Below are 72,089 nucleotides of genomic sequence, written 5' to 3' on the forward strand. Positions count from 1 at the left end.
TGGGCTTCAGATATGATAGGTTAGGCTGTTTTTCTATTATAACTTATGACAATGTATTTTTTTATTTAACCACCTCCCATCTGCCCATAGACTATAAACGTCCGGGAGGTGGATCTCTATCTCCTAATGGACGTTTTAAAACGTCCTTTCAGAGATCGCAGCTGCACGCTAATCGTGCAGCTGCTGATTGGGTTGCCCGCTGTCAGTGACAGCAGGGCAACCCAGAGAGAAGGCAGGGACAGTTCCCAGGTGTCCCTGCCTTCTGGATCGCTGCATACACAGCGCTCACCGCGCTATGCGCTTCCTGTTCCGGCCCGGCGGTCATGTGACCGCCGGGACCGGGGAGTGCAGGAGCTGTGTGAGGTCTTTCAGAGGCCTCGATCAGCCCTGCACTGATGCTGTACAGCGCAGTATTGCGCTGTACAGCCTCTCTGGGGTGTGTATTTCCACTGTAACTGGGGCTACTATGTCAGCCCCAGTTACAGGAGAAATCAACAGTGAAAAAATAAAAGAAAAAGTGAAGTAAATGTCCCCCAGAGGTCTTGTATGACCTTATGGGTAACGAAAAGTGTAAAATAAAAATAAATAAATAAAGGGTTGAAAAAATAAAATAAAAAAAAGTTTCACATGTAAAAAAAAAAAAAAAGCCCCCAAGTAAGAAATATAAAAAAAATGTTAAAAATAGAAAAAATAAAATAGACATATTTGGTATTGCCGCGTCCGTAAAAACCAGCTCTATAAAAATATCACATGACCTAACCCCTCGGGTGAACACCGTAATAAAAAAAAAAAAAACTGTGTCAAAACAAGCCATTTTTGTCACCTTACATCACAAAAGGTGCAACACAAAGTGATCAAAAACGCGTATGTCCCACAAAATGGTACCACTAAAACCGTCACCTCACCTCATCCCGCAAAAAATGAGCCCCTACATAAGAAAATCTCTCAAAAAATAAAAAAAACTATAGCTCTTAGAACATGGAGACACTAAAACATCATTTTTTTGGTTTCAAAAATGCTATTATTGTGTAAAACTTTAATAAATCAGAAAAAGTATACATATTAGGTATTGCCACGTCCGTAACAATCTGCTCTATAAAAATGTCACTTGACTGAACCCCTCAGGTGAACGCTGTAAAAATAAATAAATAGAAACTGTGCTAAAACAACCCATTTTTTGGTCACCTTGCCCCATAAAGTGTTATAATGAATGATCAAAAAATCATATGTACCCAAAAATAGTACTAATAAAACTGGCACCTTATCCCCTAGTTTCCAAAATGGGGTCACTTCTTGGGAGTTTCTACTGTAAGGGTGCATCAGGGGGCTTCAAATGGGACATGGCATCTAAAAACCACATGGAGTTCCTTTCTTCTGCGCCCTGCCATGTGCCCATACAGCAGTTTATGACCACATGTGGGGTGTTTCTGTAAACCGCAGAATCTGGGTAATAAATATTGAGTTTTGTTTGGCTGTTAACCATCGATGTGTTAAAGAAAAAATTTGATTAAAATTGAAAATCTGCCAAAAAGTGAAATTTAAAAATGTGATCTCCATTTTCCTTTAATTCTTGTGGAACGCCTAAAGGGTTACCAAAGTTTGTAAAATCGGTTTTGAATACCTTGAGGGGTGTAGTTTCTACAATGGGGTCATTTATGGGGGTATCCACTATGTAGGCCCCACAAAGTGACTTCAGACCTGAACTGGTCCTTAAAAAGTGGGTTTTGGCAATTTTCTTAAAAAATTGAAGAATTGCTTCTAAACTTCTAAGCCTTCTAACGTCCTGAAAAAATAAAATGACATTTCCAAAATGATGCCAACATAAAGTAGACATATGTTAAGTAATAAATATTTTATGAGGTATCACTTTCTGTTTTAAAAGCAGAGAAATTTAAATTTAGAAAATTGCGAATTTTTCAAATTTTTGGGTAAATTTGGGATTTTTTCATAAATAAAAGGTGAAATATTTTGACTAAAATTTATGACTATCATGAAGTACAATGTGTCACGAGAAAACAATCTCTGAATGACTTGGATAAATAAAGGCGTTCCAAAGTTATTACCACATAAAGTGAGATATGTCAGTTTTGCAAAATTAGGCCTGGTCAAGAAGGGGGCAAATGGCCCAGATGGCAAGTGGTTAAAAATAAAAATGAGGTTTATGGGACTTGATTACTTTATTGATTTTTGTTCTCACTGCTCATTTTCCATATAAATGAAGCTGCCGTTGAAGTTCCTAGGAAAAAAAAACTCTTTTGACCCATTACAACAGTCACTAAAAGGGTTTTATTGCATCTAGCAGCAGTGGCCAATGCAGGTAGCGGCACTGTGTGGGAAGATTGTGAAGGCTGATGTTTTTATGCTGCTCTAGAAGGAGGTCTCTTAATTATCACCATAAAAAGATGTATTGCTACTTATTAAAGGGGGTTCCGCCAGGATGGGTGTTAAAGTAGGGGAGGGGGGGGGGGGGGGAAGATTCACTTGTCACGAGTGTTGCAGGTCCTGCACTGAGCTCAGGTTTCCGCTGGAACCTTTGTAATGTGAGGCCATTGATTGGCTGGCATTGGTTAAAGTGTACCCATCATAATTTTTATTTTATTTGCTAGTTTATTAGATCTAGGCATTTATACCTGACCAAGTCTGTCATTGATTGCCAAAAGATCTGTAATTACCTTATAATAACAGCTTTCATTAATGCCCCCTGACCCTTTCCACTGGTGCCTTAACCCCTTAGTGACCAAGCCTGTTTGGGCCTTAATGACCAAGCTAAATTTTGGAACTCTGACATGTGTCATTTTAGCTTAGAATAACTTTGTAACGGTTTTGCACATCAAAGTAATTCTGACATTGTTTTCTCGTCACATATTGTACTTTACTTAGCTGGTAAAATTCTGCCGATAAAATATGCATATCTTTATTTAAAAAAGTGAAAATTTATGAAAATTTTTAAAAATTGGCACATTTTCCTATTTTCAACTGCAATATTTCACATACATACATAAATACTATTCAATATTTATATCAGAAATATATTTCCACATCTTTACTTTCTGGGGGCCATATTGGTGCTGGGGGCATAATTTGAACTTCTCTCTCCTCTCCTGAGGAGAGATACCTTACTGAGAGCAGCGGTGAGCGGCCGGCTTTCAGTCTGCACATGTGCCGGGCCGCCTTCTTTCTTGAGGGTAAGGGGGGTGAGGATCGGGACCCAGCTTAGGGCCAGAAGTACTTAGGGACCCGATCGCTGCACTGGAGACTTTCTCCCTCCTCTCTTACATGAGAGGAGGGAGAAAGTTTAGTGCGGGCAGCTCCGCTGCCGGCATTTTCTGTGATCGCCGTGATAAAGTGTATCACGGCGATCATGTGATCAGAGACCGCTTGTCACGGTCTCTGATCACTGCCCCGAGCTACAGTGCTTGATTTTATCGCTAACTTGGGCTGAAGTGCCGCCGTAAAAAGGCGGCGCTCCAGCCCAAGGCCCCTTAGGGACCGCTGTAAAAACACGTATGGGTGGTCACTAAGGGGTTAAAAGGCCATTGCTAGGGCTTTTTGGTCTTCCCTTTAGTGTAAACAGAAGGCAGAGGAGTGGTCCTCCACATTGCATGCCTGCATTAGGCTTCAGAGTGAGGAGGTGTGTTTCTCAGTAATCCAATCTGATTGGCTGGCAGGGAGCTGCTGGATACAGCAAATGTGTATGGGAAGTGAGGAAAAGCAGTTTAGGCCTCAGAGAAGAGGAGTCATATTGAGAAGATCTTCATATTGTAGGATTCAAACAGCCATAACTAAGAGAAAAGCTTAAGGAAACAGTGGTATGTGAAGAAACTAAAGATTGCTTTATGCATAATGTTGCAGCAGCAGTAACATATGTTAAAATGTAGTTACAGTTACAATTTAAGTGCACAAAGTCATACTTCTGGTTCAGCTCCGAATTGGAAGCGATGGAGTTGCGTGCTTAGCAGTGGATCCAGAGCGCTCGTGACAGGCGAGTCTTTATTTAGGTCGGGGATAACTTCTTTTGGCATGATCAAAACATTTTGTTGTAAAAATGTAAAAAGATTTCCTATTAAGGCTTATGGTTCTTCTCATGTCGTCGAAGATTCCGTTTCTGTGCGTAACATTTTCCACATTCGGAACAAGAAAACAGATTTTCACCGGTGTGAAATTTCTGATGAGCAGTAAGCTCTGGTTTCCATGTGAAACTTTTTCCACAAATTAAACATGAGAACGGCTTCTCAACCAGATGGGTTCTGAGATGCGTTCTAAAATCTGATTTGTCTTCAAAACTTTTCCCACATTCAGAACAGGAAAATGGTGCTTCCCCATGGTGAATTTTGCGATGTTTGATAAGACCAGAGTTCTCCCTAAACAGTTTCCCACACACAGAACAAGAATAGGGTTTCTCCCCAGTGTGAATTCTCTGATGTATAACAAGAAGAGACTTGCTGGCAAAACATTTCCCACACTCATTACACAAAAAAGGTTTTTCCCCAGTGTGAGTTCTTTCATGCCTCGTAACCTCTGATTTGGTTGCAAATGGTTTTCCACAGAAGAGGCATGAGAACGGCTTCTCTCCAGTGTGAATTCTCTGGTGCTGTACAAGAGCCGACGAGTTGGTAAAGCATCTACCGCACTCAGAACAAGAAAAAGGCTTTTCCCCTGTGTGAATTCTCTGATGTAATACAAGATGGGTTTTACGCGCAAAGCACTTTCCGCACTCGGAGCAGGCATATGGTCTCTCTCCTGTGTGAACCCTCTCGTGTTGAACCAGTTTTGATTTGTGTGAAAACGCTTTTCCGCACTCAGAGCAAGAAAATGGCTTCTCTTTCGTGTGACTTCTCATATGTTCAATAAGGCTGGCCCTCATCACAAACTGTTTCCCGCATTCAGAACAAGAGAACAGATTGACCCCTGTGTGAATCCTTTGATGTATACCTAGACTAGACTTCTCTGCATAACATTTTCCGCACTCTGAACAAGAGAACGGCTTCTCCCCTGTGTGATTCCGCTCGTGTCTTACAAGGTGATGTTTGTTTGTGAAGGATTTTCCACATGCAGTACAAGGAAATGGCTTCTCACCAGTGTGCAGTCTTAGATGCGTCACAAGATGGCGCTTGTGAGCAAAGCACTTCCCACACACAGGGCAAGGAAACGGTTTCTCTCCTGTGTGAATTCTCTCATGTTCCACAAGGTTCGATCTGTACGGAAACCATTTGCCACACTCTGAGCATGAAAATCTTTTCTTGCTTGCGTGAATTTTCTCATGTTCATCAAAACTGGCCTTATACTCCAAACACATCCCACGATCAGAACATTGGAAGTGTTCTTTTGTGTGCATACTCTGATGGTCAATACAGTTTGCATTCACTAAAATAGTCTTGCTGCTTTGTAGACCTGTGGAAGCCACAACAAAAATAGTTGTTCACTTCATTCCGCACCAACCTCAGTGATAAAAAAAATAAGTAGCATATCATGGTGGATTTCACCTACAATGAAAGGGTTTTATACTAATTTTATATTTATTATCTATCCAGTGGCCCCCAACCCCATGATCACCAAAATGGGGGTCCAGCCAGAGTCCTTTTTCACTGTGTGTGGTAAGGAAGAAGTTGACTGTAGTGCCAGTCGAGCATGTATGCTGCCACTCCATTCAAAGTATATGGAGCTGACCTGGTCAGCTTCACAACTTACTGCTGTGATGCAATGAAGAAGAGACCCCTGACGTAGAGATTGGTGGGGGGTGGACAACCAGCACCTGTGGATAGGTGATCAATATCAATTGTGGAAAATCCCCTTTAATGTAGGCCTCTCATAATCCTTCATCCGTTTTAAGGACGTTAAGCAAGTAAATGTCTCACCATACACTGGTGTCATATTTGGCTGCCTATGTCCTAGACTGAATAAACTGTAGAAATGTGTTGCTTCCTCACAGCTTCCATTAGCCTGATCGGATGCTCACTGAAAGTTTCAGTACCAAGACAACCCAGGGTTCAAGACAAGTTGCCAAATTTATTGTAACTATTAAATTGGTAAAGCGTTGGACAACATCATGAGACTTCTGAACTAAAAAGGGTCCGGGCACCACTACTGACATCTGTTTCGGTGAATAATTAAATGACCATCTGATGACACTAGGTGGTGTAATTTTTCGATTATTCTGACTAGAAATTTACGAATGAATTGCCAAGTGGGTGTTACCAGTTGGGGTGTGTCCCTGCCCAGTTTACAACGGCAAATTAATGTTGCCATTAGCAGACCGTACAGAGACACACCTATTAGACAAAGTGACATCCAGTTCAATTCATTCATACATATTCAAAAGGAATAGTAGAAGAATGGTGCAAATGCAGAGCTCTAAGAAAAAAATGCTCTAGAATAAATCTTCAATCACTTGACCTGGCCAGAGCCAGTGCCAATCATCTTGAAATGTCAATTAGCAGCTATACATTTTAGTAAAAGATTCCCCCAAACTGATGAACATCTTAGGTTGTGAAAGGGAATTGCAGAATGCAGAACTATTTTCTGTCCCTATACTCACCTAGGCTGACAGTGTCAGGATATTTCTCGCTCTCATACTGTTGACCATCCCCCACAGCCATTAATTTGTCATCTTCGATATCTTCAACTTTGATAATAATCAGGTCTTCATACTAGAGTAGGCAAGCACAGTTGATAATGGGTGTGATGAAATGACATGCTCTGACAGCTCAGTTTGTGACCCTTAGGGTCCATTCACACGTCCGTATGTTTTAATCCGCATCCGTTCTGCAAATTGCGGAAAGGAATGCGGACCCATTCATTTCAATGGCCCCGCAGAAAATGTGGAAAGCACTCCGTGTGCTTTCTGCATCCGTTGTTCCGTTCTGTTAAGCGGATCCGCAAAAAAGATAGAGCTTGTCCTACTTTTGTCAGCAGAATGCGGTCCGTCGTCCCATTGTAGTCAATGGGTCCGCATAAATGCGGATGACATGCGGAATGCATCAATATGTCATCCGCAATTGCGGATCCGTTTACAGGAAATACAGAAATAAAAATTAAGGCCAGCCCCCTGTGACATGTGAGTCTGTTCCTCTGAAAGTAGTGTTTGCAGGATCACAGTCAGGCATCAGTATGTCTGTAGAAGTACAAAAACTGATCATCTTAATCCAAGAGCGCCTGTCCCTACGGGACACGAGAAGTGAAAGTTACCAGGACCGTGTCCAGAAGGATCGGTCATGGGAAGAGATTGGGAAGGAGCTGTGCCCTACTGCATGGTCATCAGGGGACTCAAAGAAGAAAGAAAACATTAGTGAGTAATGACATTTACATTATATTTGTACCCACAAATCCTCATGTATGCCTCCCAAGAAATATGGACTGTAAGCGGGCCTATATGTCCTGGAGCATACTGTCTTATACTAATATGATCAAATGAGTACAGGATAGCAGTACAGCGGGTAGCCTAATGTGCACAGCACACAATATGTGCTAACTTAAATCAACCCCTCTTTGCAAATAATAGAATTCACTGCTCAGTGCATCTGTATGTAATTTTTGAATTGCATACTTTGAATTTACACCCTCCTGCAATGCATTTTGCTACCTGTTGCATAGCAATGGAGCTCAGTGCAGCTGCATCTGTATGTACTTTTTACCTTACATTAGCAATCCTGTTCTGTCTATTCCTGAATGCACTATCCCTCTCTCACACGTAGTGTTATTCCCACTAGGGAGATGCTCCCATGAAATGGCTATTATATGTAAATTTATGTTTGCATATAAAAAAAATCTTATATGTACTAATATATATATATATATATATATAAAAAATCTTCACTGAAAGCCATTAAAAAGTGATGGTATTCATGTCGGGACCAGTTTAGAAGAGAGCTCAACCAAAGACAACGGAGAGGTGATGGATCTCTTGTGAAAAAAACATACTTGTACACATCTCAGCTTCAATTTTTTAAGCCTATCATGGATTTGCGATCCTAAGTAAATTTTATTTATATTAAACCCCTTAGGGCTCTTTCACGCGAGCGGATGCCGTGCGGGTAATCCGCTGCGTAAAAGACTGCCAAACCCCTCATGATTGTTAATGCTCTGTGCCTCTGTGATATTTTTACTACAAAAGCACAGTGAGATAAAGTTGTCACTGTGATTTTTTTGCAAAAAGGTCACATTATCAATCCATGTCCGGAACAGGGCCTGGCACTCTTTCACGCAGCAGATTACCCGCACGGCATCCGGTCATGTGAAAGAGCCCTTAAGCCAAGTTTGTGACAGTGGTGATCAGAACATTGTAATCTGTAAAAAAAAAAAAAATATATATATAAAATTATTTTTAACACAAAGCAGATAATCGAGAAGGTAGCATTCCTTCCCGAAAATCTGCTGATCAATAGAGGAGGAGACAGGTACATTTACATTGCACCAATCTCCTCCAGCCCCTCCACAGTAGAGAGAGGAACAAGTGCTTCCGTAGTGTTTCTGTCAGTGCCTTCGCACAGCAAAAATTTCAAACTAGTTCTATTTTTGAAAGGGTTTTTCCGGGTTCAGAGATGAACCCGGTCATTCCTCCAGGCAGCCCCCCTGACTTGAGCATCGGAGCAGTTCATGCTCCAATGCTCTCCTTTGCCCTGCGCTAAATCGCGAAGGGCAAAAGCATTTTCCAGAGTTCCGGGGACAAACCGGGCTCTCCATGGGGCTGCCAGGAAGCCCGGTGATGTCACCGGCACTGATGGGCAGGCTTTAGCACTGCCCTAGCCTGTAAAACGGCTAGGGCAGCGCTAAAGCCCACCCATCAGAGCCGGTTACGTCACCGAACACACTGCAGGGCAGAGGCTTCCCCCCAGCAGTGTGTTATTGTAAACAAAAGAGCCCTTGCCCTGCGTGATCTAGCACAGGGCAAGGGAGCGCATCGGAGCATGAGATGCTCCGATGCTAACATCAGGGGGGCTGCCTGGGTAAAATTATGGGTATGCCCGGGTTCAGCTCTGAACCCAGACAACCTCTTTAACGGTGCAGACGGATCATGTACCCATTCAAGTTGAATGGGTCTCGATCCGTCCCAGTTGCCGCATGGCTGTTCCCCGTGCATTGGGGACCTCGAATTGCATTCCCCAATGCACGGAACTGCTGCAAAACGTCTGGTTATGCTGATGTTCTATACTTACCTTGTCTGCAAAGAAGTTTATTATTTGTGGATTGCGGGCCTGATTACGTCTGGTGTTGACCTTGTTTAAAGCTGAACCCAGACATATCCTATTTTTTATTAAAAAAATGGAACTTGTTTGTGTTTAGCTGTGAACCCAGACACCAATTTTAATTAACATTAAAATTATTTTATAATTTTTTAAAGACGTAATTAGAAATGAGGTATTAAGAAGGTATTTACACCAAATTATTATAAAAAATTTGATTTTACAAAATACCTCAGCCCGCTAGCTCACGTCAAGGGTCCTCATTCTCTTGCAAGTCCCTAATCTAAAGTAACAATTTTTTGGCGGAATGGATCGTCGGATGCGGATCGTGGATCCCATTCAAGTGAATGGGTCTGCGATCTGCATGCGGCTGCCCCACGGTCAGTATCCGTGCATTGCGGACCATGTGCAAGAGGCTTGTAACATCTTTTATTTATTTTTTTGGTACCCTAAAACCATATATTCCTCCTTCCATTTTTTGGGGGGAAACACGGAAGGGATTCGGATGCACATTTGTAAAAAAACAGAAGGTATTTGCGGAAACACGGATCCGCAAAAAACGGAACGTATATCTGTAAAGGAAAAATACGGACATGTGAATGGACCCTTACATTTACACATCCGCAACGTGTTTTGCGGATCCACAAAACACGGACAGCGGCAATGTGCGTTTCGCATTTTGTGGACCGCACATTGCCGACACTAATAGAATATGCCTGTTCTTGTCCGCAATTGCGGACAAGAATAGGACATGTTCTATTTTTTTGTGGAACGGAAGTGCGGACCCGGAAGTGCGGACCCGGAAATGCGGGTCCGCAATTCCGTGTCCGGGCAGCATGATGTGCTGCCCCATAGAAATGAATGGGTCTGCAATTCCGTTCCGCAAAATGTGGAACGAAATTGTGGAAGTGTGAGCCTTAGTTCCATAAACACTCACTGAAGCTAAATTGGTATCAGTTGGACATAAATTTAGCATGAATGAGCATTTATGAGTCGTTAGAAAAGTCAAGATGAGGGCTGTCGTGCACTTAGATAATGACTGTGGAGGAGAAGAAACAGCCTGCAGATATAGTGAAACTGAAAGCTGTAGAGGAAAAATTGTTGACATTTTTAAAGGGGTTTTCTGAGATTCTGATACTGATGCCCTATCCTTAGAATAGGTCATCAATATCTGATCAGCAGGGGACTGACACCTGGGACCTTGCCAAGCACAGCCCTCTCCATTGGATAGAGATTGTGCTTTGTATTGCAGTTCAATCCCATTTACTTAAATGATACTGAACTACACCAAGGCCTTGTGACTGATGAACATGACATCACTGGCCTAGGAAGAGGCTGCAGTGCCGCCGCTGATCACTTACTGATGGATAGGTCATATGTTTTAAACACTCAGATAACCCCTTTAATAAAGACCAATTAAAAAAAAATGATATTGCAATTAAAAAACAAACTGCCCCCAAAGGTGCTCATAGCCAAGTACCTGGTTCTGTGAGGAACTGGAATCTTCTTCTGAACAATCCAGGGAATACAGAGGACTAGGACATTTTTCTGGTGAATTCCTCTTCTTGGATCCATCTGAAACACAGGTGATGGGAGTATCTAGTTGGCCTTCAAAACTCTCTCCAATATCATTAATGCAATTCTCTTCTTACCCGGTGATGTGAGGAGCTGCTGTTTCAACATCATAATGTTCTCATATAGATCCTTGTGTCCTTCTAAATACTCCCACTCCTCAATGGAGAAATAGATGCTAACGTCCTGACACCTCATAGGAACCTGAAAATAAGGACATAGTCACCATCCAGACACTGGGCAGATTTGCTAATCCTTTCTAATGTTTAGACAGTGGCCACAAAGTCTAAAAATACACCAGATTTATCACAATGACAGATGCTGGATGATAAATCTGATGCATGTTAAGCAAGTTTATACCACCTATTAGTTGGCTTACTTTTCCCCAGAATTTTGGTGCATCTTAAGCCACTCCACATTCTGACAGGTCACCCCCCAAGTCGGACAAGGCTAAACAGTGTCTAAATGTAGCGCAAGGCATGTACGTGAGATTTGACTAGGGTGTTACTGTATAATGTCCCAGCAGCGCTCACCTCTCCAGTCAGAAGCTCAGTGATCTTCTTGGTGAGTTCTAGGATCTTCTGCAGAAAGTGAGGTGGATACTCCATAATAGCGCTCTGGAGCCTGCTCCTTACTCCTGATGCACGGGTCTGGCTGCTGGGAGTCACGGATTGTCCAGGTGTCTTCTTCACTGCAATGTAATCCTGTTTATAGAGATAAAATTGATAAATATCACTATATATATATATATATATATATATATATATATCCAGAATAATGTCAGTGGTCATGTATGAGTTTTATTAACAGACATAAGAAGAATGTCATGTCACAAAACTCACCTCTTCAGAAAGTTGGTGGAAGATCTCCAGAGCAAGGTTTAATATCTTCTCCATCATGTGATCAGCATGTCTTTCCTCTGGTTTCAGTGAGAATGGATTACTCCAAGAAGACCTCTGTATATAAAAAGTGGAAGAAAATAACAGTTCATTAGTCTGGATCCGTTACTGACTAACCCTGAGATGAGCATAACATTCCTGTCTTCTGAAGTTACTGGGATCTTCACAGTAGAAATAGTGCATTCAATATCTAACAGCTAAATCATCTTACGAAATTGCACACAATCACATAAGCAGACTTCCGCTTAAATCTTGAGTTCACCACTATTTCAGATTTTGCCCAGAACATGGAAACAAGATCCACCTCTGCACTCAAGGCCTGCAGTCCAGAATGCTGGCTTAAAAAAGTAATAAAATAGGGCTTTTTGCACCAAACACTCCAGTTTTGACAAGCAGGTGGAAAGTGGGCATAGTTAGCCTGCATGGTTTTAACAGCAACTTTTTAAAAAGTGTCAAAAACTGCCTCAATCTTACTCCAGTAAAGGGTTGGCGAAAAAAGAGGAGTAATATTTCATGACAAAAGTGATACAGAAGCAATGTGATGGAGGTGCAAGTGCTAGCTATTTCTGATGTTCACTGGATTTCACTGCCCCCCCCCCCCCCCAAAAAAAATAGTTATTATTTACTGATGTCCATGCAAATATTTCCTATATCAGTGATTACCAGATGGAATGGGACAGAAAAATGTATTTGATATACACAATGCTGCCTCTTCTTCTACCTTACCAGCAGCCACGGCAGAAACAATACTGATTTTAGAGACTGCATTGCTGAAACCACCACTGACACTGCAGTCAAAAAATAATGTGTGAAAAACAAGGTTTACAGTATGTTCTGGTTATTGATAACTGCTGGTACCTGTAGACATCTCCTTGTCCTTTAGTTGTTGGTCATCCATCACACAAGTGTCTTCAATAACTTCATTTTTAATGTACATCAACAATATGCCTGATTTATGGTATTTAGGCCCCTTGAAGACGAGCGTGTCCGGATAAGGTCCGGATGCGTTGCGACAAACCCGTGCGAGTAGGTACGCAATTTCAGTTTTGACTGCGATTACTTTCCGTTGTTCAGTTTTTATTGCGCGGGTGCAATGTGTTCTGCACGCGCGTGATAAAAAACTGAATGTGGTACCCAGACCCAAACTTCTTCACAGAAGTTCAGGTTTGGGTTCAAGGTTGTGTAGATTGTATTATTTCCCCTTATAACATGGTTATAAGGGAAAATAATAGCATTCTGAATACAGAATGCATAGTACAATAGGGCTGGAGGGGTTAAAAAAAATAAAAAATAATAATTTAACTCGCCTTAATCCACTTGATCGCGCAGCCAGCATCTCTTCTGTCTTCTTCTTTGAGGAATAGCACCTTTGATGACGTCACTGCGCTCATCACACGGTCCATCACATGACCTTTTACCATGGTGATGGGTCATGTGACGGACCATGTGATGAGCGCAGTGACGTCATCGAAGGTCCTTTTTCCTGTGCACAGCAAAGAAGAAGACAGAAGAGATGCCGGACTGCGCGATCAAGTGGATTAAGGCGAGTTATATTATTTTTTTTTATAACCCCTCCAGCCCTATTGTACTATGAATTATGTATTATTGTCCCCATCCCGATCGTCTCCAAGCAACCATGCGTGAAAATCGCACTGCATCCGCTCTTGCTTGCGATTTTCATGCAGCCCCATTCAATTCTATGGGGCCTGCGTTGCGTGAAAAACGCTGAATATAGAACATGCTGCGATTTTCACGCAAAGCACAAGTGATGCATGAAAATCACTGCTCGTGTGCACAGCCCCATAGAAATGAATGGGTCCGGATTCAGTGCGGGTGCAATGTGTTCACCTCACGCATTGCACCCGCACGGAAAACTCGCTTGTGTGAAAGGGGCGTTAGTGAAACCTCAGCTCCATCTACCTGAGGGTCCTGTTGGACATTATGGTTTTCCTTTGGAGAATCCTGGGAATACAGAGGACTGGGACATCTCTCTACTGGATTTCTTTTACTGGATTCATCTGTAGGAAACACACACTGGGTGACTAAATTGACTATATGTGATGATCAGATGATGGGAGTATTTAGGTGACTCTCAAAACTGCATTCTCTTCTTTACAGTCAATGAAAGTCTCCTATTACCCGGTGATGTGAGGGTCTGGTGATTCTCCATCATGATGTTCTTGTAAAGATTGTTGTGTTCTTCTAAATACTCCCACTCATCCATGGAGAAATAGACAGAGACATCTTGACATCTTAAAGGAACCTGACACACGCAATAATATAGTCAGCATTCAGTTGCATCATTCCTTCTGTTACTGTATAATGTCCCAGCATTCCCAGCAGCGCTCACCTCTCCAGTCAGTAGCTCAATGATCTTGTTGGTGAGTTCTAGGATCTTCTGCTCATTGCTACTCTCATGTAGTAGTGATTTAGGCAAAATCTCCACATGAGTATGGATGCTGCCAGTTATACACTTATCAGATGTCTTCTTCACTAAAGTGTAATCCTGTATATGGACAGAGACAGTGCTAAATATAATTATATACATTCCCATAATCCCAATAAAAGTATCAAGTGAAACAATTCTCAGTATTCATCACCTCTCTGGTCAGCAGGTTCAGGATCTCCTGGGTGAGGTTTAATATCCTCTCTGCCACCTTATTAATGTCCATAGTCAGATGATGGAGACTGCATACGAGGAAAGCTCAGCACAGAAGATCCTGTTCTGCAGGAACATGAAGAGATAATATTGTAGAGCAGAAAGAGCTCCATCCTGGTTTACATTGTCCTCATTTGGGGCTCATATACTGTAAACTCACCATACAGATCCTATCAGAACTGCAACCCAAGAGGATCACAATCCTATTTAATCAGGAGCTCACACCGAGCACTAGCTGAAAGTGTTAAATTCATAATGTCAACCAACAGGACTATGGATCAATGAAAGAGATAGACTGGCAACAAAATTAATGGGAAAGGGGACATCCAGATGAAATTCTATTGCCACAATTTTATTGTCACAATTGCTGACAAGTATAAAATCTTTATACCTGGCTGAACCACGAAGTTGTACCTAATATAATAGGAGTCACTTATGGTGGTTACCTTTGGGAATCTTTCTAAAATCCAATCTAGTTATCCAGTTCATTTCAAAGTTACAATTCATTTTGGGAGGGTAAAGGCTATAATAGACAGCCCGATTTAACAAGCGATTGTTGGGAAGGAAGGATTCCTTCCCAGCAATCATCTGCTCGCTAACGTCAGAGACCGCTGCTATTACATAAACTCCTATAAATGCACAACACGCCAGCGGTGATGTTTATACAAAATATTTTATTAAACATATATGCAAAAAAGTACAATACATATTAAAACTCAGAAGGAAATGCAGACAAGTGTGGATGAACAATACCCCCTAAAACCAGTATATATATCCATACATGCTTGCAACAAATTGCCTCTGTCTGAGTGATACAGTAGGGACCCCCGCAAAAATGCTGCAGAAAAAGATGAAGAATCACACCAGAAAAATACTGGATGCGTTAAAGAATCTATCAGCATAAAAAATTATTATATAAACCTACTCTCACAGAGTAGTCACCTCAGTGAAAAAATAGTCATATCACAGATGGAATACCATACTGGAGGACTGAGGAGACACTGGAGTATGGAGAAGATGCAGCACAGCAGGGCACCAGTGATCACACAAACAGCAAAGGCATAAGAAAGTGCATAGCAATGAAGAGACCAACCTGGATAGGGGGAGCAAACCCGGCGACCGTTTCGCTCTCTGGCTTTTTCACATGCTGATATTTTTTATGCTGATAGATAGATTCTTTGACGCATCCAGTATTTTTCTGGTGTGATTCATCATCTTTTTCTGCAGCATTTTTGCGGGGGTCCCTACTGTATCACTCAGACAGAGGCAATTTGTTGCAAGCATGTATGGATATATAGAAAGAAAGAAATTAAGCAGGCACACTCTATTTGGGTTCAATTAAATATTTATTTATATTAGTAATATGATGTTAGGTTATTTTATGTTTGGGTATATATGGTTATGAGGGTACTGTGTGAGTAATACCACTCGAGGTGACAATATAAAATGATGTAAATAAAAATGAAAAATAAAAATAAAATACTAATAAAATGCTCTGTGGTGAGTATCTTGGAGACAAAGTCACAGTATATAATGGTCTGGAATAAAAAATAATGCAATAAAAACTGCTGCAATAAAAAGACAGCTATAGTAAAAAAGTTTAGAGTAGACAATAAGGTCTTTAAAGTGCTGTTTTTGTCACAGTGACTGCTGTTTAGAGGACAGGGATATTCAAGTAGTTGGTGAGGATGTCCTGAGTGCAGTATTAATCCTTTATAGAGATTGTTGATGCACTATGTTGCCGCTTAATCCACGGTAAGTGCTGCGCTTGTATCAATGTTTTTATAGTATAAGCATGTATGTATCTTTGTTATACACGCTGTGGAAGGAAGCGGAGCTCTGTGCCTGGGTGCGGCGTCCCGCACTGTCTCTGGCTACAGAGATCACTTACCCTTCCTGGCGCTGGCACTGTTCTCTTCTCCTTCAGGTCGCAACTTCCTTGGAGGCTCTCTGTTCAGTAGCGTCCCTCGTGTTGCCTTGGATGCTGGGGGCGTGGCTCGCGCGTCTTGGTGAATGACGTCAGCGGCCCGTAGTAGCGGTCCTGGTCAGCGCTTGAATTTCTCTGCTGTTCGTACTCTAGTCCAGAGTAGCAATTAGTGTGATGATCCCCGGCTGCTTAAACGCGTTTCGGGACTTAGTCCCTTCATCAGTAAGTGGAGGATCATAGTCCATGTTGTAATATTTATAGGGCAGCAGTGATTAGCTTCTTTATTGGCTAATTCATTTAATAGGGTTCCTTGTGTACATTAATTACTTTCATGCCCATCTTTATCTGTTTATTTAGTTAAGATTAAAATGGTGTGAGGGATATTGGTTTTTATAGTTACTTATATAGGCACATATATATATATATATATATGTGTATCTAACGGTGAAAGATAAAATAAAGACATAATTGAGGGTGATTGATATCAATTGCTCTTTCAATGTGATAGTTCCTCTATTTGTTAAGTGAAACAGAAATGGTTTGTATTGCAGGGCCAGTCCTATATATATGGAGCTCCCTAATCTATCATATTGATGACATAATTTGTGATCTTGATGCTTCTATGCTTTGGATACATATATTGTTGGTCCATTAAATAGGGGATCCTGCATATTTTTTTGTGTTATCAGTCAATTGAGTAGAGGATCCTACATGTTTTTGTATTATGGTTTATCATCCCAAATACAGCGGAACAGAAGGTCCAGTAAAGTGCAGAGTTCAATTTAATATTGAGGGATAGTATTGAGGGATAATGTTGAGGGCTGGTATGCGTGATTGGAATTTATTGGTTCTTTTATCTCAGATGGTCTTGGGATATCCAATTGTTTGTATTTGTGGAGTATATTAATATTAATATCAATAAAGGTGGAGTTCTATGGAAATATAATTGGGGGCATTCATTGCATCTCTGGTCCGTAATATGCTAGACCCAGAGATTGCTTGGATTGTCCCCCTTTATATTTCAAGGGTAGAAAGGTGTGAATTCCAAAGTGTGGTATCATGTACTCCTGATAGTTAAATTGGGCCTTCTAGGATTTAGTTCCCTTTGTGTTTTAAAAGGCGTGATGGGGGGAAGAATGTGCTTTCCCAGGTATGGTAGCATGAAGGAGAATGTTTGATTTGGATTAAAAGATAATCTGATGTATAGGTCTGATATGGGGTCAGTATACTGGGGAAATCTTTTATTTGGTGTGTTTAGTGACTGATTGGGTTTGTTGAAACTTGGGGTACCAATGAGTATTAATTTCATCTTCTAGTTTCTTGTTTCATGTGTGTTGGTGACTGAGGGAGCGGCCTCAGCATAGAAGCATCAAGATCACAAATTATGTCATCAATATGATAGATTAGGGAGCTCCATATATATATATATAGGACTGGCCCTGCAATACAAACCATTTCTGTTTCACTTAACAAATAGAGGAACTATCACATTGAAAGAGCAATTGATATCAATCACCCTCAATTATGTCTTTATTTTATCTTTCACCGTTAGATACACATATATATATATATATATATGTGCCTATATAAGTAACTATAAAAACCAATATCCCTCACACCATTTTAATCTTAACTAAATAAACAGATAAAGATGGGCATGAAAGTAATTAATGTACACAAGGAACCCTATTAAATGAATTAGCCAATAAAGAAGCTAATCACTGCTGCCCTATAAATATTACAACATGGACTATGATCCTCCACTTACTGATGAAGGGACTAAGTCCCGAAACGCGTTTAAGCAGCCGGGGATCATCACACTAATTGCTACTCTGGACTAGAGTACGAACAGCAGAGAAATTCAAGCGCTGACCAGGACCGCTACTACGGGCCGCTGACGTCATTCACCAAGACGCGCGAGCCACGCCCCCAGCATCCAAGGCAACACGAGGGACGCTACTGAACAGAGAGCCTCCAAGGAAGTTGCGACCTGAAGGAGAAGAGAACAGTGCCAGCGCCAGGAAGGGTAAGTGATCTCTGTAGCCAGAGACAGTGCGGGACGCCGCACCCAGGCACAGAGCTCCGCTTCCTTCCACAGCGTGTATAACAAAGATACATACATGCTTATACTATAAAAACATTGATACAAGCGCAGCACTTACCGTGGATTAAGCGGCAACATTGTTGATGAACTATCTCTATAAAGGATTAATACTGCACTCAGGACATCCTCACCAACTACTTGAATATCCCTGTCCTCTAAACAGCAGTCACTGTGACAAAAACAGCACTTTAAAGACCTTATTGTCTACTCTAAACTTTTTTACTATAGCTGTCTTTTTATTGCAGCAGTTTTTATTGCATTATTTTTTATTCCAGACCATTATATACTGTGACTTTGTCTCCAAGATACTCACCACAGAGCATTTTATTAGTATTTTATTTTTATTTTTCATTTTTATTTACATCATTTTATATTGTCACCTCGAGTGGTATTACTCACACAGTACCCTCATAACCATATATACCCAAACATAAAATAACCTAACATCATATTACTAATATAAATAAATATTTAATTGAACCCAAATAGAGTGTGCCTGCTTAATTTCTTTCTTTCTATGATTACATGCCCCTGACTGGGTGAGTCAGTTCAAGCAGCCCGCACCTCTAACATTTACCCAAGTGGTAGAGCCGTCTATTTCACTCTAACTGCTCATAAATTCATCACCCGTTAGACGCTAGCTCACCAGCCAGGTAAAATGAATATTTGGGAACATGCTGAAAATAAACGTCTAAAAGCTGAAACATATACCTTTGAATCTACAGACATAGAAGATATAGAACCTGATATGTCAGACACCTTTAAAAGAACAGAACACTTAATGATAAGACAACTCAAACAAAGATAGGAGATAAAACCACTAAAACAATATATTGAACACAAAAAAGTACCAAAAGGACTAAAACTGACTAAGATACCTGCCCAAGATCTGTGGGAAAGGGAATTCAATGATGAATGGGACTCACTACTACACGAACACTCCCTGTCACTTATGCACTTAATTATCAAAAGGAGAAACACTATATTAAAAGAAACCACAGCACAACTAGATGAAATGAGAACTAAAATGGAAAAATTCACAAAAAATGAAGATTATAACACATGGCAACAAAAACTCTGTAGCAACTTAGACAGAGCAGAACAAGAAATTATGAATAAAAAAGTTAGAAAATTAAGAAATAATATTTATCAAAAAAATAAACAAAGAGTAAAACAAAATAGTAAAGAAATGGACAACCACAGAAATAGAAATGATAACACGCAACAACCAACATCACAAAGAACAAACAAATATCCGATAATTACGACCAATAGATTTGAAATATTGGAAGAACAAAATCATTTTTTTGATCGAACCCCCCCACATCACAGACCCCACACTCGACAGAGACCACCCCGTTCTCCCACACCAACCCCCCAAAACCACAGATACAATCTAAGGTACAGACAACCATCACAAGAAATAGAATACAGAACAAATCACCAACACAACCCACAACACCGGAAAAGAGTGAGACAACAATCAGGAGAGAACTACCAAGCAACACAGAGGAAAGACAATCACCCAACATATCAAACAAGACAACACGATGCAAGAGAAAGAAAAAGATACGCAGAGGAAAGGGACACAAGACCAAAACACAACAGATAGATCAACATGAGGACACCATCATCAATCTAAGTAATGTCACTCTAAACAAGGCCCAAATTAGCCTACTAAACAAAGGTCTAAAATTTGCACCCACCAACACCCTCAACAAATTTGACACATTTATAGGTGTAGAAAAATTTATCCGTAAACTTTGCCTAAAGAAATACTATATGAAAAACCCCATAACAAAAGAGAATACGACTAGCAAAACATATGAACATACTACATTAAAAAGTACGTCTAAGAAATACCCACGACAAGAAATAGGACAGGAATTGGCAGCATTCAAACAATGTGTAGAGAGAGACCTACGAAAAATAAAGGAACACCCGAAAAAATGGAACAACTTATCTAGAAAAGAAACAGAAGCAATAAAACAACTACAAAAAGAAAAAGACATAGTAATACACCCTGCAGATAAGGGAGGGGCTATCATAATTCAAAATGTCTCTGACTATAACAATGAGTGCATGAGACAATTGGCAGACACCAGCACATATAAAAAACTAAAAAACAATCCAACAGAACAATACTATTCAGAACTATTACAATACAGTGAAAAAGGAAAAGAAGAAGGCATTATATCAGAAACAGAATATACGTTCATAGTAAACACGCCCCAAAGATTACCCGCACTGTACTGCCTTCCGAAAATACACAAAAATAGAGATAACCCACCAGGCCGCCCCATCATTTCGGGAATACAATCATTAACCAGCAACTTATCACAATACATAGATACACTATTACAACCAAGAGTAAAAAAGATTAAATCATACATCAAAGACACCACACAAATCATTAAGACAGTAGAAAACCTAAAATTCAAATCCCACTGGTACATAGGAACACTAGACGTCCAATCACTCTACACCAGCATCAACCACCAACAGGGAATACAAGCAGTCAACAAACAACTAACAAAAGAAGCTACCCTATTACCCGAACAAATTGAATACATAATGAGAGGCATAGAATTTATACTCAACCACAATTACTTTTACTGGAATACAGATTTCTACTTACAAATCCAAGGGACGGCCATGGGCACCAGATTCGCCCCCAGCTATGCAAATCTATTCATGGCGCAATGGGAAGACGAGTACATAGCGCCTAGACTGGGGTCGGATCTGGTGCTCTGGCAACGTTATATTGATGATATCATATTCATATGGCAAGACAGTAGAGAAAACCTAGATACCTTTCTAACCACCATCAACACAAACCCATATGGCCTAAAATTCACTTCATCTATCAGTAACTCCAAAATAGAATTTCTGGACCTACAAATCACAATAGAAGAAAATAAACTAATATGCACCACTTACCACAAACCAACATCCAAAAACAGTTTCATTCAATATGACAGCTGCCACTTACCATCATGGCTTATTAATATCCCACAAGGACAGTTCCGTAGGGTCAAGAGAAACTGCACAACAGAATCAGACTTCATGGAGGAAGCAAAAAAGATGAAAGAGCAGTTTATGGATAAAAAATACCCCATCGAATTACTGGAAACGTCACTAAGCAGAGTCAACAAGATGGAAAGAAAGTCATTTTTTGGAAATTCAATTAAAAAATCAGGGGAAGGAGAGACAACACCTAGAATCATATTACCATACAATCCACAATATAAAAAAATCAAAAAGATCATAAAGGAACACTGGTACCACATCAAACAAGACAAAATAATAGGAACCACCATCTCAGATACTCCACTCATCACATTTACCAAAGCTCCAAATTTAGGTCTGAAAATTGCCCCCACCATTAAACACAATAGAGAACACCCAACAACAATTCAAGAATGGGCAGACATCAAAGGCTTTTTTAGATGCGGAAAATGCAACAACTGCCGGACAACATCATTTCCAAAGAAAACCATCTGCGTTACATCTAAAATAAATTCCCACAAACAAGAAATCAAAGAATTCCTGACATGCAGTTCAACAGAAGTGATATATGCCCTAGAATGTCCCTGTCAAAAACTATACATCGGTCGCACAAAACGAACACTCCAAAAACGCATATCAGAACATATCGCAAACATACGAAAGGGATATGACAAACACACAGTATCAAACCATTTCAGACTCATACACAACAAGGACCCAACCGGATTAAAATATACAGCATTAGAGAAAGTAAAAAAAGACTGGAGAGGAGGCAATTTTATACATAAAATGTCCAGAATAGAATCTAGGAGGATTTTTGAGTTCAATTCTGTCCTGCCGAACGGATTGAACGCAGAAATGGAGATCTTCGGTTTTCTTTAGGGGGGGCTGCCACCCCCCGATGCGCAACCAGTGGGGTCTCTAAGAATCCTCCTGGTTGCCCCTTGGGGAGCGGCCGCTCCCTCAGTCACCAACACACATGAAACAAGAAACTAGAAGATGAAATTAATACTCATTGGTACCCCAAGTTTCAACAAACCCAATCAGTCACTAAACACACCAAATAAAAGATTTCCCCAGTATACTGACCCTATATCAGACCTATACATCAGATTATCTTTTAATCCAAATCAAACATTCTCCTTCATGCTACCATACCTGGGAAAGCACATTCTTCCCCCCATCACGCCTTTTAAAACACAAAGGGAACTAAATCCTAGAAGGCCCAATTTAACTATCAGGAGTACATGATACCACACTTTGGAATTCACACCTTTCTACCCTTGAAATATAAAGGGGGACAATCCAAGCAATCTCTGGGTCTAGCATATTACGGACCAGAGATGCAATGAATGCCCCCAATTATATTTCCATAGAACTCCACCTTTATTGATATTAATATTAATATACTCCACAAATACAAACAATTGGATATCCCAAGACCATCTGAGATAAAAGAACCAATAAATTCCAATCACGCATACCAGCCCTCAACATTATCCCTCAATACTATCCCTCAATATTAAATTGAACTCTGCACTTTACTGGACCTTCTGTTCCGCTGTATTTGGGATGATAAACCATAATACAAAAACATGTAGGATCCTCTACTCAATGGACTGATAACACAAAAAAATATGCAGGATCCCCTATTTAATGGACCAACAATATATGTATCCAAAGCATAGAAGCATCAAGATCACAAATTATGTCATCAATATGATAGATTAGGGAGCTCCATATATATAGGACTGGCCCTGCAATACAAACCATTTCTGTTTCACTTAACAAATAGAGGAACTATCACATTGAAAGAGCAATTGATATCAATCACCCTCAATTATGTCTTTATTTTATCTTTCACCGTTAGATACATATATCTATATATATATATATATATATATATATGTGCCTATATAAGTAACTATAAAAACCAATATCCCTCACACCATTTTAATCTTAACTAAATAAACAGATAAAGATGGGCATGAAAGTAATTAATGTACACAAGGAACCCTATTAAATGAATTAGCCAATAAAGAAGCTAATCACTGCTGCCCTATAAATATTACAACATGGACTATGATCCTCCACTTACTGATGAAGGGACTAAGTCCCGAAACGCGTTTAAGCAGCCGGGGATCATCACACTAATTGCTACTCTGGACTAGAGTACGAACAGCAGAGAAATTCAAGCGCTGACCAGGACCGCTACTACGGGCCGCTGACGTCATTCACCAAGACGCGCGAGCCACGCCCCCAGCATCCAAGGCAACACGAGGGACGCTACTGAACAGAGAGCCTCCAAGGAAGTTGCGACCTGAAGGAGAAGAGAACAGTGCCAGCGCCAGGAAGGGTAAGTGATCTCTGTAGCCAGAGACAGTGCGGGACGCCGCACCCAGGCACAGAGCTCCGCTTCCTTCCACAGCGTGTATAACAAAGATACATACATGCTTATACTATAAAAACATTGATACAAGCGCAGCACTTACCGTGGATTAAGCGGCAACATAGTGCATCAACAATCTCTATAAAGGATTAATACTGCACTCAGGACATCCTCACCAACTACTTGAATATCCCTGTCCTCTAAACAGCAGTCACTGTGACAAAAACAGCACTTTAAAGACCTTATTGTCTACTCTAAACTTTTTTACTATAGCTGTCTTTTTATTGCAGCAGTTTTTATTGCATTATTTTTTATTCCAGACCATTATATACTGTGACTTTGTCTCCAAGATACTCACCACAGAGCATTTTATTAGTATTTTATTTTTATTTTTCATTTTTATTTACATCATTTTATATTGTCACCTCGAGTGGTATTACTCACACAGTACCCTCATAACCATATATACCCAAACATAAAATAACCTAACATCATATTACTAATATAAATAAATATTTAATTGAACCCAAATAGAGTGTGCCTGCTTAATTTCTTTCTTTCTATGATTACATGCCCCTGACTGGGTGAGTCAGTTCAAGCAGCCCGCACCTCTAACATTTACCCAAGTGGTAGAGCCGTCTATTTCACTCTAACTGCTCATGTATGGATATATATACTGGTTTTAGGGGGTATTGTTCATCCACACTTGTCTGCATTTATAGGAGTTTGTGATTTTGAGGCCGTGCGGTGCACACCTTGGCTGGCAGCAGCCTTTTTGTTTGGAGTTACGCTGCTATTACATGCAGAGATCTCCTCCTCAGTATAGGGAGGAGTGATTGTCATACCTCTTCCCTATACTGAATCACTGTTTGCTGGCAGCAGATTAGATTAGACCACAATTTGCCGCCTGCAAAGGATGATTTTTTTAAACTGTCAAAAGATGTGAATTGCCCGATGAATGAGCAGGATTATTATTGCACTTATACTTATACACTAGAGAAAAATGAAAGAACACCTGGAAAGCTTAATGTGATTGAGTTGAGACTGACAAAGTATAAACTGCTAGAGATGCTCGGTCAATGATCACACAAACAAGGTGGGGCACCTTTTATTTTGGGTTCTGCAGCAGAGTATATGTTGAGGCAGGGTCATATTAATACTAGGTGGCATCTCCCCTTTTTGCGATAAAGGCTGCCACGCATGGAAAGGATCATACAGATGCTAGAGATTCTCTTATGCTAGATCATACCAAGCTCTTCAAGCTTGGACCCGTAGCTCAGCCAAGGTAGCTGTTGGTTACTGTGCAAGGGAGATTTTTCGCTCCATCCAGTCCCAGACATTAACGATGAGAGAGACATCTGGCGATCAAGCTGGTCAGGGGAGCTGATGGATATCATGAAGAGCATGTTGTGTAGCGTGGGCAGTGTGTGGGAAGGTGTTATCATGTAGGAACACCAGATATCCTAAGAAAAGGGTGTAGGATTGGTTCCATGATGTACTGGACAAACCAAAGGCTGGTCAGTGTTCCTTCCAGAAATGTAAGATTAAACTCACCGGTAATCACTTTTCAATGAGCCCATGGACAGCACCCTTGAGAGACCGCCTCCATCCAGGACAGGAAACAGGAACTTTCGTGGAGAGCTCTTAAGGAGGAGCATGGCCCCAAGACCACTAGTTAATTGCGAGAACTTGTCCTAGAACACACTCTTACAGAATTATTTTTTAGACATATATATATCTATATATACAAATATAAACATACATGTATATGTATATATATATATATATATATATATATATACACACAGTACAGACCAAAAGTTTGGACACACCTTCTCATTCAAAGAGTTTTCTTTATTTTCATGACTATGAAAATTGTAGATTCACACCGAAGGCATCAAAACTATGAATTAACACATGTGGAATTATATACATAACAAAAAAGTGTGAAACAACTGAAAATATGTCATATTCTAGGTTCTTCAAAGTAGCCACCTTTTGCTTTGATTACTGCTGAAAATGGGGTTGGGACCATCAGTTGCGTTGTGGAGAAGTCAGGTGGATACACAGCTTATAGTTCTACTGAATAGACTGTTAGAATTTGTATTATGGCAAGAAGAAAAGCAGCTAAGTAAAGAAAAACGAGTGGCCATCATTACTTTAAGAAATAAAAAGTCAGTCAGTCCGAAAAATTGGGAAAACTTTGAAAGTGTCCCCAAGTGCAGTCACAAAAACCATCAAGCACTACAAAGAAACTGGCTCACATGTGGACCGCCCCAGGAAAGGAAGACCAAGAGTCACCTCTGCTGCGGAGGATAAGTTCATCCGAGTCACCAGCCTCAGAAATCGCAGGTTAACAGCAGCTCAGATTAGAGACCAGGTCAATGCCACACAGAGTTCTAGCAGCAGACACATCTCTAAAACAACTGTTAAGAGGAGACTGTGTGAATCAGGCCTTTATGGTAGAATATCTGCTAGGAAACCACTGCTAAAGGACAGGCAACAAGCAGAAGAGACTTGTTTGGGCTAAAGAACACAAGGAATGGATATTAGACCAGTGGAAATCTGTGCTTTGGTCTGATGAGTCCAAATTTGAGATCTTTGGTTCCAACCACTGTGTCTTTGTGCGACGCAGAAAAGGTGAACGGATGGACTCTACATGCCTGGTTCCCACCGTGAAGCATGGAGGAGGAGGTGTGATGGTGTGGGGGTGCTTGGCTGGTGACACTGTTGGGGATTTATTCAAAATTAAAGGCATACTGAACCAGCATGGCTACCACAGCATCTTGCAGCGGCATGCTATTCCCTCTGGTTTGCGTTTAGTTGGACCATCATTTAATTTTCAACAGGACAATGACCCCAAACACACCTCCAGGCTGTGTAAGGGCTATTTGACCATGAAGGAGAGTGATGGGGTGCTGCGCCAGATGACCTGGCCTCCACAGTCACCGGACCTGAACCCAATCGAGATGGTTTGGGGTGAGCTGGACCGTAGAGTGAAGGCAAAAGGGCTAACAAGTGCTAAGCATCTCTGGGAACTCCTTCAAGACTGTTGGAAGACCATTTCAGGTGACTACCTCTTGAAGCTCATCAAGAGAATGCCAAGAGTGTGCAAAGCAGTAATCAAAGCAAAAGGTGGCTACTTTGAAGAACCTAGAATATGCCATATTTTCAGTTGATTCACACTTTTTTGTTATGTATATACAAACCAGATTCCAAAAAAGTTGGGACACTACAAATCGTTAATAAAAACTGAATGCAATGATGTGGAGGTGCCAACTTCTAATATTTTATTCAGAATAGAACATAAATCACGGAACAAAAGTTTAAACTGAGAAAAGGTACCATTTTAAGGGAAAAATATGTTGAATCAGAATTTCATGGTGTCAACAAATCCCCAAAAAGTTGGGACAAGGCCATTTTCACCACTGTGTGGCATCTCCCCTTCTTCTTACAACACTCAACAGACGTCTGGGGACCGAGGAGACCAGTTTCTCAAGTTCAGAAATAGGAATGCTCTCCCATTCTTGTCTAATACAGGCCTCTAACTGTTCAATCGTCTTGGGCCTTCTTTGTTGCACCTTCCTCTTTATGATGCGCCAAATGTTCTCTATAGGTGAAAGATCTGGACTGCAGACTGGCAATTTCAGTACCCGGATCCTTCTCCTACGCAGCCATGATGTTGTGATTGATGCAGGATTTGGTCTGGCATTATCTTGTTCAAAAATGCAGGGTCTTCCCTGAAAGAGATGACGTCTGGATGGGAGCATATGTTGTTCTAGAACCTGAATATATTTTTCTGCATTGATGGTGCCTTTCCAGACATGCAAGCTGCCCATGCCACACGCACTCATGCAACCCCATACCATCAGAGATGCAGGCTTCTGAACTGAGTGTTGATAACAACTTGGGTTGTCCTTGTCCTCTTTGGTCCGGATGACATGGTGTCCCAGATTTCCAAAAAGAACTTCGAATCGTGACTCGTCTGACCACAGAACAGTCTTCCATTTTGCCACACTCCATTTTAAATGATCCCTGGCCCAGTGAAAAGGCCTGAGCTTGTGGATCTTGCTTAGAAACGGCTTCTTCTTTGCACTGTAGAGTTTCAGCTGGCAACGGCGGATGGCACGGTGGATTGTGTTCACTGACAATGGTTTTTGGAAGTATTCCTGAGCCCAGTCTGTGATTTCCTTTACAGTAGCATTCCTGTTTGTGGTGCAGTGTCGTTTAAGGGCCCGGAGATCACGGGCATCCAGTATGGTTTTACGGCCTAAACCCTTACGCACAGAGATTGTTCCAGATTCTCTGAATCTTCGGATGATGTTATGCACAGTTGATGATGATAGATGCACAGTCTTTGCAATTTTTCGCTGGGTAACACCTTTCTGATATTGCTCCACTATCTTTCTGCGCAACATTGTGGGAATTGGTGATCCTCTACCCATCTTGGCTTCTGAGAGACACTGCCACTCTGAGAAGCTCTTTTTATACCCAATCATGTTGCCAATTGACCTAATTAGTGTTAATTGGTCTTCCAGCTCTTCGTTATGCTCAAATTTACTTTTTCCAGCCTCTTATTGCTACTTGTCCCAACTTTTTTGGGATTTGTTGACACCGTGAAAATTTGAATCAACGTATTTTTTCTTTAAAATGATACATTTACTCGGATTAAACGTTTGATCTGTCATCCACGTTCTATTACAAATAAAATATTGATATTTGCCATCTCCACATCATTGCATTCAGTTTTTATTCACAATTTGTTTAGTGTCCCAACTTTTTCGGAATCCGGTTTGTAATTCCACATGTGTTAATTCATAGTTTTGATGCCTTCAGTGTGAATCTACAATTTTTATAGTCATGAAAATAAAGAAAACTCTTTGAATGAGAAGGTGTGTCCAAACTTTTGGTCTGTACTGTATATATATTTCCTTTTTTGGGGGGGAAAAATAAATATTATATCCATACAGGGTGGGAATAAATCCCGGGTGCTGTCATGGGCTCATGGAAAAGTGATTACTGGTGAGTGTAATCTTAAATTTCCCTTACGCCCATGACAGCACCCTTGAGAGACGACTAGAATAGAAATTCTTTTTTAGGGGGGGGGGGGGGGGGGACTACCGCCTGCAGGACTTTTCTACTGAAAGCTAGTTGTTCTCTAGAGCCTAGGTCTAGTCTGTAGTGACGAAAGAAGGTACAGGGTGACTGCCATGTGGCTGCTCTACAAATCTGTTCTAAGGGCTTTCTGCCCAAGAGGTGGAAACTGATTTAGTGGAATGAGCACCAAAACCCTTCGGGGGAGTCTTTCCGGCTGAAGAATAGGCCAAAGTAATGGCGCTCATAATCCATCTGGAAAGAGATTTAGTAGAGGCTGCGAGACCCTTATTTTTTCCACTAAATTGAATGAAAAGCTTAGAGGTTTTCCTCCATTGACTAGTAACGTCCAGATAATGGGATAGGCATCTTTTTACATCCAAGCAATGGAGCTTCTTCTCCTTTTCATTGCTCGGATTTTGGCACAGGGAAGGAAGGATAATGTCCTGTGTTCTATGGAACATAGAAACCACTTTCGGTAGAAAGGAAGGGTCTGGCTTAATGAGCACCCTGTCATCTAAGATGTTCGTATAAGGTGGAGAAATAGAAAAGGCTGAAATTTCACCGACCCTCCTGGCTGAGGTGATTGCCACGAGGAAGGCAGTTTTGAAGGACAAGAGTCTTATGGGCAATTCTTGTAATGGTTCAAAAGGAGGCTCCATGAGGCTAGTGAGGACTAAGTTGAGGTCCCAGGGGGGAACTGAAGGGCCAAGTATTGGTCTAAGTCTGCTGATGGCTTTGAAAAATCTACTAACCCAGGGGTGGTTAGCGATGGGGGAATCAAAAAAGGCACTTAGAGCGGATACCTGTACCTTGAGAGTACTTGGCCTCAGATTCTTTTCATGACCGGCTTGCAGGAAATCTAAGATCTTACACATAGGCGGAGGGTTTAAAGGATTCACCGGATCCTTGGCAAACTTCTGGAAGGTGTTCCAAATTCTGCAGGATAGCAAGGTGGAAACTACTTTCTTGGAGAGGCCTCTACTTTCTAGGATTTCCCCCTCAAGAGCCATGCCGTTAGATGTAACTGCCTCACGCTCGGATGGATGACAGGTCCTTGAGACAGAAGATCTTGCCTCTCCGGGAGAATCCAAGGGTCTGCCAGGGATAGTTTCCTTAACCAGGTGAACCAGGTTATTCGGGGCCAAAATGGAGCAATTAGGATCACTCTTGTTCGTTCTTGCCTTAACTTTTGGAGGAACCTTGGAAATAGTCTTAGTGAGGAAAGGCGTAGAGGAGCTGGTTCGGCCAATGGAGGGAGAAGGCATCTTTCCCCGTTGGTGAATCTCTCGCGCTGAGGGAAAAGAAAATACATTTTCTGTTTTCCCTGGTAGCAAATAAGTCCAGATGTGGATGACCCCAGAGTTAAGTTATTTGATGACCATTTGATTTAGACACCATTCCCCTTGGTCTAGTGTGTTTCTGCTCAAGAAATCTGCTACCTTGTTTTCCGTACCCTTTAGATGTACTGCCATAAGGGACGGAACACAAGGAATTATAAGGGAAAAAATGTCTGTGGCCAACTGCATAAGATTTTCTGATTTGGTTCCTCCTTGTCTGTTCAGATAGGAGACAACTGTGGCATTGTCCGAAAAAACTTTTATAGCCTTTCCCTGAAGTAGAGGAAGAAATTATTTTAAGGCGAGAAGAACCGCTCTCAGCTCTCTCATGTTTTGAGAGTCTAGACTCTCTTCTTCCTTCCAAACGCCTTGCCGCAGGTACCCCTGGCAACAGGCCCCCAGCCGAAAGGACTTGCGTCGGTGGTAAGGTTTACAAAATTCTGTTGGTTCCAAGGGAGCCCCTGGGACAGATTCACAGGATTCAGCCACCAGCGAAAAGATTGAATCACCTGGGGGGCGAGTGTGAGAGGTGTATTTAGTGGGCGGAGGGCACCCTGCCATTCCTTCAGGATTTGCTCCAACTGACCGCTGGTATAGTAGAAGTCATTCTGCCCAACACCGCCATTGCTTGCCTGATAGTAGTTTTTTTTGTAGATATCAGAGACTGAACTCCCTGTGTTAATTTCTGAATCTTGTCTTGGGGAAGGATACAGAGTAAATTCTGCAAGTTCAGGATCATTCCTAGAAAGACACGTTCTTGGGAGGGTATTAGATGTGATTTCCCCCAGTTTATTTGCCAGCCGAGTTCTTCTAGGATCTACACCACTTCTTTGACATACAACTCGAGAAGGTTCTTTGACTCCGCTAACACCAAGAGATCGTCTAGATAAGGAATTACCAGAATGTCTCTTTCTCTTATATGAGCCATGACCTCTGCCATGACTTTCGTGAATAGCCTGGGAGCCTGAGAAATTCCGAAAGGAAGGGCCGTATATTGTAGGTGATGAATGTGACCTTCTATTGAAACTGCGACTCTGAGAAATTTTTGACAGTCTGCATGAATAGGGATGTGGTAGTATGCATCTCTTATGTCTATTGTAGCCATAAAACAGCCCCCGAAAAGATGTTTCAAAACTGACTGGATTGACTCCATTCTGAACTTTTTGTAAGAGAGAAACTGATTTAGATTTAGAAGTTTATGATGGTTCTGAATGTTCCATCTGGTTTGGGAACCAGAAAAAGGGAAGAGTAGAAGCCCCTGCCTTTCTTTGACTATGGCACTGGGACCAGAGCATTTTTTCGTAGCAAAGATGCAATCTCCTGTTGTAAAGCTAGATTTTTTTCCGAATTTCCTAGGAAATATGTGATTTTGAATCTGTCCAGTGGGCGAGAGACAAACTCTAGGCAAAACCCTTCCCTTATGATGCTTAAAATCCAGGGGCTTGAGGAGATTTTCTCCCAAGCATGATGGAAGTGAGTAAGTCTGCTCCCACAGGAGAGAAACCGTCATTGCTGAGTGGGTTTAGAAGCTGAAGAAGATTGGGAACCGAACAAGAAACCCTTGCCTTTCCTATTCTTATTGTCTGCTCTGAAGTCTTTTCTCTGTCCTTTATAAAAATCCTTTTTGTTCTTACGAAAAAACCACTGTTTCCTGGGGGGTCTGGAGACAGGGAATCCTTTTTTATTGTCTGAAGCCTTATCTTAAAGGTCGTCTAAAACGGAACCAAAAAGATAATCGCCCTGACAAGGAATTGCACAAAGTTTATTTTTTGATCCAGTGTCTCCCAACCACCCTTTGAGCCAAATAGCTTCCCTGGCTGAATTAGAGAGTGCAGCTGACTTAGCGTTCAATTTCAACGCATCAGCTGAGGTGTCAGAAATGAAATCTACCGCTTTAAGTATAGTGGGAAAGGCGGTTAATAATTGATCTCTCAGAGTTTTATTTTGAATGTGAGATTCTAATTCCTGTAGCCATAACTTTAAAGACCTAGCAGTGGATGTGGTGGCAATATTTGGCTTAAAGGCTTGAGCTGAGGTCTCCCAGACCTTTTTGAGGTAAACCTCCGCTCACCTATCCATTGGGTCTTTAAGTGTGCCCTCGAACGGTAAGGCCCCATGCACACGACCGTTGTTCACGGCCGTGTGCGGGCCGTGTAACCGCGGCCTGGATCCCTCCTGAGAGCAGGAGCGCACGGCGTCACTGGTTGCTATGACGCCGTGCGCTCCCTGCTGCCGCCGCAATACAGTAATACACTGGTATGATCTATACCAGTGTATTACTGTACTGTGCCGGCAGCAGGGAGCGCACGGCGTCATAGCAACCAGTGACGCCGTGCGCTCCTGCTCTCAGGAGGGATCCAGGCCGCGGTTCCACGGCCCGCACGCGGCCGTGAACAACGGCCGTTTGCATGGGGCCTCAGGCTGATTTTTTTAAAAATTTCGCAACAGGTGCATCCAACTTAGGAGGCCTGTCCCAATTAACTGAGTCCGCCTCATCAAAACTATACTTCCTTTTCACATTTTTAGGGACAACATTTTTTATAATCAGGTTTTTTTCCATTCCTTTTGTATCAAAAATTTTATATTCTCATTCACGGGAAAAACTTTGAATTTTCTCTGACCTAGGTGGCCAAAGATGATATCCTGAACGGATTTCAGGTCTCTGGATTCACCTACCTTCATGGTAGCACGGATTGCTTTTAATAAAGCTTCCATATCATCCGGGGGAAAAAGTGGCCTGCCAGTGGACTCTTCGTCCTGCGACAAGTCTGAGCTATCTAGGATCTCCCCTGGTTCACTTTCTTCTGATGAATCTGAATCAGATATTTTATTAGCCATGCCTGGTCTGCCCGAGACTACGGAAGGGAGGCTCTTTTTGAAAATTTTCAAGGAATCAGAAACTTTTGACTTCACCATATCCCTAATATTCTGAAGTAGGGATGGGGACTCTTCTTCCACTACTTTCTCAACACAATGTTGACATAACAATTTTGTCCAAGAGGGTGCAAGCTTCTTTTTACAGACGGCACATTCCTTCCCTCTGGTTTTTGAGACCGCCTTTCTAGGCCCCTCTTTTATAAAAATCAAGACAAAGGGAAAGGACGTTTAGCATGACTAAAGAAAAAAAGGATGGGGAATGATCCCCCTTACCCCACCAGGAGTACCGGTCTGTTCTAATGACCCTCCTGCTGTTTAGCGTGCTGGGCACTCTCATCCTCCATGGCACTGTAGGATAGAGTGTAGTCCAGAAAAAGATCCGGGTTCTTAGTAGGCTGGCTGAGCTGCTTCTGACCGCAGCCCAGCCAGTAGCAGCAGCACGGCATAACCCGGACCCCAGAAGAGAGCGCCAGACTTTTCCACGAGCGGCTCCTAGAGGAGACTTACGCCGGGTCAGGTAACCCCTCTCCAGATCAAACTCAGGGGCCCTGCAGCCTAAATATTCTGCTCTCCACGAGACCATCCTATGTCTAGGACAGGAAACAGGAACTGGTGGTCTTGGGGCCATGCTCCTCCTTAAGAGCTCTCCACGAAAGTTCCCGTTTCCTGTCCTGGATGGAGGCGGTCTCTCAAGGGTGCTGTCATGGGCGTAAGGGAAATACCAGATGGGATCGGCCATGGTAGCTAATGGCGCCCCACACCATTACACCTGGTGTTGGTCTTGTGTGTCTCCGCATGGTGGCAACAGGCTCTCTCCAGTCCTCCTGCAAACTATAACGTGGCCATCATTAGTACCACGGCAGAACCTCCTTTCATCACGGAAACTGCAGGTGTTCCTGGTGATGATGATAGGTCACTAGCAAATGAGCTAGTGGAGTGTGTGAATGCAGTCCTGCTTCACTACAGAGGCTACTGCAGAACCAGTTTGTGATGCCGCGGCTGTCCTTTCAGATACATCTTGACAAGTATACGTGTATCCCACCTTTGACCAGTGTTGACACCACCGATGCACTGCAGAAACTTTTTGTCCAACTATTTCTAAATTAAATGATGGACCATCCAGTCCCACTATTCTGCCCTTTTCAAAGTCTGTCAATTGCACAAATGGTGCAAACCTTCGTCTAGCAGTCATAATGAACACTTCAACAACACTCAGTCAACAGTGCTGCAATAGAAAAGACAAAAAATAGTGTTGTCAGACAAAAAGTGATGCCAGACAAAAAAAAAGTCAGTTGAGTGTTTATGTATAAAGTAAGGATCTTAAAAACTTTGAGCACTACATGTAACACCCTCCAGCATTGCTGAATTATAAAATAGGCTTTTTATCTTAAAGAGGACCTTTCCTCTGTTTAGCCCTAGTCTAATTAGGGTTTTACCTTATAGGGCGGCCCCTATCGATGTCATCGCACATATTTTTTTTTTCGTCTGCAGTTGTTCCCTGTTGATTTCGGCGCCTTATATTCGAATTAGCTGACTTGGTTATACTAGGAGGAGACTGGAGCGGTTCTCTTCTCCCTGGCGGTGAGCATCCAATCAGAGCGCACCACTCATAACCAGGGAGAATGGAAAAAAAAAAAGAAAGTGCGATGACATCAGTGGGGGCCACCCTATAAGGTAAGACACTAATTAGACTAGGGTTAAACAGATTAAAGGTTCTCTTTAAAGGGGATGTGTCATCCGAAAATGAATTATTGTTTAAAGGGAACCTGTCACCAGGATTTTGTGCATAGAGCTGAGGACATGGGTTGCTAGATGGCCGCTAGCACATCTGCAATATCCAGTCCCCATAGCTCTGTGTGCTTTTATTGTGTAAAAAAAAAAAAAACTATTTGATACATGTGCAAATTAACGTGAGATGAGTCCTGTCCCTGACTCATCTCCTGGACAGGACTCATCTCAGGTTAATTTGCATATGTATCAAATCAGTTTTTTTTTTACACAATAAAGACACACAGAGCTATGGGGACTGGGTATTGCGGATGTGCTAGCGGCCATCTAGCAACCCATGTCCTCAGCTCTATACACAAAATCCCAGTGACAGGTTCCCTTTAAATCATTTCCTTAGGTAAACATGTTCTTAAAGATATTTCCATGACAATATTTTTCATTTTCCATGTCAATATCTAACCTAAAAAAGAAAAAAAACTTGTGTGGTTTTCAACTACCAAGCCTAATAATAGGCACCACTTCTTTGTTTGTACAGATCACTTTACTGCAGCCACTCACTTATAATTAGAAGCAGGACTACAATGACAGATATCACCTATATGCAGATAAACACAGGATCCACCATTTACAATAATTGATATCACAGCTTCTCTACTCCCTCCTAACAGAACATTCCTTGAAAACTCTCCCATAGAAGTCAATGAGGTCCCCTCCTTGTGTCTACTGCACATGGTGGCTGCTGTAAAGCATATCTCTAAATGCTGTTAAAAACAGATCAGGCAAGATGGCCGCCCCCATAATAATGTTCAGGAAACAGAATAAAAAATTCTGCAGTCAGAAGATAAAAGCATATTAGAAAAAAGGTAATTTGTTGCTATCTGGTTTTAACTGGCAGAAAAAAAAAATTGGTGATACATTAACTCCTAGTTTTTCCTTTTTTCATTTTCCCAATAGTGTATGATTGGTGTGATTACTAGTTTCATCAGTGACTGACTGTAGGTCAGTGGGAAAACAACAGAAATATGCGCTAATTTGGTCCATGCTGTGGACTAAACGCCCATTGAAGTCTAGAAGCCCGTGAAAACTACTGATACAACAATTTTTGTACAATCACTCAGAATTGAGAAAGCTCATTGGAAGAACGAGTGAAACGTTTTCAAGAAATCCACAGTACGTCCAGTTGCCTTGATTTATTCTTTACAGATATACCATGACCTGGATAAATGAGAACCTTCACAAACCTATACATATGTGGTATCATTGTAATCATACTGACCCAGAGAAGGAAGGACACATGTCAGTTTGGCAGCAAAGGGAACACTGTAGGGACAAAACCCGTAAAACTGTGAAGGAATTGCATTTTTGTTTCCAATTCCATCCCATTTTGAGTTTTTTCCCCCACTTCCCACTACGTTGTATGCCACATTAAGGCTAAATGTACACGATCAGGATTGTGTGCGGATTTGCGTGCTGAAAATCAGCACCGTAGGTCATGTACATTGTATTCTATGAGAATTTGAAATTCTCAATGCACACGATGCAGATTTTTTCCACACGGATTTTGACCTGCGATGCGGATTTTAAAATCCGCAGCATGTCAATTTATTTTATTTTTCCTGACCGGATTTTCTTCATTCACTTAGGAAAATCTGTACAAATTGATGCGGATTGACGGCACAGATTTGCCTGCGAACACCTGCGGATTTCAGTGCGGATTCTCCGCGCGTGAATCCTGAACGTGTGCGTGTACCCTAAATGGTGGCATTAGAAAGTACAACTTGTCCCGCAAAAAACAAGCCCTTATTAAGGATATGTGAACAGAAAAAGAAAAAAGTTATGGCTCAAGGAAGATAGGGAAGAAAAACGAAAAATCCTTTGGTATCCTAAGGGTTAATAAAACCGGTCACATATGGGCCACAAAAATCTGGTGACCGCAGCTCTACGGGTAACTTGGCTCATATAACGGAGGATAACCGGCTGTCACTGTTTAGCTAGACGAAATAAGAGAGGAATACCGAACCTTCTTCAGGACTGGCACTGCGTCCCTGCACTAACAGCTGCATTTCCAGACCCTTATCCCTTTCCACGCATAGCTCGGCAGATATCCCACATATTTCAGTCCGTCTACGAGGCTTCTCCAATCCTATTATTAGGATGCACAGAGGGACTACAACTCCCGCCATGCACTGAAACACCATGTTCCGGTGGGGAGAAAGCGAGCATTGCTCATAGGTGGATTGTCGGTGTAGCTATGCATGCCGGGAGATGAAGTCCAAACGTTTACAGAATGCGGCACTGAGCAGACGCTCTGAACTACAATTCCCATCAACCCGCTGACGTGGCACGTCACGTTGTTGAGCTGAAGGAGAAGCTTGGAACGCAAGGCTAGGAATTACATTCCATGCACGGTATGGACCTGGTCCTTACCAGGCATGGGAAATAGCTGACTCTACATAGGTTATCGCTCTGAGGGAATTTCGTCTATTGGCGCGTCGTCGTTTGGTCGTGGCCATGTAACTATTATGTTTAGACAAGCTACAGTCCCATTATCGGGTCTGCTGCTGAATCCCTCCCCTTGACGGATCTCATGGTCGTGACGTCACCAACATCCTTTTGCCGTTACCCAGATTTCCGGGTTCAGTTCCGGGTAGTCCCAGTGAAGAGATGAGGGGGAGCTCCGGGTATGTATCTCCATAACTTCCCTCTCTGTCCTGTGTTGCTCGTGTCCTCCCCTCTAAATGGTTTGGCTCATCCCTTGGAGTGGAATGGTCCACTGACAATGTATGTTTCCTGTGTCTGTGGAGCCCTGTGCTGAGCTTGTGATGTCTCACCTCAGCCCCTGGTCCCAGAGGATAACAGGGGGGCTGTTACAGGTGCTGTACCCACCAGCCTGCCCTCTGCTGCTGTGGGCATTAAAGGGGTGTTTCATCCCATTGCGGTTTCCTGTAGGAAATGGATGGAGAGAGCCGCAGCCATATCTCCCTTCATTCTCCACCTCCGGCAGGACGAGGGTTGAGGTCCTGCCGATCCCTGAGGTGGGATGTCTTGAAGATATCCTATAAATGTCTGTGGCTGAAAACCGCGCTGACATGCAAGTTAGGGTACCGTCACATGGTTATGACTGAGTGCAGCTGTCCAGGCCACTGCGTATTGTCAATGGCCGCATGGTGACCCGCAAAACCACCAATGACGATTGAATAAATACTGTGCACCGTGTGGCTGTGGTCCTAGGTGCGTTTCACACTTTGGGATCAAAATGTGTTTTGCCCAATTTTTGCAGAATCGCTTTAAGACAGCTGATAAACCTAAGATTCCTTAGAGGATGAGATCTTACTTTTTTTATTATTATTATTATGTCAATTTATGTTGTGGATTTCTGCCACAGATTTCACCCCGAGCAATGCAGGAGGTGAAATCTGCGGCAAATCTACAGCGAAATCCATGTGCAGATTTTACTGCGCCCCTTTCAGTGAATTTCACCCCGCCCTACTGCAAAAATTTAATATCCACCGTGAAAATCGGCTGAAAGAATATAAAATGGGTTAGGCTACTTTCACAACAGCTTTTAAGTTTAATACCGGAAAAAAACCGCCTATGGGTACACAGTATGTTCTGTGTGGCTGGTACTGACCTAGTGAGAATTGGGATGTGCAGGTTCTGTTCCAAGGCGTTTTCCATGTCTCTCCCTCAGCGCTGTATTTTGATCCCTTTTTAGCCACCTTCTGTGGTGTGTCGATGTTCTGGACTCTAGGGGCGTGTTTGTTTACTTAGCCATATGCTGGTGCTCCCCGCCCACCCAGTTTACAAGCTCCTCCCTCTGCTATGCAGGTCTCCAAGACCTTTTGTCAGCAAGCAGAGTTGATAACACCTGAGCAGTTTTTGAACCAAAGCCAGCATCTGCTTGGAAGGGACTAAGCGTACGTCTGCTTCCTGCTGGATCCACTTCTGACAATGAGGGAACAACTACACTGCACAACATTTTTGTAATGATAATCAATGGTGCTGCGCTGTGACTGCGACGAGACAGCCGCCCAGAAAACAAACTTGAATTAATTTTTGCAACTGTCGTGTCGCAGCATGCCGCAGTGCGACACCATTGACTATCATTCTAAAAAATGGGACAGGAAGCCGCGGTGTAGCTGTAGCCTTAGGGTCCATTCACATGTCCGCATAATGGATCCGACCTCTGTTCGCAATTTCGTCAAAAGGGTGCTGACCCATTAATTTTCAATGGGGCCGCAAAAGATGTGAACAGCACACCATGTGCTTTCCGCATCCGCACTTCCGTTCCGCGGCCCCGCAAAAAGATAGAACATGTCCTATTCTTGTCCGCAGCCACGGACAAGAAAAGGCATTTCTATTATAGTGCGGTCCGTGTTTTGCGGATGTGTGAATGGACCCTTAGTCAAAAACTTGCATCAAAGATTGGCAGAAAAAGCTGTGTGTGACAACATCCTTACTGCTTTAGTGACCGCTAAAAGTAATCTTTTTTTCTAAAGTGAATAACCCTAAATTTTATCTTTCTGGGTACTGTATTCCATTTCCTTCTCTGAACTAGGGTTGCATCGGGAATCAAACTTTCGATACCCAATTAATACTTTTACACCCGGATCGATCCGATACCAGGATTTGCTATTTTCCGATACTAAGTGGCGCTACTTTGCGAGCCGTCCTAGCACTGCTGGTGACGCTAGGGAGGCTCGAATCCATCAAGGCCAGCTATTGGAGATGCAGCGGCTGCTGTGCGGGCATCGGGTGCAACGCGGGTAAGTATAACCTGTATGAGGTGTATTCTGGGTGGCAGCATAGGGGTTGAATGACCCCTTTAAACCATATTTATTGGAATACATTTTCTTAATTCCTGTAAGTAAACACTGCTATACATGTAATAAGTAAGAAATCTAGGAATTTGTCCTCAGTCAGATCTTCCTCCATAGATGTCCTCAAATCGGATCTAATTATTGTGAGGGCAGAGAAGTAGCGCTCTACCAGATAATAACAGATGATGCATCTGTAAGGTGGAGTCGGTACATTTCTACTGACGCGCTTTCCTCCACACGTGATGATGTCACCTGGTCCATTGTAAAGCCATGTTCGCTGTACATCACCTCAAACGCATCTTTCTTTTTCAAGCTGAACAAGCTCGTTATAGCTAATGATCTCTCTTAATAATCTGCCCGTCTCTGAGCCCTTTCTAGCTCTCCTATATTCTAAATATTACACTCCTTACCAAAAAAATAAATGCACCTGTCTCGCATAGAAATGTCGATTGGTGCAAAACTCAGCATGCAGCTATGTCTCGGGCAGAAAGATTAGGTACTCGGCCTTGCCACGCGAAGATGTAATAGTGCTCTCCCTGCTGCCCTATAAAAAGGCTCTCAGAGGCTTCTTTTGGTGAGAGATCATTGACTGTTAGACATGCCTCTATGACACACAGACATTGAGAGAAGCAGGTTGGTCTTTTTGACAAATTGCCTGCCATCTAGGCCATACTGAACTAGCTATAAGGAGGTGTTGGGCACAGTGGTTATGTGAGGGCACTCAAACACCAAACAGACTCTGGATGGCCCAGACAGACCACAAGTGGAGAGGATCATTTGATTCGCTGACAAGCATGGGCAACTCCCACAGTTGTGTTGTCCACCAGCCAGGCATCAGTGGCATCTTGATTACAAACCCTTTTCTCTAGCTGGACCATTTCCAGGTGCTTAGCAGGAGGATATTTTGAGTCGCAGTGCCCAAAACGTCTCCTGCCATTTATATCCAGCCACTGTTACCTTTGTCTGCTTTGGTGTCATGTATAGGAAACCTGACCGCTTTAGACTGGAACCGCTCACGTGAACAGCCCTATTAAAGTGAATGGGTCCGGATTCAGTGCGAGTGCAATGCGTTCACCTCACGCATTGCACCCGCGTGGAATTCTCGCCCATGGGAAATGGGCCTAAGGGTTAAAAGGGTTTGGCCGGTATTGAGAAATGACTCCCAAGAAGCCTCTATACCTCTGAGGGGTGAGAATAGATTTTTCTGAATTTTTGATCCTGAAGATGACTTGATTGTTCTTTGTAATTAAGAGCCGTAACCCAAGATATGGCACTAGTAAAATCTCTTCATTTCTCAGAATGGCACCAATAAGAAGTCATGGTTCTTGTAAAATGCCAGGGGGCTGATGTGATGGTGAATGGTAATGCTGTGATTAGGGAATGTCTGACAGTCATGTGAAAAAAGAGGTTGCTTCGAAAATAGCTGTAAAAGAGTTTGCCTTGGAGTGTTTTTTTTGTTTTGTTTGTTTTAAGTGTTGGGAATCCTTTAAAATGAAAAGAAAAAACCCACTCCTTAAAGAGAATGTGTCATCAGAAAATGACCTATTGTTAAGGGTACTTTCACACTTGCGTTGTGAAGATCCATCAGGAAGTTCCGTTGCCGGAACTGCCTGCCGGATCCGGAAATCCATTTGCAAACGGATAGCATTTGTAGACTGATCCGGATACGGATCCGTCTAACAAATGCATTGAAACACCGGATCCATCTCTTTGGTGTCATCTGGAAAAACGGATCCAATTTATTTTTTTTGCATTTTTAAAGGTCTGCGCATCGGGTAAACAACGGAACATTTACACTGGCAGATTGTCGGTGTAACGGATCACCTGGCACCCCGACTGAGTACCTCCGTTGACGGATGCTCCTAGCGTTTTCCTGAGGTTTCCAAGCACTCTGGCAGACACCACAATCACCGAACCGAAGCAGCATATAAATCCTCTTCAAGCATATGAATGCTGTAGACAGTTCAATAGGAAACCATACAAATAGGTTTACACTCCTAGCAGTCAAACTGGGACAGCAGGCAATAAATCCTCCCCCAAGAATGAGACGACACTTCACCTTGAGGGTTAAAACAGGAACTGACTTTATTTAGACATAGCACACCTACTTTAACCCCCCCCCTCAACAGCCTCATTTCCATACAATAGGGCACATGGAGGGCTATGGTACAAGGAAGGGTGGGGCCCGACAATAGCAAGGGCTGATGGGAGATTTGAGGGGGGGGGGGGGGGACAGAGCAGCTGGTTCAAACTGGTCTCCTAGTGTCCCTGAGACAACAACTTGCTGGGGGAACAATGGGACAGGAGGAAAAAGGGGGAGGAGAAGAGGCACAGAATAGCAATGCCTCCCACATAGCAAACACCACAGTAAGATACATACAGTCCACAACACATAGCAATACAATTCAACCGAACCCATAATAACATAGACAATATCTAAGACAGCCCGAATGCAATCCGCTACACAGTCCTAAAAGGGCATTGTTCCCAAAAGTCATAATATGTCCACGGATGGCCCAAATTGCATTTAAACGTACAAATTTACTAGGGGCCATAGTCAGCAGGTAGGAGGCGGGCAGCCTGGCCTCTCCAAGGCCCAGTGGTGAGGTGGGTTCCGCCACAGTCGGGAACAGTCATTCCCGATGATCTGCCAGATTCTTGGGCCGAAATGCACCTTTAGCCTAATAATGGGCGCCACTTCTTGGTCTGTACAGATCTCTTTACTGCAGTTATATATCATTCTAATCCTGCCTGTAATAAGGAGATATCACCTCTGTGTACAGATAAGAAAGGATCCACCATTCACAATATTGTCAGGGCTTATCTGCTCCCTCCTGACCTCTGCACAGGTCACAGAGCATGCCCAGAAAACTCTCCCATAGAAGTCAATGAGGTCTCCCTCCTTGTGTCTATGGCCCATGGGGTTGCCGTAAAGCAATATTTTTTTTATGCTGTTAAGAACAGTTCAGGGTAGATGGCCGCCCCCATAAAAATGTTCAGGAAATAGAATAAAAAAATCTAATCAGAAAATAAAATCGTATTAGAAAAAAGAAGATGGGTTACTATCTGGTTTTAACTGGCAGATAACATTTTTGGCGACACATTTCCTTTAAATCCCTTATGGGTCACAGGCTGCCAATCTGAAGTCTTTGTATACTACCATGCAGGTCATCATGTGTGGTGTAACCGCTATCTGCAGCAAGTCGCTGACCTCAGAGGTCTAGAGATTGAAGTAGTATTTTTTTTATTATTATTATTATTATTATTATTATTATTAATTTAATTTTATTTTTTTATTGGAAAATATTTCCGGATTTCGAAAAAAAAAAATTCGGACAACTCTTTCTCATTAAAGAGGACACGTGTTGGGAACATGTGTGCAATTTACCAATAAAGTGTGATTAGAAGATGAGCGGCCATTTCTTCCTTGGTTAAGCTCCACCCACTTGTTAGTACAGAGCTCCTGCGCTGATCATGGGCGCTGATAGAGAGGCATGTGACCAGACATATCCATCATCCTTCTCTGTAGGAAAAACACTGCATATGCGCTAGTGTTCCATACAGGTTTTTGTTTTTCTCTCAAAGGAGGCTGATGGACGTCCCTGGTCACATGCCTCTCCATCTAGACGAGAGTACAGTGGAAAAGGCTGGAGTTACAAGGGGGCAGCGTTTATCTTCTAATAACCTTATAATAAAAAGCTGCTCATGATGATGTTCCCATCACATTTCTCACAATAAGTGGACAACTTTATATAAACTGTCCTATAGTTTTGTGTCTTTATTTCCTATGCAGAGCTGTGTTTCTTCATGGTAACAGACTACCTTGTGGAGCCTGATCATGTAGCCATACTGCCTTCTCTCTGTCCTTCACTTTTTCTAATGTATATTTGGAAAGTCACTGGTTTGTAGTTGTGTGACTGTCAGCAGCTGGGTTCTTATATAACTGCTAGGGCAATGGCCTGGTACGGTGTGGTACTATCATACTGTAAAGCTTTCTTTAATAAACCACTTCTGCCCATATTACAGTGTTTGTAAGAAGCTCCTAACGTGGCCAAATTCCTTTACAATTCTAAATTTATGAATTTGCTTTCATGTTCCTCCAGCACGGGACAATGTGTAACAAAGATTCATAGTCTCCCTCAAAAGGCAGTGGCCAACTCAATGCCCGATCCACTAAGTAAAGACAAGTCCACAGCCAAGATGACCGACAGTATATTTAACCTTACCCTAGAGATTGTCTACCTACTGCTTGGAAAGGTGAGGTATCTGGGGAATTGTTACTTGGTCACTTTTCTTTGTTTTAATAATAGAGGGACATGACTGGCAAGGTGTTCTGTGAATGTACATAGTGATATTTATCAGGGTCTCTCCATACACAGGATTACATGGTAGTGAAGAAAACATCAGAAAAATGTGTGGCCCCCAGAAGATGCCTCTGCGTATCAGGTGGATGCTGCAGAAGCCCCACCATGGAGCCTCCACCTGACTCACTGATACATAAGAAAAACAATGAGCAGAAGATCATAGAACTCGCCAACAAGATCATTGAGCTGCTGACAGGAGAGGTGAGTGCTGCTGGGAATGCTAGGACATTATATAGTTACCTCAGGGATAATGTGTCTGATTGTTTATGATTGTGTGTGTCAGGTTCCTATAAGGTGTCAGGATGTCTCTGTCCATTTCTCCATGGAAGAGTGGGAGTATTTAGAAGAACACGAGGATCTCTACAAGAACATCATGATGGAGGACCACCACCCTCTCACATCACCGGGTAAAAGGAGATTGTCATTGATGGTAGAGAACAGTTGTGGTGGTCTCCTAGATACCGCCATCATCTGATTATCATTTGTACACAATGTATTCAGTCATTTTGTATTTCCTGCAGATGAATGTTGTACGAAAAATTCACCAGAGAGATGTCCCAGTCCTATGTGTGTCCAGGGTTTCCCAGAGGAAAAGCATAATGCTCTAGTGGATAAACAGGTAGATAGAAAACTAACCTACCTACCCTCGAACCTCACCTAACCATACCCATATAAGGTACAACCTATCAAAAAAACTTTCTGAGAAGACCCCCCCATGAAGACGATATTTTTTGGACAGATGTTCTCTTTCTTATATATTGGCCTCTTATTTGAGATGACCATCCCTCAGACCATTTTCACTGCAATTTAGTCAGTGGTCTCAAAGAGACTTGGTGGTCATTAAATTGCACTTTAAGGTCTGTACACATTACCTAATATATGTATGAATTATTGAAATTGTATTCTTGTCTCTTAAAATCTTCATTCTCCTGATATCCTCTGTATTAATTCATCCATATAAAAATCAGGGAAAAGGCTTGCTTGATAAAGAGGAGGCCTGTGTTATGACTGATCTCCATTGTACGGAAAAGGAAATTCCTGAAGATATCAGCCCAGGTAAGCGGAAACCTCTAGACAGAGCATAATCACAATATTCTCAGTTCAGCTTTTACAACAATCTCTTATTCTCCACCATCTTCTCAATACAAACTTTTGAGAATCTGTGGGTGACAGGAGCTGCCATCCCCTTCTACTCAACTGTTCTTCTTCTCTGATCATCTCATTGGTTGCTATCAGATGAACAAGAACATAAGTCATTCTTCTTGAAGCAGTACTAAAGGGGTTTCTAGGAACTCAATATTAATTGTCCTCAGGATAGATGATCAGCATGAGATTGGTAAGGGTCCCGGGTAAAGACCTCTACCAATAAGCTGTTTGAAGGGGCCACAGTATACCAATACATTCTCTAGGGGCTGAGCTTGGACATGGATGTGACATCACTGGTCAAGGAAGAGGCCAGAGCGTTCACACAGGTCATGTGGCCCCTTCAAACAGTTGATCGACCACCTATTGGATATTTGTCTATTGATGACCTATCCTGAGAAAAGGCCATTACTATTTAAGTCTTGACGAACCACTTTAAATCCCTGGCTACATGTTATTGCTACTGTATAAACACGAAGACCTTTTCATATCTATTTTTTTAATGATTTTTCTGTATTGAGAGATTTTTACTTGATTTGCTCCTAGGTGTCTACAGTCATTTGGTAACATGAGCAATGTGCTTGTTCTGTTGGCATCTTCCTAGAGCATAAGCTTCACAATAGTGCTAATCAGAGGGCAGTGAGGTGAACTGCAGTTTATGTAATAGAGATCTAGTCTCTATATACAGGATTTTATATTTGTTCCATTTTATAGCCTCCTTTGCCTAGTATACGGGCGCATTCACACGACCGTAGTGTCGTAGTAGCGCACAGTGTGCTGTCCACATCTCTTGCAGCCCCTTTGTAATGAATGGGTCCGCACCCATTCTGCAAAATTGCCGAATGGATGCGGACTCATTCATACGGCCGTCTGAATGACCCCCAATTCTCAAGCTGCCATGGTCTGTAGATACAGGTTGCTCTTATTACTTACCGAGTATTGAAGTCACCTGCCTCCTCTGAAGACTCCATAACCTCACCCACATTACCTATGTTTTCTCCTGACCTTCTTCAAATTGGCACCTAAAGGGGCTGTGCCACAAAAAAATCTACGTTGTTGAAACCAGCACCTGTATCTGGATACTTTATGTAATTGCATGCAATTAAAAATGTAGCATAGCCTCTGAGCTATTCAATAAAATGTATCTGTATAGCGCCACCTGCTGTTTTCTCTTTCCCTTATTTCCACCTCTCTGAGTTGATCGCACATGCTCAGTTAAAATCTTCCACTGCCATCAGCCATATGCTCGGTTAGAAGCTGTGGCAGTTACAGGGAAAGAGCTACAGCGGAAAGGACTCTCCCCTGATATAAATCTAGCAGAGCAATAAATGGGGAGTCTCTGGATCCATGTGCGGTTTAGGGTTGCTTCTGTTAGAGAGAGATTGATGTGCACTATATGTCAGATTTTTCTCTTTTTACACCAATAATGGCATAACCACTTTAAGATCCATATGCAATCACATTTATAGATTGCTTTCTCCTCGACTCTGATACAGCCCTCAATTCATACCTGAGATGTGTTATTACAGTATTTGATTACTAGTGTGACTATACGTAGATCACGGAGGTAACTCAGTGCTAGCATACACACCCAGCAAGCACAGGTTGATGCTCTTGTGCAGAAGGGGACTACACGGCCGCCATGCTCTTTCATAATAGCTGTTGTGAGCTGTGTGTGCAGCACATTGGATGCTACCTCAGCCTCTGTGTGGGTGACAATTTCTCCCTGTGAGACCTCATGTTCATGGGTTATGCTTCAGGGCATGTAGGAAGCTAAGAAATATGACTTCTTAGTATTTCCTTAAAGAGAACCTGTGATCAACTTAGAGCCGCATTAAGTAGTGACAGACGAGCTGATTTCAGCGGTAGATCATAAGCTAAAAGTAAGTGGTTGCTGATAACCGGCATCATAATTATTGCAGCCCAGGCCTTGAAAGGAGTCCAATCTAGCTGAGAAGAGTCGATTATTTATAAGCTTCCGTTCTGCTGCCCAATTGCTGCTGATTGACAGTATTCTCCTTACTTTTCTCCCTAGAAGAGAACAGGAGACCAGGAGCTTATGAATAACCAGGACTCTTCTCAGGTAGATTTGACTCTTTTCAAGGCCTGGGCTGCAATGATTATGATGCTGGTTCTCGGCCACCACTTTTAGTTCATGAGTGACAAACCGCTGAAATCATCTCGTCTGTCACTATGCTGTCCTCCATGAGTTCAGCATTAAGTTGATGACAGGTTCTCTTTAAAGTGGCATGATGGGGTCTTTCCCACTGTGATTTTAAAATATATTTTTTTTCCCTTATCAGGTTCCCATACTGCAGGGCCCTCACAGCAGAAGTCTTGTCTTCTCCACAAGAGAATAGTCCTTTTCCTGAACGATCCCCTGAGGACAGACAGGCACGGGAACATGCTGTCTGAAAGCATATTAAACCTCACCTTGGAGATCATCTACCTCCTTACTGGTGAGGTGCGGCATTCTGGGAATTCTGTCACATGACATTACTCTGATCTCTGTCAATAAAACAGGGACGTTACCACAGAGGTGATGGAAACTTGTATAGCGCTATTCATTACTGCTTTCTTTACAAATAGGATTACACTGTAGAGAGAAGGACATTAGGCAAGTGTATGACTCCTAGCAGTCGCCCTCGAGTGTTAGGAGCCTGGAGCAGGACCCAGAACTCCATCGCCGACCCTCCAGCTCACTCATTGATGCCTGAGAGGACCAGCGAGCAGAAGATCCAAGATATCACCAACAAGATCATTGAGCTGCTGACTGGAGAGGTGAGCACTGCTGGCAATGCTGGGACATTTTTATAGTAACACAAGGAATGATGTGTCTGTATCATTGTGTGTGTCAGGTTCCTATAAGGTGTCAGGATGTCTCTGTCTATTTCTCCATGGAGGAGTGGGAGTATTTAGAAGGACACAAGGATCTGTACACGGACGTCATGATGGAGGACCAACAGTCTCTCGCATCACAGGGTAAGAGGAGACTTTGATGGTATAGGAGTGGTTTTAAGGGTCGCCTGGATACCCTTGTGATATATCACATAAATATATAATGTTTTTAGTTACTGTGTATGTGTGTCCTACAGATGAATCCAGTAAGGTAAATCCAGCAGAGAAATGTTCTAGTCCTCTCAGTTCGCAGCAGTGTCCAGAAGAAAATTGTAATGTCTCGCCAGATCAAGCAGATGGATCTGAGGTCTCAACTAATATAAATAATATTGTTAGTATTAAGTCATTAGACCAAAGTTATTTGATTGAATGATTTATTTTTATCTTGTCTGTCTAGAGTGAAGATCTTGATATGAAAGTTGAAAGTGTAGATGAGGAAGAAGAGGAGACGTATATCATGGCTGACCAACCGTGTAAGGGGGGTCACTGATTGTGAAGGAAAGAGCAGTTTTGAGGGTCACAAAGATACATACCGTGTTTTTGTGTTTTTACAGATGTCTCCAGTAAGGGAAATTCAACAGAAGGATGTAAGACTCCTCCGTATAGCCTGGATAGTCCAGACGAAAATCACATTGTCTCACCAGATCATCAGGTAATTGTGGCTGAGATCTTTTTGCCATCAAAGTAGACCTATTTTATGTGTTCACCAGATGAGCTCTATGGACCATTTGTTTATTCTGTTTGTTTTATCAAAACTTAGGCCCCTTTCATACGAGCGAGTTTTCCGCGCGGGCGCAATGCGTGATGCGAACGCATTGCGCCTGCACTGAATCCGGACCCATTCATTTCAATGGGTCTGTGTACATGAGCGTTGGTTTGCACGCATAACTTGTGCGTTGCGTGAAAATCGCAGCATGTTCTACATTCTGCGTTATTCACGCAACGCTGACTCCATAGAAGTGAATAGGGCTGCGTGAAAATCGCATCCGCAAGCAAGTGCGGATGAGATGTGTTTTTCACGGATGGTTGCTAAGAGATGTTGTTTGTATACTTTCAGTTTTTTTATCACGCGTGTGCAAAATGCATCAAATCGCATTGCAGGCAAAACTGAATGAACTTGCTTGCGAAATCGCAAATTTTTCACTAAATGCATCTGGACCTAATTCGCACACGCTCGTCTGCAAGGTACCTTAATTTCCTTTAATAAGGGAGGTGCAGTTAGGTTACTTTTCCTTCTTTTTCTTAAAGAGGACCTTTCACCGATCCTGACATTGTGAACTAAGTATACAGACATGGAGAGCGGCACCCGGGGATCTCACTGCACTTACTGTTATCCCTGGGCGCCGCTCCGTTCTCCCGCTATGCCCTCCGGTATCTTCGGTCACTAAGTCTGCACTTGTTCTGCTGTAGCTCTGGCCTATCGCAGTGCAGAGCTCACAGTCTGGGAGGTTATTTTCTCCCAGGCTGTGAGCTCTGCGATGCGATTGTCCAGCGCTACAACAGAACAAGAGCAGACTCCGCCTACCATAACTTAGTGACTGAAATCTCCGCCTACTATAACTTAGTGACCGAAGATACCGGAGGGAATAGCGGGAGAACGGAGCGGCGCCGCTCTCCATGTCTGTATACTTAGTTCACAGTGTCATAATCGGTGAAAGGTTTTTAAGCTTCTGTCTGTTAAATAATTTGTTCACATTTTTATTCAGGTAGAAGATCTCATTGATATTAAAGTTGAAGTTGTAGATGAAGATGAGATGTGTGTAATGAACAGGCATCAATGTAAAGAGGAAGAAATTCCTGTAGATATTGGTCAAGGTCAGTAAAAAACACTTTGTACAGATGTCTCCTTGTACAATAACTACATCGTTACACATCACAGTATATGTCAGTTGTGGTGTACAACCCAGATGAGAACCCTTGCTTCCAGTTCAGTGACCATGCATTATATACATTACATTCAGTGTATCAATTCCAACACAGTTGAGACCACCAGTTGTCCACCACTGATATCGGGATAGGGCTCATGTACACCAACGTATTATTCTTCTGTTTCCGTTCTGTGTTTTTTTTTTTTTTTTGTTTTTTTTTTTTACAGCTCCATATGCGTAACCATTTCAGTAGGGCTTGAAAAAACCCGGAAGTGATCCGTGTGCATTCCGTGTCCACATGTCCGTTCCACCAAAAATAAATAGAACCTGTTCTATTCTTACCCGTTTTGCGGACAAGGACAGACATTATTACAATGTACCAGCAAAAAAAAAAAAAAAAAAGGATGCAACACGGACGTCACATGAATGTAATCAGTCTTTTTTTGCGGACCGCAAAATACATACGGTCGTGTACATGAGCCCTTAAAGGGGTTGTCCAAGATAATTAAAAATCTCAGACAAGCCCTCCCATTTTTTATTTTATTTTTTTATTTTTTTTTATAGTCACCCCATTCTCCAGCGCTGGTCTGGTCCTCCTGACGCTGCTTGTTCGCAAACTGCAGCAGTGACGTTCCGGTATACGTGACTGCTGCAGCCAATCACTAACACTGAGAATAGTGATTGGCTGCAGGGATCACATGCCGTATACCGGCATGTCACTGCTGCAGTTTGTGAACAACAAGCAGCAGCAGGAGGACCAGACCAACGCTGAAGAATGTCGTAAAAATAACATCATTTTTTAAATTTAGCTATTAGAGGTCTTGTCTAACATTTTTTAAATTTTACGGACAACACTGACAAGCCCTTTAAATATCCTCCACACGCTTTCATGTTTTCTTCGCACATGTCTTGTTTCTTCTCATTATAGTAGAGATTCTCTGTAACACTTCAACCATTTATTTTTATGGAAAATTCCATATTTGAAAAAGTAAAACTCCTGATAGGACCTGTCAGATCTCCTGACATGTCTATAAATACTTTACCTTTAATGCTGTTCTCTGCGTTTCCCATATTGATAACCTGTCCTTAGGATAGGTCATCAATGTCAAATTGGCAGGGGCCCGACTGCCGGCACCTTCGCTGATCAGCTGTATGAAGAGAGCGCAGCAGTCGTACAAGCGCTGTATTCTCTTTACAGTGTACCTGCTCGCCGACAACATTGCAGCAGCGAGCATTGTATTAACACCTTCTGTCTGTTTTTTTCCTATAACTCTAAATTGTGCCACACTCTGTTATTCCTTATTAAATACATAATTAAGTTGACAACTGGTAGTTGCCTTTCTTCTCGTCAATAGAATGTGTCCCTACACATTCTGACACTATCCGCACTGATTGGATCATGGCTAAACACACTAGGTTGAAATGAGGGGATCCATTCTTTTTGGGACTTGTAACTGGAATGATGACTTTTTTTTTTTTTTTTAATTAAGAAAGTAATGTGTATTTCTACAGTTGCTCCATAGTATGTTTTAATGTTATAAATTTTTCTAAGTATTAATGTCTTTAATTCCATCAGGTTGCCATAGCTTGGATGGACAAAATCTTTTACCTCCATGTTCTGAAGCAGAAGATAACTTCAACCAAAATTTTTCATATGAAGACCCATTAACGCCGAATATACTTCCAGACCCGTTCTCAGATCCCTTGTATCCTGTGGAACGCCCTGGGAAATCACATGTTTTTACACAAAACATAGGTCACAGAGTGTTTAAAATATTTCCATGTTCTGAATGCGGGAGACATTTTGGAAAGAAGGCAAATCTTCTCAGACATAAGAGAAGTCACACAAGGCCGTTTTTCTGTGGCGATTGTGGTAAATCTTTTACATTCAAATTCCGTCTCATAGAACATCAGCGATTTCACACTGGGGAGAAACCTTATTCTTGTCCTGAATGTGGGAAGCGATTTATGCATAGAGAAAATCTTTTTAAACATCAGAAAATTCACAACGAAGATAGACCATTTTCCTGTGTTGAGTGCGGCAAATCATTTTCTCAGAAATCTTATCTTATAGAACATCTGAAGTTTCATATGGGGGAGAAGCCATACTCATGTTCTGAATGTGGGAAACCTTTTAGCAAGAAGTCTGTTCTAGTTAAACATATGAGAATTCACACTGAGCAGAAGCCGTTGCTGTGTTTAGAGTGTGGGAAATGTTTTACCAAAAATTCAATGTTACTTAAACATCAGAGATCTCACACAGGACGCAGTTCATATATATGTTCTGAATGTGGCAAGTGTTTTAAGAAGAAGTCTGTTCTTGTTGACCACCAGAGAACTCACACAGGGGAGAGGCCATTTCCATGTATGGAATGTGGGAAAAGTTTTACTAAGAAATCTGTTCTTGTTGCACATCAGAGAATCCACACAGGGGAGAAGCCGTATTCATGTGCGGAATGTGAAAAAAGTTTTACCCAGAAGTCAGGCCTTATTGCACATCAGAAAGTTCATGAAGGAAAGAGAAAAAGGTTTTCATGTCTAGAATGCGGGGAATGTAAATGTATTTGTGCAGATTATATTAGCATAGAACAGAAAGATGATAAAGAAGAGAAACCATTTTTATGTCTACAGTGCGGGAAATGCTTTACCCAGAAAGCAGGCCTTCTAAAACATCAGAGAATTCACACAGGGGACAGGCCCTTTTCATGTCTCGAATGCGGGAAATGTTTTACACTCAAAGATCGTCTTGAGAGACATCAGAGAAGTCACTCTGGTGAGAAGCCGTTTTCTTGCTCAGTATGTGGAAAAAGTTTTACTCATAAATCAAGTCTAGTTGACCATCAGAGAACTCACACAGGGGAGAGGCCTTTTCCGTGTTTGGAATGTGGGAAATGTTTTATTCAGAAGTCAGATCTTGTAAGACATCAGAGGATTCATTTGGGGGAGAAACCATATGCCTGTCCAGAATGTGGAAAGCGTTTTATCCATCGATCAGATCTTGTTGTACACCAGAGAATTCACACAGGAGAGAAGCTGTATTCTTGCTCGGAATGTGGGAGAGGCTTTACACGTAAAAGTCAGTTTGAGATTCATCAGAGAAGTCACACAGGAGAGCGGCCTTTTATCTGTCCGGAGTGTGGCAAATGTTTTAACCAGAAATCAAATCTTGTTAGACACCAAGGAACTCACTACATTTCAAAAGCCACCAACATGTCACTTCTGGATGGAATTACCATTGATGCCCCACACTCCCAAATTATAGTTACCTGAAGTCCACAGTGGCTTGTATCCATGAGTGAAAGCAAACTACAAGATCAAATCTCATGGTACACAGTTCAAGACATTCTGAGTATACCCAACCAACACTATAATTGTGTTGATGGGAATTGATTATTTCCCTGCCTCCTTCAAGACTGATGCAAAAAGAAAGGAACAAACTACTTTTTGGAAGCTACCAAAATGTAACTTCTGGTCAGAATTGCCATCAATGTCCTAGTCTCCCAAATTATAGGTAAGTGAAGTCTATGGAGACATAGAGTCTGAGGAGATCTTTGGACCCAGCTAATCCTATAATTTTTTTTATTGGAATTGGTTCTCTCCCTGCTCTCTCAAGGTTGCTGTAAAAAGAAAGTACCTCACTACCTTTTGAAAGCCACCAATATGTTACTTCTGGTCAAAATTGCCATCAATGTCCTAGTATTCTAAATTATAGTTTACCTGAAGTCCGCTGTTACATGGAGTTTGGGGAGACACTTGGATCCAGCTAACCCTATAACTTTTTTTTTTGGGGGGGGGGGACTAATTCTCTTCCTGCCTTCTCAAGGTTGCTGTGAAAATAAAGGTGTCATCTTGCTGTTTTTCCAACCTTTGGTCTACACTACAGACTTTTTAAATTATATTTTTAAACACTAAAATAAATATGCAGAACGGTGAAGATTTCCATTAAATGGATGGTAGCCTGAATATAGATGCACCTACATGTGTTAAGCTGAAACATGGCGTTTGTTTACAACATGGGTTTTTAAGTTATGGAATGTATTCTTCTATACCAGTGGTGGCGAACCTATGGTACGGGTGCCAGAGGCGTCACTCAGAGCCCTCTCTATGGGCACCTGCACCCTGGAAAAAGTCTATGGTGTACCAATATATCTTAGACTTTTCCTGCCATTCATCAGCACAGAACATGCTATGAATGGCACAGGCAACGCATTGAATGTAGGCAGGCTATTATAGTTAAGTGATTAAATACATGGAAGATATACTATATTGGACTGTAGTATTCAGGTCAAATTGGCGTGTTGGCACTTTGCGATAAATAAGTGGGTTTTGGGTTGCAGTTTGGGCGCTCTGTCTCTAAAAGGTTCGCCATCACTGCCCTATGCCAACTCAATACTGACTTCTCTTCTCCCTTTCTTCTCTCCTGTATTGCATTGTTTCAACTTAATTATTATTGTGATTTTTCTGATGTCTAATAGTGTTCTATAATATATTTTGAGTTGGTGAATTTTGTTTTGTTGTTTTTTTTCAACACATAAATTATATACCTACATTTCCATATTGTGATCGTGGGTGAAAGTCAAGATAGCCCACCCGCATACATTATAGAAATATTCACGCATATATCTTGAGCTGAATAATCAAAACAGGTCTAGCTAGCTAAATTATGTATCTGGTAGTGGCTACACAGAGGCTGGACCTTATTTAAAAAATAAAATAAAAATTGTGCATGAACAGCCATTTCCATTGTTGTGGTTCTAAGCCCAAATGGGAAAGGTAAGTCTCCGCCACTACATTTACTGTTTGATTTTGAAGAGATGAGAACTGGCTTTGCAAGTGCAGAACATGGAAGCAAGAATCACAAACAGATGCACTACCCACTCTGTCTCAGTCCCCAGTAAAGCCATAAATTCCTAGATCAAACTCCATCTCCAGAGCCGAGAACATACAGTCTTGTTTGTGATATTTTTACATTCAAGAAAGACATTCAGGACTCCCTTGAACTTGTTCAATGAATCAACCATCCCAACATCTTGTGGCAGAGTTCCATAGTCTTACTGCTATTACAGGAAAGAATGTGTCTATCTTGATGATAATTCCTTTATTTTTCTAGACATAGGACACCCTCTTGTCATGGTTGCAGGCCTTGGTATAAAAAAAAAAAAATCCTTAAAAAAAATAAATCTCTGTACTGTATATGCATATCCTTGTACATTGTAATTAGATCACCCCCCTACATTCCAATACAGATTGCCACATATCCTGTAAAGGGTTTCTTTTACTTTCTGGTTATTGTAACTGGAGGAGGGGCTGTGCCTTGACCTGATGCTGCTTTAATAATTCACCAGTGATTCTTTGAGCGGCAGCCATCTCTCATCAGAATCAGCAATGCCCCTGTGCTCTGATCTCACATTAAAAGCCACAGTGTAAGGCCTCATGCACATAACCATACCTGCCCTGTGCATCCTGCAGTTTCTGAGTGCCCCGCTGTTACGCAAAATAGACAAGAATAGGACATTCTATAATATGTGGTTGTTTTAATGTAGATTTGAAAATAAATGGACTTATACAGGCTAAGTGATAAAAATGTACTAGGTGTGATTAGTAAGGTAAAACTGACAAATTACATACAGAATAGTAAAGGTAAAGAATAATCACGACCTGCAACACAATGGGGGAGCTCCTGTTGCTCTGCTACCCACGTAGCACATGGCTGACGCCCCATGGTAATACAAGAGAGATAGTGACCTACAACATTCTACCTGGATGATTTCAGCAGAGCTAAGTTCTTTGTCTTTGTGCACAAAGGTTTAAAGGTAGTCTGTCTCTTCCACCTGGCTGACATTGTGGATGCTTCAACTCTAACGCTGAAATATTTTGCGCAGCTCCAGGACCAATCAAAACTGCCAGTGGCGGAGGGGCTTCACTACCTCCAGGTTCGCCCCTATGTGAGCTCTACTTTTGGTTCGCTTAAGGTGTCACTCCCTACCCCATTTGAGCGTCTGTGTAGACTAGGCACTGAGATGAGATATCTGATCTATCTCTATTATTTATCGCCTTCTGGCCACATCCGCGGAGGGTGAGACCCCACATCATGCATATATGGACAAATGGGCTACTGCCCTGGGATCACCTCTTTCTCGCGGAGCCTGGCAGACTGTATGGAATAGGGCAGCTCAGTCGTCTATCTGCACCACGTATATGGAAACGCAGTATAAACTGCTAATGCACTGGTACCATACTCCTACATTCCATAAACCCCACTATTCCGTCTGTCTGCTGGCGGTGCTTAAACAATGTGGGTTCTTTGTACCATATTTACTGGACGTGCCCCAATATCACCCCATTTTGGGTGGAGGTGAGAAATGTGGCTCACTTCCCATACCGCTAGACCCGAAGGTCTACTTACTTATCCTTTCCACCTCCGAGGTTGAACAAGCACTCCTCCAAGCTGTTCCTCTCACTATGTACTGCAGCCAAATCCTTGATCGCTAAATCCTGGAAGCTGACCACTCCCCCTACCAAGTCCATGCTCCTAGCCAGGGTCCGTGAATTCAGGTCCATGGACGGTCTCATGGCATCCCTTAATAACTGTGGAACAATTTCAAGCTATATGGTTACCTTGGGATACATACATCGCATCCCCCTAAGGGTCTCTCCCCCTACCCTGCCCCTCCTGCTCTTATTTTCTCATATCTGCCCCTCTCCCTTCATGTTTTGTCAGTTGTCCTCTTCCTTGTTTTGAGTTTTATGTCTTGTATCTTTGGGTACAGCACTATTGTACTATCTGTGCTTTTCCCCATTTTGATTGTTCGCTTAATGAATCTGTACAAGCTATGTTGTATCCATTTATGGTTCTTCTTTCTTTTCTGTACTAAAAGGGAGTCTGTCACCACATTTTGACGTTATAGACCGCTTACATAGCGCTGTAGCATAACTAGATGATTCAAATGGTACCTTTCTTGTGTTCTTGTGAAGTTCACCCAAGGCAAAAACTGACTTTTATTCGTATGTAAATAGGGGCTCGCAAGTGCCAAGGGGCGGCGTTCACTTCATTGGAGCCCAGGCTGCTCTGCCTCTTTTGCTCATATCCCTGCCTCTCCCCTCCCTTCTCTTCCCTTGCGTCCTCCTCCTCTCCCAGTTAGATCCCGTGCCTGCGCTCTCCATTGCTGGGCCAGGGCATGCAAACTGTGATGCCCATTGTGGGCACGGCATTAGTGTAGCTACTGTGCATGCGCTGGCCAACGGCGTGAAACCAGTGGCAAGGAGGCAGACCAGAGGCGCAGTAGCTACAGTGATGCCATGCCCCAGCCCGGTGAGGCAGAGCACAGGCGCGGGATCTCACTGGGAATGGAGGAGGGCGCAAGGGAAGAGAAGGGCGGGCAGAGGCTGAGGCAGGGATATAAGCAAAAGAGGCAGAGCAGCCTGGGCTCCAACGAAGTGAACACCGCCTTTGGGCACTTGCGAGCCCTCATTTAGTTACGGAAAAAAATCTGTTTTTGCCTCTGGTGAAGTTCACAAGAACACAACAAAGGTACCATTTGAATCATCTACAGTTATGCTACAGAGCTATGTAAGGGGTCTATAATGTCAAAATGTGGTGACAAGACTCCCTTTAAACCTCTCACCCCTTCCTCCTAAGGAAGTCCAGTGTGGAATACGTATGTCCTGTGGGGTAACTATGGAATGTGTTCTGGTGGTCACCTGACACAGAACAATGGCTTTGTATATGTTGACTAGTGATCCCTAACTCTTTACATTACAAGGAATATAGAAGGTAATATAATAAAGGGGGGGGGGGGAACAATCAGTACTATGTAAAATATCCTTACAGCAGACTGGTATTGGTGTGGACAGCACACAGTTAACATCTGTGTGTTGTCCGCATAGTTTCCAGACTCCTAGAAATGAATGGGTCCGCATTCAATCCGCAGAAAATGCGGATCGGATGCAGTCCAAAAATACAGTAATATGCTACTCAGGGGCGTAGCTAGAAATGACTGGGCCCCATAGCAAAAAAAAATTATGAAGGACTTTTTCCCCCAAAAAAGCATCTGAATGGAGCTGCAATCTGTAATGTTTGAGAAAGGTATGCGGGGAGCTCCAGGTAGCGCCCTGCAAATCTGAGCTAAAGATACATCAGCTTTCTCAGCCCACGAGGTAGACACTGCCCTAGTAGAATGGGCCCCAAAACCAGAAGGAGGGGGGAGACCCAAGGAAATATAAGCCCTAGCTATGGCCTTCTTCACCCATCTAGCAATAACCCCGCGGGATGCTTTTTTTCCCCTTATTTCCTCCTAAAAACTGGACCAGGAGGTTCTCGTCCTTTCTCCAAGGAGCCGTAACATCTAAATAGACTAACAAGCATCTCTTAACATCCAGGCAATGAAACTTTTCTTCCGAGCTATTGGAGGGGTTAGGAAAAAAGGAAGGCAACACAATGTCTTGGCTCCTATGAAAATCAGAGACAACCTTGGGAAGGAAAGAAGGCAGGGGCCTGATAACTATTTGGTTATCCTGGATGATAGTATAAGGCGGATATGCCGAGAAGGCCTGAATCTCTGAGATCCTCCTAGAAGAGGTAATAGCCAGGAGGAAAGCCATTTTAATGGATAAGATGTCAATTGGGACCTCTAATAAGGGCTCAAAGGGTCTATCGGTTAGGGCCGTCAAGACCCTGTTCAGGTCCCAAGGAGGGGAAAGAGGTCTTACAGAAGGACAGATTCTGGCAGCGGCAGAAAGGAAACGCTTGACCCACAGGTGGATTGCTAATTGGAAGTAAAAAAAAGTAGCTCAAGGCCGACACCTGGACTTTTAAGGTGGAGGCCTTGAGCCCTTTGTCTAACCCTGCTTGTAAAAAGTCCAAAATCTTAGGGATTTCAGGAGAACTAAATGGATCAGGGCTAGAACCTAGAAAGGAAGAAAAGATATTCCAAACCCTATTATACTTCCTGGCTGTTGAAGCTTTTTTACTACCTAGAAGGGTGGAAACAACCTTGCTAGAAACCCCCTCTTCAACCAGATGTCCCTGTCAATCTCCATACTGCCAATTGAAGAATCCCCGGATTGGGATGCCATATGGACCCCTGGGAGAGTAGATCCTCCCTTGGAGGGATCACCCAGGGAGGGCTTCTGGCTAGACTTAAGAGGGAGGAGTACCAGACTCTCTTGGGCCACTTTGGGGCTACCATGATTATGGTGGGTCCCTCCCTCCGCACTTTCTTCAGAACCTGCGGAATTAGGGAAATAGGTGGGAAGGCATAGCCGAGTTCCTGGCTCCAATCCTGAGCCAGACTGTCTACCGCTGTAGGATTCTCTGTGTAATTTAGGGAGAAGAATCTCTTTGTCTTCCTGTTTTTCCGGGTGGCAAAGAGGTCTATAGTTGGGGTCCCAAACTTTGTTACAATCTGGTAAAAGATCTCCTCGTTCAGACTCCACTCTGCCTGACTGAGTTCTACTCGACTTAGAAAGTCGGCCACCGTGTTCTCTATCTCTTTCAAATGTATTGCGGATAAGACCAGGTTTCTGTCTTCTGCTATTTTGAAAATTTCCTGGCAGAGGAAGATTAGGGATGGTACTTTTGTTCTGCCCTGATGATTTATATAGGCCACTGTCGTTGAATTGTCCGAGTAAAAGACCAACTTTCTGTTGGAGACATCTGGAACTGCCACCTTTAGTACTCTTTCTACTGCCTTGAGCTCCTTGTAATTTGACGTGCAGTCCCGGGTTCTTAAATCCCATCTTCCCTGCCAGTATTTTCCCTCTGAATGAGCTCCCCAACCCCACGGACTGGCGTCTGTCGTTATCAGCATGGGTTCCATGAAGGACCAAGGCATTCCTACCGAGAGGTTCTTCTCGGACGTCCACCACAGAAGGGAATACCTTGCCCTGGAGGAGAGATGACATTTTTCCTCTAGTGTTTGTGGAAGACCATTCCAATTCTTCAAGATGTCCGACTGTAACGGTCTTGTGTGGATCTGTGCAAATGGTACGGCTGGAATTGTAGCCGTCAAGTGCCCCAGTACTGCCATCGCCTCTCTAATGGAACATCGGAAGGACCGGAAAAGGAACCAAACATGCTCTATTGTTGAGGACACTTTCTTCTGAGGGAGGAATGTCTTCTGAGCCGTGGAATCTAGCTGCATTCCTAAAAAGGTGCAAATTTGAGAAGGGGTTAGACAAGACTTCTCCTGATTTATTTTCCACCCCAGATCCTTCAACAGAGAGCACACCAGGACGAGCTCTGTTTGTAACAGCTCCCTTGTTTGGGCTACGAACAAAAAATCGTCCAGATAGAGTACTACTACTATCCCAGACGATCGAAGGAATGCCACTATCTCCGTCACGACCTTGGTGAAAATTCTCGGGGCTTGAGAGACCCCAAAAAGGAGTGCCCTGTATTGCAGGTGTAGAAGTTGGCCCCTTACTTGAACAGCTGTTCTTAAATACTTTTGGGAGGAAGAATGAATTGGGATGTGATAATAGGCATCCTCTAAGTCTATACTTGCCATTCAGCAACCTTGGTATAACAGGTCTAAAGTCGTCTTTATAGTTTCCATCCGGAACTTCTTGTATCTCAGGAATTTGTTTAGCCGTTTTAGGTTCAGAATCATCCGAAAGGAACCATTTGGTTTCTTTATTAAAAAGAGTGGGGAGTAGAACCCCCTGTCCTCTCCTTCTTTGGGACTTGGCAAACAACCCCCTTTGTCCAACAATAAATGAACCTCTCTCTCCAGAACTGTGGACTTTAGAGGATCCTTCGGAGTTGGAGTGTGGGTGAAAAAAGCTTGGGGATAGGAGCGGAACTCCAACCTGAATCCCTCCGCTATCCCTCCCAAAACCCACTTGTTTTGGGTGATGTTCGCCCAAGCCGGGAGAAAAAAGCCGAGAGTCTTCCCCCAACCTGGAGTCTGGCGTCATTGCTTGTCCTTTGGTTTGCTATCCTGGGATTTAAAAAGGAAGCCGCTAGTTTTTCTTTGAAATCTATCCCTTTCCTTCCTATCGTATGGCTTACCCCTCTGTTTTCTAAAACCCTGCTGGGGCTTATGAAAAAAGGGGGTCTTCTGATGGACAGAAAATCCTTTTTTCTTGTCGGATGCCTTCTCCAAGATGTCATCCAGGGAGGACCCAAACAATCTATCGCCCTCACACGGAAGGGCACAGAGTCTGGCCTTAGACCCCTGGTCACCCTTCCATGATCTAAGCCAAATGGCTCTTCTTGCCGCATTCGTCATAGCTGATTTGGCGGCAAAGCGCATAACATCCGTAGACGCATCCGTTAAAAAATCCGCCGCTTTAGCAAAGGTGGGAAGAGAAGCTAAGATTTCCTCCCTAGGCTTTTTCTCTTTAAGATGTGCCTCTAGCTGTTCAATCCACAATCTTAAGGACCGGGATATCCAAATGGCTGCAACTGCGGGTCTAAGACAAGTAGCGGAAGTTTCCCACGCCCGTTTTAGGTATATGTCTGCTTTCTTATCTAACGGGTCCGAAAGACAACCCAGATCATCAAAGGGGAGGGCAGATCTCTTTGCTATCTTAGTGACTGGAGCATCTACCGTAGGGGCCCTATCCCAGCTGGAGGAGACCTTTTCTTCATAAGGATATTTCCTTTTCACTGAGGAGGGTAAGAAAAATTTCCTATCAGGACTTTTCCATTCTCTATTAATGATCGCTTGCATGTTTTTTAGGGCCTAATGCCTGAAAGGCCTGGTCCGCAACTGATCTGGTCTGCTTAACGTCTTCCAACTGCATGGTTGCTCTGACCGCTTTTAGTAACGGCTGCGTATCCTCAGGGAAAAAGAAGGATCTCCCTGAATAATCTTCATCCGAAGAGTCGGAATTACTAGCAAAAAGTTGTCCAGATTCTCCACCATCATCGGATGAGTCCAACTCTATACTGTCGTACTCTGTATCCCTCCCTGGTTTATCTGGGGACCTGGCACGGCTTTTACTGAATGCTTCGAAGGATGCCTTGATAATAGACTTCATGGACTTAGTAAGGGTCTGGGATTGCTCTGCTACTAGTTTATCTATACACGCTGAGCATAACGCCTTCTGATAAGATGCAGATAGGGACGTTTTACATTCCGCACATTCCCTGTGTTTTGTCTTGGAAGACTACTTTTTAGGTGGCTTGGGGATCTAAAAAGAAACAATCATATGAAACGCCACATTAGAAATAAAAAGGAACGTTCTCACCCATTGAAGTTTTTCCTTTTCCCCATCCTCAGACCAGTACCGGACTTGCAGGCCTCAACGGTTCCTGGGGTTCAGCGTGTTCCTCTGTAGGCTCCGACATGATTGAAAACAGGATCGCTACACAGCACATGCAAATTGTGCCCCAGCTGGCTGCCTGAACCTGCCGCCGTATTTGTATTTTAAAGGACGCGCTCCGGCCTCTACTTCTGGGTCCTGCACTGGCGAAGCCCCGCCCCCCCGACGTCATCTCCAAGAGACGGCCCTGCGCATGCGCATAAGCGCACGGACGCCATCTTTGAACTGGGGAGAGCGAGGAAGAACATGGGGAGCCGCCTGAACACGGCCACAGCGGCTCCCCGCAGGGCCGGAGAGAGGGCAGGCGCAGGCAGACTTATGGGGAGCGGCTTCCGGCACGGCCACAGAACTACCGCTCCCCAGGGATAGGACTTCCTACGGCACACAGCCACAGACCTTCCCCAGCTCCGGTGTCTTGGAGGTACGTCTTCTGCAGCGACTTGCGCTGCTTCTCAGGATCTCCCATCCAGAGGACAGGAAACCTGAACTGGTGGTGGGTGGAGGTGTGTCCTTTTTATCTTCTCAGGTTTCCTGTCCTGATGGGAGGTCCTGAGTCGCACAGGGTGAGGGGAAAAATCTTTAGACTAAAATTTTAAACGCAAAAAGAAAATGTGTATACAGTAGATGGGATTAATCTTAAACATTAGTGATATGTGACCTAATATAGTGTTTCCTTGGACATCAAGCACAGATCTTCAGCAATAGGGGCATCAAATAGAGATCTTTAAGGGAGGAGCCATCAAGCACATATCTCCTGGGGAAGGGGCATCAATCATAGATCTCAAAGGGAGGGGGCATTAAGCACGGATCTCCAGTGGAAGGGGCATCAAACATGGGTGACAGGAATCAAGCACAGATCTCAAGGGGAACAGGCATCGAGTACAGATCTCAGAGGGAGCAGGTATAATTCACAGAAGTCCAAGGGAGTTGGTCATCAAGCACAATGTTCAAGGAAAAGGGCATCAAACACAGAACTCCAAGGGAGGGGGCATCAAGCACAGATCTCTAGGGGAAGGGGCATCAAGCACAGAACTCCAAGGAGAGGGGCATCAAGCACAGAACTCCAAGGAAAGGGGCATCAAGCACAGATCTCTAGGGGATGGGGCATCAATCACAGATCTCCAAAGGAAGGGGGCATTAAGTACAGATATCCAAGAGATGGGGGTATTAGGCACAGATTTCTAAGGGAGAGGGACATCAAGCACAGATTAGGTGGCTGTGTCTTCGCCAATGCCAATAACTCCAGTACTCCACTGAATCCACTGATTTGGTCGGTCACACACCGCTACAGTGACAGTCCCACTCCCCAGCCAGACTAGAGCCAGCCCTCACCTTAGCTCAGCCACTTGAACCGAACCGTACTGTACGTCTGCGCGCCAAGCCAGCCGCCCACACTCCAGCAGCTTCGCTGTACGGCAGGCTCCGAGTCCGCCTCCTCCACTTCCGGCCAGGACTAGTCAGAAGAACTGCCGCCCAGACTGCGGCACCACTCCCTCTCTGCCTCCGGCTCCGACCGCCCCCTATCACAGCGCCACGGCCCACTCGCCACATGATTTTTATTTTTCTAAATCCTCAGTCGGCGGCCGGGCCGGCCGGCCCCCAGTGGCGTAGGGCCCCATAGCCATTGCGATCCCTACGACACTGATGCTACTACTTACATCGCATGGGTGCTGTTGAGAGAGATAAGGAAGAGGAAAATTTACTAAAGTTCTCATTTCTTTGAGTCTGAGACAGCAATCCCTCACGCAATAAATATTTTTCAGTAGTATAGCCTGTGCTTTATTTCAGGTTTGACTTGCTGGGTGCGTTATAGGGTTAAGGGCATGTTCTGCACGTGGTCACTTGCTGCATTGTAGTGTGTTCTGTACTGGATTAAGTCAGGACCAAAACCGCTGCTGCTGCTTTGGACTGAAGGAAAATATATATTTCAGGGGACAAAGTTTTCCTCTTGCAAATCCAACTTGGGAAATAAATTATTAGGCCAAAGGGAAGAAGGCTGGAGATGAGAAGAAAGGATGAATCAGTATTAGGCCTCATGCACACAACCGTTTTTCGGGTCCGCATCTGAGCCTCAGTTTTTGCGGCTCGGGTGCGGACCCATTCACTTTAATGGGGCCGCAAAAGATGCGGACAGCACTCCTTGTGCTGTCCGCATCCGTTGCTCGGTTCCGAGGCCCCGCAAAAAAAATATAGCATGTCCTATTCTTCTCTGTTTTGCGGACAAAAATAGGCATGTCTACAATGAGCCGCCCGTTCCGTTCCGCAAATTGCGGAAGGCACACGGGCAGCTTCTGTTTTTTGCGGACAGCAAAAAACGTCACTGTCGTGTGCATGTAGCCTTGTGCATATCTTTTATACCTTTTATTTTATTTTATTTTTTTCATTTTGAATCTTATTGCTTGCCTGCATACTTACTGACTGTTTAGAGCACAATCCAGGATAGCGACCAGAACTGAGCTGTAACATTCTGCATCAGGCATGCTTCATTCCTGACGTGTTAGGACTCTAATTGTGTCTACAAATTGTGGATTTGCAAAACACAGGTACTGGCCATGTGCGTTCTGCCTTTATCGGATCGTCTTTCTCCTGTGTAAAAAAGTCTATGCTTGTCCACAATTGCGCGGCCACAGAACGGAAGTACGGTGTGCTGTATGCATCTTTTGTGGCGCCATATATAAGAAATAAAAAAGATTGATCATTTCATTGCCCAAATGACCCAGAGGAAATAGGAACAGCATACAGGAGGCGTATTGATTTATGTTTTTGTGTTTCTACCCACTCAATAGCTCATAATCATAGTTTGGTAATTCATATTATTAGTATACAGCACCAACCAAATCACAGGTAAGTAGAGGTGCACTGTAAGTTTAAGACTAGAGAAAATGGCACTGGCCACATGACTGGTGGTGAAATGCCCATAGTGTGTGGTATGAAGAACATTAGAGAGGGCATTTCTGCAGAGAAAAGGTTAAAGTGGAACTGGCCGAGGCTGAGCAGGCAGGTGAAGGGATGCAATAACTTAGTGACCAGTCAGCAAGCCAGTGGAAACCTATTAAATCATCTATTCTAGCAGTAAAGAAGCCAAGGAAGAAGGACACTGTGGGGCACATTTATTAAGACTGACGTCTTAGACGCCGGTCTTAATAAAGGCCCTGTGCTGGCGGTGGTTCCGCTGAAGTTTTGAAGAGGCGCCGGCCCCTCCATAACTTTGGCACATCCAGTGCCAGTTGTAAATTTAAGACAGCTTTCTAGCTGTCTTACACTTCGACCATTTTCTGCACCTAAAACAGGCGTAGAAAATGGTAAATGAGATGGGCCTACCCGCACATGCCACATCCACAATTTTAGACCTGGCATGAGCAGGGTGAAGTCACAGATAGTTGCGCAACTAAGGGTTCATTCACACGTCCACAATTTTGTTTCGGATCCGTTCCGGATTTTGCTGACCCATTCATTCTCAATGGGGCCGGAAAGGATGCTATGTGCTGTCCATGTTTCCGGATCCGCAATTCCATTCCTAAAAAAAATAGAACATGTCCTATTCTTGTCCGCAACTACGGACAAGAAAAGGCATTTTCTATTTTAGTGCCGGCAAAATGCGGAACGCACATTGCCGGTGTCCGTGTTTTGCGGATTCGCAAAACACCTACGGACATGTGAATGGACCCTAAACGTTGCGCCGCCATCTGTACCTGAAATACACCTTATTTAGGCGTATTTCAGAATAGTAAATGACCCCCTATGTGTGTAGACAAGGCCATCTGGTCAGCAGACAGCATATCCCATACTACTAGTCAATGCCCAAGAACTTTTAATACAGATCTGAAGTGTGTCAGCTGGCATATCAGGAAGGTCTTTATACGAGCCTAAAGTGTTGTAAACTCAGCACGATGGGGAGGAGGGTTGTTCCAAGTGCATGCAAGGAGCATAATTATCACACTGGGAGCATGCAATCCATGGAGATAGGCACTTGCAGGCTTAAAGAGGTGGTTTTCTGAGATTTTGATACTGATGACCTATCCTCAGGAGAGGTCATCAGTATCTGATAGGTGGGGGTCCAACACCCGAGACCCTCTCCGATCAGCTGTTTGAGAAGGCACCGACCTTCCTGTGAGCACCACAGCCTTCTCATAGCTAACCAAGCACAGTGCCGTACAGCGGCTGTGCTTGGTATCTCGTATGACATCATATTCATCGTTCACGTGTGTTATGTGGGGTGTTACATAGGACTGCAGGGAACATCTACTACATTATCTGCACACAGAAAGTTAGCACTGTTATCTGGGCTGTTACACAGGACTGTAGGTGACCTCTACAAATTAAAATCTTAGCCCGCTCTACAGATAGGAGAATACAGCACCACATACCTCTTACTTCCAGTGACATCTCCTGTCATGTAGACCTTCTCTTTCCTCTTCTCCTCCGTTTGACCCAGACCGCCATGACAAATTCTTTTAGCCGCATCTCGTCTCTGCAGAGTTTGTTTCACAGACACGTTAGATTTCTCATAATTGGGGTCATTTATCAAACTGGTGTAAAGTAGAACTGGCTTAGTTGCCCATAGCAACCAGATTCCACCTGTCATTTTCCAAAGAAGCTGTCAAAAATTGTGGAAATCTAATTCCACATTGTAAAAAAAAAAAAAGTGGAATCTAATTGGTTGTTATGGGCTACTTAACCAGTTCTACTTTACACCAGTTTGATAAATTATCCCAAAGGTCCCAATACCCTATATTGTGCTCCAGGTAATAGTGTCTGTATAGTGTCCCTAAAAATAATGTCCCCTAATAGTAATTCCCCCACACTGCCCCATTATAATAATTCCCCCCACACTGCCCCATATAGTAATTTCCCCCACACTGGCACCCATGAAGTAATTTGCCCCAAGACTGCACCCCCTGAAGTAATTTGGCCCCACACTGCCCACCATGAAGTGATTTGCCCCGACACTGACCCCCATAAAGTAATTTGGCCCCAAGTATTAATCTGACCCCACATGAAGTGATTTTCCCCCATTTAATAATCTGCCCTCCCCTCCGAACTAATTTGCTACCACACTGCCCTATGTCCTCCTCTGCCCCCCCCCCCAAAGTTGGCACACACAGAAAAAAATAATTCAAAGCCAATACTTACCTATGTCCGGCATGGTGAGGCAGACGCGCATTATTTATTGTCCTGCATCCCTCCTGACACAGGCGCGTGATGATGTCATCATGCACGCCTGCGCCGGGATTTCACTACTGCATAGGCCTCAGACCTACTAGGCCTGAAGCCTATGGCGGTGGTCTGCGGCGGGGCAGGGAACTATTCGCTCCTGTGTCCCGCCGTAGTATGTGGGCGTTCGAGTCGGCGTTGGGCCCCCCAGGGATGCCGGGGCGACCGACTCGAACGCCCCTCTTATAATCCGCCACTGGTTCTGGCGGGTGACTCAACCCATCAGACTGGTGTCACCCAGTGCGGCCTAGGGTTGGGCAATATAAAAAATATTCAGACGATAACGATATTAAGAAATTTATTGCGATAACGATATATATCGCGATAAATACCAGTTTAAAAGAAAAAAACACAAGGAGACATTATACTGTATGGGGGCAGCCACAAGGAGACGTTATACTGTATGGGGGCAGCCACAAGGAGACGCTATACTGTATGGGGGCAGCCACAAGGAGACAATATACTGTATGGGGCAGGCTGGCATCCAGCAGGAGATATTATACTGTATGGGGGCCACAAGGAGACATATGAGGGCAGCAGCCACAAGGAGACATTACAGTATGGGGGCAGCAGCCACAAAAGGAGACATTACATACCGTATGGGGGCACCAGCCACAATGTGCTGCCCCCCCCCCCCCCCATGTCTTATGGCCACCTGTGTGACTGTGACCTGCCTGCCTCCACCATACAGTAATTCCTTCTTGTCATGGGCGAGGGACTGGAGGGACTCATGATGGCTCATTCCCTGCCTGCTATTTCAATGTGCAGTGCGGAGCATGCAGCTGGCATGCAGCTGGTTGCAGGCAGGCAGGCATGAAGGACTGAATGGGCCAAGCCAGTTGGACAGAAGACATATCATTGGGGTAATCTGATAGAGATAGGCAGAGACATTACACCTTTAACCGCCTAACGCAGGAGGCGGCTCACTCAGGCACAGTCACGCATTGGCGCGTCATCTCGCGAGACGCGACATTTCCTGTGAACGCGCGCACACAGGCGCGCGCGTTCACAGGAACTGCAGGTAAGCGAGTGGATCTACAGCCTGCCAGCGGCGATCGTTCGCTGGCAGTCTGTAGATGGGATTTTTTTAACCCCTAACAGGTATATTAGACGCTGTTTTGATAACAGCGTCTAATATACCTGCTACCTGGTCCTCTGGTGGTCCCTTTTGCTTGGATCGACCACCAGAGGACAGAGGCAGCTCTGTAATAAGTAGCACCAAGCACCACACTACACTACACCCCCCCCTGTCACTTATTAACCCCTGATCAGCCCATATAGACTCCCTGATCACCCCCCTATCATTGATCACCCCCCTGTCAGGCTCCATTCAGTCGTCCGTATGTGTTTTACGGATCCACGGATCGGATCCGCAAAACACATACGGACGTCTGAATGGAGGCTTACAGGGGGGTGATCAATGACAGGGTGGTGATCACCCCATATAGACTCCCTGATCACCCCCGTCATTGATCACCCCCCCTGTAAGGCTCCATTCAGACGTCCGTATGTGTTTTACGGATCCACGGATCGGATCCGCAAAACACATACTGACGTCTGAATGGAGCCTTACAGGGGGGTGATCAATGACAGGGGGGTGATCATCCTATATAGACTCCCTGATCACCCCCCTGTCAGGCTCCATTTAGACGTCCATATGTGTTTTACGGATCCACTGATCTGATCCGCAAAACACATACGGACGTCTGAATGGAGCCTTACAGGGGGGTGATCACCCCATATAGACTCCCTGATCACCCCCCTGTAAGGCTCCATTCAGACGTCCGTATGTGTTTTGCGGATCCGATCCATGGATCCGCAAAACACTGACACCGCGGATCCGCAAAACACATACGGACGTCTGAATGAAGCCTTACAGGGGGGTGATCAATGACAGGGTGGAGATCCCCCCATATAGACTCCCTGATCACCCCCCTGTCATTGATCACCCCCCTCTAAGGCTCCATTCAGACATTTTTCTGGCGCAAGTTAGCGGAAATTGTTTTTTTTTTTGTTTTTGTTTTTTCTTACAAAGTCTCATATTCCACTAACTTGTGACAAAAAATAAAATCTCACATGAACTCACCATACCCCTCACGGAATCCAAATGCGTAATTTTTTTTTGACATTTATATTCCAGACTTCTTCTCACGCTTTAGGGCCCCTAAAATGCCAGGGCAGTATACAGTTCCAAGAAAAAGTATGTGAACCCTTTGGAATGATATGGATTTCTGCACAAATTGGTCATAAAATGTGATCTGATCTTCATCTAAGTCACAACAATAGACAATCACAGTCTGCTTAAACTAATAACACACAAATAATTAAATGTTACCATGTTTTTATTGAACACACAATGTAGACATTCACAGTGCAGGTGGAAAAAGTATGTGAACCCCTAGACTAATGACATCTCCAAGAGCTAATTGGAGTGAGGTGTCAGCCAACTGGAGTCCAATCAATGAGATGAGATTGGAGGTGTTGGTTACAGCTGCCCTGCCCTATAAAAAACACACACCAGTTCTGAGTTTACTTTTCACAAGAAGCATTGCCTGATGTGAATGATGCCTCGCACAAAAGAGCTCTCAGAAGACCTACGATTATGAATTAATGACTTGCATAAAGCTGGAAAGGGTTATAAAAGTATCTCCAAAAGCTTTGCTGTTCATCAGTCCACGGTAAGACAAATTGTCTATAAAAGGAGAAAGTTCAGCACTTCTGCTACTCTCCCTAGGAGTGGCCGTCCTGTAAAGATGACTGCAAGAGCACAGCGCAGACTGCTCAATGAGGTGAAGAAGAATCTTAGAGTGTCAGCTAAAGACTTACAAAAGTCTTTGGCATATGCTAACATCCCTGTTAGAGAATCTACGATACATAAAACACTAAACAAGAATGGATTTCATGGGAGGATACCACAGAGGAAGCCACTGCTGTCCAAAAAAAACATTGCTGCACGTTTACAGTTTGCACAAGAGCACCTGGATGTTCCATAGCAATACTGGCAAAATATTCTGTGGACAGATGAAACCAAAGTTGAGTTGTTTGGAAGAAACACACAACACTATGTGTGGAGAAAAAGAGGAACAGCACACCAACATCAAAACCTCATCCCAACTATGAAGTATGGTGGTGGGGGCATCATGGTTTGGGGCTGCTATGCTGCGTCAGGACCTGGGCGGATTGCTATCATCGAAGGAAACATGAATTCTCAAGTTTATCAAGACATTTTGCAGGAGAACTTAAGGCCATCTGTCCACCAGCTAAAGCTCAACAGAAGATGGGTGTTGCAACAGGACAACGACCCAAAGCATAGAAGTAAATCAACAACAGAATGGCTTAAACAGAAGAAAATACGCCTTCTGGAGTGGCCCAGTCAGAGTCCTGACCTCAACCCGATTGAGATGCTGTGGCATGACCTCAAGAAAGCGATTCACACCAGACATCCCAAGAATATTGCTGAACTGAAACAGTTCTGTAAAGAGGAATGGTCAAGAATTACTCCTGACCGTTGTGCACGTCTGATCTGCAACTACAGGAAACGTTTGGTTGAAGTTATTGCTGCCAAAGGAGGTTCAACCCGTTATTAAATCCAAGGGTTCACATACTTTTTCCACCTGCACTGTGAATGTTTACATGGTGTGTTCAATAAAAACATGATAACATTTAATTATTTGTGTGTTATTAGTTTAAGCAGACTGTGATTGTCTATTGTTGTGACTTAGATGAAGATCAGATCACATTTTATGACCAATTTGTGCAGAAATCCATATCATTCCAAAGGGTTCACATACTTTTTCTTGCAACTGTAAATACCCCACATGTGACCCCATTTCGTAAAGAAGACACCCCAAGGTATTCGCTGAGGGGCATATTGAGTCCATGAAAGATTAAACTTTTTGTCCCAAGTTAGCGGAAAGGGAGACTTTGTGAGAAAAAACAAAAAAAAATCAATTTCCGCTAACTTGTGCCCAAAAAAACAACTTCTATGAACTCGCCATGCCCCTCACGGAATACCTTGGGGTGTCTTCTTTCCAAAATGGGGTCACATGTGTTTTTTTTTTTTTTACTTCCCTGGCAGGGGCCCTAAAGCGTGAAGAAGTCTGGAATCCAAATGTCTAAAAATGCCCTCCTAAAAGGAATTTGGGCCTCTTTGCGCATCTAGGCTGCAAAAAAGTGTCACACATGTGGTATCGCCGTACTCAGGAGAAGTAGGGTAATGTGTTTTGGGGTGTCTTTTTACATATACCCATGCTGGGTGAAAGAAATATCTCTCTATAATGATAACTTAGTATAAAAAAAAAAAGGGAAAAGTTTACTTTTAGAGAGATATTTCTCTCACCCAGCATGGGTATATGTAAAAATACACCCCAAAACACATTGCCCTACTTCTTGCGAGTACGGCGATACCACATGTGTGACACTTTTTTGCAGCCTAGGTGGGCAAAGGGGCCCACATTCTAAAGAGCACCTTTAGGATTTCACAGGGCATTTTTTACACATTTTGATTTCAAGCTACTTCTCACGCATTAGGGCCCCTAAAATGCCAGGGCAGTATAACTACCCCACAAGTGACCCCATTTTGGAAAAGAAGACACCCCAAGGTATTCCGTGAGGGGCATGGCGAGTTCCTAGAATTTTTTTTTTTTTTTGTCACAAGTTAGCGGAAAATGCAGATTTTTTTTTTCTCACAAAGTCTCATATTCCACTAACTTGTGACAAAAAATGAAAACTTCCA

General features: G+C 43.1%; 2 protein-coding genes across 7 annotated transcripts; one reads left to right on the forward strand and one right to left on the reverse strand.

Moving 5' to 3' along the window:
• Positions 1-3,803: 3,803 nt before the first annotated feature.
• Positions 3,804-36,915, reverse strand: LOC122940052 (gastrula zinc finger protein XlCGF26.1-like). Of its 4 annotated transcripts, XM_044296367.1 has the most exons (12): positions 36,798-36,912; positions 25,293-25,432; positions 14,251-14,375; positions 14,001-14,156; positions 13,790-13,913; positions 13,571-13,668; positions 11,594-11,707; positions 11,285-11,455; positions 10,832-10,955; positions 10,660-10,754; positions 6,536-6,647; positions 3,804-5,391 (listed from the first exon to the last, which is right to left on the reverse strand). In XM_044296367.1, the coding sequence occupies exons 3-12, from the start codon at positions 14,320-14,322 to the stop codon at positions 4,064-4,066; spliced, it is 2,394 nt and encodes a 797-aa protein (XP_044152302.1). In that variant the 5' UTR covers positions 14,323-14,375; positions 25,293-25,432; positions 36,798-36,912; the 3' UTR covers positions 3,804-4,063. The 4 variants fall into 4 exon arrangements, with proteins under 4 accessions (XP_044152302.1, XP_044152301.1, XP_044152303.1 ...); XM_044296366.1 differs by lacking the exon at positions 25,293-25,432 and having other exon boundaries at positions 36,798-36,915; XM_044296368.1 differs by lacking the exons at positions 13,571-13,668; positions 13,790-13,913; positions 25,293-25,432 and having other exon boundaries at positions 36,798-36,915.
• A 239-nt stretch (positions 36,916-37,154) lies between these two features.
• On the forward strand, positions 37,155-53,982 carry LOC122940050 (zinc finger protein 420-like). 3 transcript variants are annotated; one of them, XM_044296353.1, is made up of 15 exons: positions 37,155-37,458; positions 39,336-39,543; positions 43,701-43,854; positions 43,977-44,162; positions 44,245-44,368; positions 44,483-44,580; positions 44,930-45,017; positions 47,408-47,568; positions 47,694-47,885; positions 47,963-48,086; positions 48,200-48,309; positions 48,400-48,475; positions 48,557-48,654; positions 49,709-49,817; positions 51,447-53,982. In XM_044296353.1, the coding sequence occupies exons 2-15, from the start codon at positions 39,506-39,508 to the stop codon at positions 53,138-53,140; spliced, it is 3,252 nt and encodes a 1,083-aa protein (XP_044152288.1). In that variant the 5' UTR covers positions 37,155-37,458; positions 39,336-39,505; the 3' UTR covers positions 53,141-53,982. The 3 variants fall into 3 exon arrangements, with proteins under 3 accessions (XP_044152288.1, XP_044152290.1, XP_044152289.1); XM_044296355.1 differs by having other exon boundaries at positions 48,200-48,213; XM_044296354.1 differs by lacking the exon at positions 39,336-39,543.
• Positions 53,983-72,089: the final 18,107 nt, after the last annotated feature.

Source organism: Bufo gargarizans, chromosome 6, assembly GCF_014858855.1.
Source record: "Bufo gargarizans isolate SCDJY-AF-19 chromosome 6, ASM1485885v1, whole genome shotgun sequence".
Classification (NCBI taxonomy): domain Eukaryota; kingdom Metazoa; phylum Chordata; class Amphibia; order Anura; family Bufonidae; genus Bufo; species Bufo gargarizans.

Bases quoted from the DNA above. Each gene is read 5' to 3' on its own strand.
- LOC122940052 (XM_044296366.1), bottom strand. From the start codon at position 14,322: ATGGACATTAATAAGGTGGCAGAGAGGATATTAAACCTCACCCAGGAG. The intron at 13,914-14,000 runs GTGAGCGCTGCT...TGCGTGTGTCAG, and splicing joins TTGAGCTACTGACTGGAGAG to GTTCCTTTAAGATGTCAAGA. The intron at 11,708-13,570 runs GTAGATGGAGCT...TTTTATATACAG, and splicing joins ATGTCCAACAGGACCCTCAG to AGGTCTTCTTGGAGTAATCC.
- LOC122940050 (XM_044296353.1), top strand. From the start codon at position 39,506: ATGCAGCGGCTGCTGTGCGGGCATCGGGTGCAACGCGG. The intron at 44,581-44,929 runs GTAGATAGAAAA...TATAAAAATCAG, and splicing joins ATGCTCTAGTGGATAAACAG to GGAAAAGGCTTGCTTGATAA. The intron at 48,655-49,708 runs GTAATTGTGGCT...ATTTTTATTCAG, and splicing joins TTGTCTCACCAGATCATCAG to GTAGAAGATCTCATTGATAT.